We start from the raw sequence: 72,089 nt of genomic DNA, 5'->3' as shown, positions 1-72,089 counted from the left end.
ATATATCGATAATATGCTATCGATAATATGTAAAACAGGTCGATATATAGATTAAAAATGGAATTCTTGGTCTTTTATTACTGGATACATTCAGACGTAAATCGATATTATCGACAATTGGTCGATATATCGACAACTTACGTCGATTATATCGGTGACATGTCAATCCTATCTACAACTTATGTGGATCATATCGTCGATATATCGATAATATCGACCGTACATTTCTGGTTGACAAATGAGGACATAATTCGATATTATCCACAATATGTCGATATATCTATATGTCATATGCTATCGATATATCCACATGTTGTCGATATATCGATAAAATATGAAATTTTTTGTTTTGCTCACTGGACAAATGAGGACATAATTCGATATTATCCACAATATGTCGATATATTGACGTGTCATCTGCTATCGATATATCCACATGTTGTCGGTATATCGATGAAATATGAAATTTTTTGTTTTGCTCGCTGAACAAATGAGGACATAATTCGATATTATCTACAATATGTCGATATATCGACCTGTAGATATATCGACATTGTGTCGATATATCGATAAATATTGTCGATATTATCGACAATGTGTCGAGATTATCTATGACTTGCGTCGAAAAAATCGATGATATGTAGATTATATCGACTTATGCAAATTTTGATATTTTTATTGGTGTATTTTTTTGGAAATTTATTCATTTACCTTTTTGTTGGTGTATATTTTTTTGTTTATGTTTGGGTTAGTTTGTTGAACATACCCTCCACCCCCACTAGGGATCGATACGAACATGAGGAAATTCCATCATTGTTTATGTTTGGGTTATTTTTTTTCTTTGACTGCTTGTATTTTTTAGCAACCAGCTAAGAAAAACGCACCTAAATATCACTTTAATTTCACTACTAATCTATGGAGGTGTCTCAAAAGAAAATTTTGATGGATCTTCTGAGTAATGCTTTGAATGATGCTTGAAATGTTCGTTCCAAGAAGCACATTGTATTGAAATGTATGTTTTGTACTTAAGACCTATTAGATGTGTTGTTGGAAGCGATGGGGACATGTACTGGGTGTCAAGAAATCTAGGGGTTCGTATACAATTCCCAAATAATAGGAATGCATGCTTGTGATTGTTCAAATTGAAAATGTTTCTTTGCGGGAATGACAAGCATAGTTACGTGAGATGTGTGGGTCTTCTGCAGCAGCAACGTTCACAAATAATGTGGAGGCCTAGTCCCCTACACCCTTGTCATGTGTCTATGGGATTGATCATACAGGTTTCAATATTAGTATTCCCCACATAATATTCACCCAGTTTCCCCTACTGCAGTTTGGCATGAACCCATAGTTTCCAAAGATGCAGTTTGCCATGAACCCATATTATCGGCAAAATCCCACATTATCGACAACATATTATCCTAATTCAACAAGGATTTACAAAATCCATGAGATCTTCTCCTAACACATGAGCCAGGAACTTCTTACGCTGATTAAAGAACATCTTCTGAACATACTCAGAAGATCAAATAATGTGGAGTGGATGGAGCCGCTGACACAACTGTTTGTAAAGTTGAGTAATTTTCATGAACATCATGTGACACTTCTCACCCCTATCTTACAACCTCTTCTTTCCGCTGCTAATAAGGTGTTGGAGAGACTTGACAGTAAGTGTCTTCATACACTAAATGCAATGCGCAAAATGCTCACAGGTGCCCCAGCTGTGCCTCAATTGCAATATATCCGCTCTGGCTAGTGTAAAGATCGTTTGCTTACACAAGTTCGAAAGACCTGCAATAGGATGTTATCTATGCTTGAAGAAAGAGATGAACTGCCAAAACCATTGGCTAAACCATATTTGTTCTCTGCATTATTTCTCACTAAAATAATGCAGAGAATGAGCAAATCTCGGGAGATATTCAAGTTGTCACTGCAACTTATGTCAGCGATTTGGAGAATGTTGTTAGAAATTATAAATATGCTATTTTCTTTTCAAATCGATCTAGTTCTTATTGTAGTGCACTACGTATTGTTGTTAGTGGCTGCAAGGGAAGTGCTTCTCAGGCACTCCATTGAATCTGCAGTAGGCCTGAATCAAGACTGCACATTTCCACCGTTCACAAATCCATGTCGACACCTAAGCAGAATATGAAAAAAAGTAAAGAAAATCTTCAAAGTATCCATGCGACTTACATCGGGGATTTGGAGAATGTCATTGGGAATTCTTAATATGCTATTTTCTTTCCAACCAAAGGGACAAATACTGGGTGTCAAGAAATCGAGGGGTTCATTTTTAAGTAGAGAAAAGTCGAAAGAAAAGCAGAGAACGCATTGGCTCCTTACCCCTAGCTCGAACATTAACCTCTAAAGCGGTATCGGCGAACAGCTCCTGCAACATCAATCGCTCAATGGGAATTGAGCAGGGCAAACATGAAATTCAGCAGGGCAAGCATGAAATTAAGCGGGACAAACATGAAATTCGGTGGGGCAAGCGTGAAATTGAGCAGGGCAAACTTGAAATTGAGCGGGGCAAGCATGAAATTGAGCGGGGCAAACTTGAAATTCAGCGGGCCAAACATGAAATTGAGCGAGGCAAACTTGAAATTCAGCGGGGCAAGCATGAAATTCAGCGAGGCAAACTTGAAATTGAGTGGGGCAAGCATGAAATTGAGCCGGGAAAACTTGAAATTCAGAGGGGCAAGCATGAAATTGAGCGGGGCAAACTTGCAATTGAGCGGGGCAAGCTTGAAATTCAGTGGGGCAAGCATGAAATTCAGCAGGGCAAACATGAAATTCAAAAAAGTGGAAAGTAGAAATTGAGTGGGGCAAGCATGAAATGTATACAGCACAATGTATATTCAATAATGTATATTCAACAATGTATATTCAATAACACAGTGTACATTGTATATTCAACAATGTATATAACACAATGTATACAACAGGAAATGGTACATGAGTGGGACAACAATATACAATGTATATTCAATAATATATAAAATACAATATATATAGTACAACATTTCAACAAAATTACTCCTATGACCTTGACAACTATCATTTACGGACTAGAGACAAGCAGTCATATGCTATTGACTTCCTCCAATCAGCAGTGAATTTTTGCATGTCTATTCCCGCTAAGGTGAGACCGCTACACAAAATGTCGATGTATTTCATTACGAATATGCCGCAGTCATAACCGTTGTCCTGCTTCGGCACTGATTCATCGACTATGACAGTCCATTTCTTCCCTTCAAGCGCAGTGCTGTCTCCAGTGACATGGAAGAAAATGGGGACTACACCAGTCATCTTCCTCATCTATGCTTGTACTTTATAAATGGATTTGTGCTTAAGCTATTCACAATAACCATTTCCATCTCCCTGGGATATATGACCAAAAAAACTAATGTGAATTTTCATGGTTTATGGGCGCGTACACCTGTCCATGATTGAAAAAAATAATATATTAGTAAAAAATGAATAGAACACATAACACTCACAGAAGAAGTTCTAGGACGAGTGCAATACCCGTTCATAACACCAAATAGCTTTGATGTATGGTTTATCTCGCTGCTTCGCAATTGCATAGACCGAGTTCAGCTCGGCTATTAGCTCGGCCCGTTCTGACGCTGAGTCCGATGCCCGGTATGCGATCAAAACCGGCAAACACCTATCAATCATTGGCTGTTACAGACAGACATGATCAAAGATCAATACATGTAAGAAGTTGAAAAAGTAAAACATATTAAGTATTGTCCGAATTAAACAGCCACCATAAAAAACTTTGGACAGAACTTGCAATCCTGAGGATAGACTATTGGCAGGTCGGTCTGCCTCTTCTCAAGGAAATCGATGTATTTGTCGATAGCCTAATCAATAGGATAGTACGATTTAGCCATATATTAATATAACAAATAATTGCATGTCAATCAATGCATATAGAGAGTAAATTAGTGATGTCTACCACGCTATCAACCCATACATCCTTCACCCATATCGTACCAAACCAGGAGTAGTCTGTCGTGGCCTTGTTCACTTCATACCAGTCCTCTACCTCTTTCAATTGTTGCGCAGATAGTATCCTGAATGGATCCATCTGTAGAGGAAATGGTATTGAAGTAGTGGCAAAACTTGCTGCAGCCTTGGGTTCGGGAACCAAACCAAGGGTTGTATCAAATGCAGACAGGGACAAGTACGGAGAAACCTTATAAATTGGTGGCTTCAGTAACCTTTTGGGTCTCCTCTGATAGACGGGATGAGAAGTGGATGCATCAAATACATTACCCTTGGCGAAACCAAACGTGTGCACATCGAATTCCCCATGCATGACGCGTTCTTGCTCTTTAATATCATTTTCTTCCCCTCTCTTCAACTCCTCACCCTCCTCCTCCTTTATACAATCTTTCATCTCCTTATTAAACTCCTTTCTATCCTTCGCTAACTTTTCTTTCTCTTCAAAAAACGAATCCTTCTCCCTTTTCAACGCTTCTTTCTCTTTCAGTAAGGCCTCCCTCTCATTAACCCTCGCTTCTTTCCTTCTCAAGTCTTCCTTCTCTTTCCTCAATTCTTCCCTCTCCTTCTTCAATTCCTCTCTCTCCTTCTTCAAATCTTCCTTCTCAACCCGAAATTCCTCCATAAGAATAATACCCCCGCTCGGTCTCTCTCCATCCATGCCTTTCTTAGTATTTTTGCCCTCTTCGTCTGATTCATCTTCCTCCTCATGATCACTCTCATTACCCTCTACCTCTTCTTCCTGGGTCTCAGTAAGCTACACAACATAACGATGGGTATGTAAGAGAAATGATACCTTTACAAAAGCAGAAAAAATATAGTTCATTTTTCTATAACATCTTACATGGAAACTTTCACGAACCGATCTCACTGCATCCGTTTCCCATTCTCAAAGGGTCGGTTCTAATTTCATTATTACTAATGTCTGCAAAAGAACGAAGAGTATTGTTAAATATAAAAGCGTATACCTGTTAGAATTAAGCAAAGTAAATGCCAGAGAAATATATTAACTTACAGCTTTATTTTCGAGAATAGCATGTATTTTGTTGTACCTCCAACCCTTCCAGCCTCGATATTGATTAAAGCGTGGAATTTGATGGGGAACATATGAAACAATACACTCTTACAGGGCAGGTAGTATCTCTACTGCCCATACCTGTTGGAATGAAATTGCACCGGCTTAAAAATTCATTATTGTATATAGAGGATAAACATATAAAAAATAAAAGGTGTTCTTACTTGTAGAGGAAGGAGGTAACCACATACAGTGTACTGAGGGGCACTTGTTGCGGCAATGCCAGATTCTATTCCTTGCGACATTGTATGGTACCCCAAACTACCCCAAGGATAGCTATAGAAATCATCTAGCGAGTCCACCAAGTGAATATAATCCATGTTGCACATGGTTTTTAATTCGGTTCCCCTAAGAAAGAACTCTACAACCAGGAGTAGGGCAACCTTCACGACATCCTCATGCCTATTACTGTCAACTAATCTATCAAAAACGTCCATTAGGTCCTTCTTTAATACTGGATATTGCTTGAAGTATTTGTCTCTTAATGTACTCGTAGTGCCACAAATTTTCGGTACAGTAAGATCTCCAGTTTTAAGGCCCGCAATGAGGGTGAAGTCCATCTTGGTAAACTACACTCGTCTTCCTCTGATCTCAAATACTAGATCACCTTTATATCATTGAAAAAGAAGGTGAAATAGAGCCCCTAAAAATCTAAAGGATGTAGCATGTAATAGAAATGAAAAGGGGGATTGGCTAAACAAATTTAGCCGACTATCGTGCTTTTTCAATCCACCCTTCACCTTCTCAAACCACCATTTCAGTGTACACCTAGATGTTGGGTTGGGGATTACAGCAGCATATTCGTCACCTGCAAAGATGAAAATGAAAAACATATCAAACATAAAATTACAAACATAAACATACTGTACAAAATCAGAAATAAATGAAAACAATGTAGCATTTCATGAATTTGAACAAGGTTCATATGAAATATAGATAGAAATTGAGCGAGGAAATACCAGAAATTTTGCAATACAAACTATCAAAATAAGTGAGACAAACATGAAATTGAGTAGGGCAAACTAGATATTCAGCGGGGGACACTAGATAAACAGCGGGGCAAACTGAAAATTCAGCGGGCCAAACTGCAAAATTGAGTGGCAATTATATGAAATTGAGCGAGGCAAACATTAAATGAGTGGGGCAAACTAGAAATTCAGCGGGTCAAACTTGAATTTCAGCGAGGGAAACTTAAAATTGAGTGGGGCAAACTAGAAATTCAGCGGGTCAAACTTGAATTTCAGCGAGGGAAACTTAAAATTGAGTGGGGCAAACTAGAAATGCAGCGGGGTAGACATGAAATTGAGTGGGGCAAACATGAAATTCAGCGGGGGAAGCTAGAAATTCAGCGGGGCAAACTGTGAATTCAACGGGGCAAACAAAAAAATCAACGGGGCAACTTGGAAAATTAGCGGGGGAAACATGAAAGTGAGCGGGGCAAACTATAAAATCAGCGGGGCAAACTAGAAATTCAGCGGGGGAAACATTAAATTGAGCAGGGTAAACTAGAATTTGAGCGGGGCAAACTTCAAATTCAGCGGGGCAAACTTGAATTTGAGCAGGGCAAACAAGAAATTGAGTGGGGGAAACTTGAATTTGAGCGGGGCAAACTACAAAATCAGCGGGGCAAACTAGGAAATCAGCTAGGCAAACATGAAATTGAGCAAGGGAAACGTGAAATTGAGTGGGGTAAACTAGAAAATCAACGGTGTGAACTTGACAGATAATTTCATGTATGGATCCCAAAAACTAAACGTATACAATGTTCAAATGGACCACACCACATGAAAATTTTGAATTGAACTTCTCATATTGATCATTTCTTAGGGGCCACAGAAGTTTTGGATCAAGCTTATAATTGTATTTTCTATTAATCCATGTCTTTATGATCTTATGAATAGGTTTGATAACAAGCAAACATCACTGTTGGGCCCACTATGGTTTCAACGGTGGAAATCATTATGCCCATTGTTTCCCGCGGTATGATCCACTTGATCTTTTGATATGCTTTAGTTTGGGGCTAAACCGCTAAGATTAGATGGAAGAACGGATGGACGCCGTGGATATACTGCATACATTCAATGTGGGCCCATATAACTTTACTTAATACAATGGAGCAGACTGACTAACTCAGTACGTAATCCGATTACGCTTGCTATGATGTTTTATTTGTAATACATCATGTTCATTGGATTATGTATACACCAAAACCCCATATGTGGGAGGGAACCTAGACAATGAGGGAAGGAACCTAGATATTTAACAGGGCAAACATGAAATTTAACGAGTGAAACAAAAAATTCAATGGGAAAAACTGAACAATGAGCGGGGCAAACATGAAATTCAGCGGGCCAAACATGAAATTCAGCACGGCAAACTATGAAATTAAGCGGACCAAACTAAAAAATCAGCGGGGCAACCTGAAAAATTAGCAGGGGAAACATGAAATTGAGCGGGGCAAATTAAAAATTAAGCGGGGCTAACTAGAATTTCAGCGGGGGAAACATTAAATTGAGCGGGGCAAGCTTGAATTTCAGCGATGGAAACTTGAATTTAAGAGGGGCAAACTTCAAATTCAGTGGGGCAAACTTGAATTTGAGCCGGGCAAACTAGAAATTCAGCGGGGCAAACAAGACATTGAGCGGGGGAAACTTGAATTTTAAGCGGGGCAAACTAGGAAATCAGCGAGGCAAACATGAAATTGAGCGGAGGAAACATGAAATTCAGCGGGGGAAACTTGAATTTGAGTGGGCCAAACTACAAAATTAGCGGGGTAAACAAAGAAATCAGCGAGGCAAACATGAAATTTAGCGGGGAAAACATGAAATTCAACGGGGCAAACTAGAAAATCATTATGCCCACTTGTTCGGTGCTCTGTGGGCCCCATGATTATGTATGTGTTTCATCCATGGCGTCCATCTATTTTTATAGATCATTGTTTGATATTATACAAAAAATGAGTTATGTCATAATCTCAATTGGACCACATTACACAAAACAGTGTTTCATGAACGTCGACCATTATAAACTTTTTGGGGGTCATAAAAGTATTAGATCAAGATGATCTTTGTTTTTAGACTTCGTTTGGGTCTTTTTGACCTAATAAACAGATTGGATTTCAGATAAACAGTACAGTGGGCCTCATGAGGATTTAAATGATGGATATCCAATCACTATTGTTTTCCTATAGTGTGGTACATCTATGTGATATATCCCTCTTATTTTTAGGATGAAGCCCTGAAATGATCTTTACAAATGGATGAATGGAATGGATGAAACACATACATCATGGTGGGGCCCACAAAGCACCGACCACCAGCCACGGGGCTGGTGTCAGGAGTAGCCAATCCATTTCCTATACTACATACATTCAATGTGGCCCCAACTGAGTTTAAAATATACCTGTGGTGCGTGATTTCTTCCCTGGACCAACCATTTTCGGAAGAAGACAAAATGCTGATAAGGGGGCCCACAAAATGAGTTTTTTCCGTCTTTCTCGTGGAACCGGAGCGTGGAAGGGGGGGTGAAAGCAACGTGAAAGCATTAGCGGAAAGGGAGATGAAAATCAGACAGTGAAAAGGGAGAGGAAAATCAGACAGTGAAAAGGGAGAGGAAAAGTGGACAACAGTGAAAAGGAGGAGTATTTTCGTCCTGAAATTCGTAATCCGCACGTGCAGGTCTAAGTTGCAAAAGAAGGTTTGTCTTCTTTCATAAAAACAATTGGCTAAAAGGTGGGGTCCACAGTCCTAAATTGAGTAGGGTAAACTAGGAAATGAGCGGGGCAAGCATGAAATTGAGCGGGGCAAACTAGGAAATGAGCGGGGCAAACATGAAATTGAGCGGGGCAAACTAGGAAATGAGCAGGGCAGGCATGAAATTGAGCAGGGCAAACATGAAATTGAGCGGGACAAACTGGAAAACCAGCGGGGCAAACATGAAATTGAGCGGGGGAAACATGAAATTAGCGAGGCAAACTATAAAATTAGCGCGGCAAACATGAAATTGAGCGGGGGAAACATGAAATCAACGAGGCAAACTAGAAAATCATTATGCCCACTGTTTCCCGTGGTATGATTCACTTGATATTTTGATATGCTTCAATTTGGGGCTCAACCGCTAAAATTAGATGGACGGCGTGGATATACTACATACATTCAATGTGGGCCCATCTAAGTGTAGGTTATAGGTTTATGTTATAAGTGTAGGTTATAGGTTTATGTTTAAGTTAGGTTATGGGTTAAGGGCTAGGGAACTGAGAATAGGTTAAGGTTTAGGTTTAAGAAATCGGGTTCGGGACTGGGTTTAGGTTTGGGTTTTCAAGTTTAGGTTTAGGTTAAGGAGTTGAGATTAGGATTAGGTGTATGTTTAGGTTTAGGGATTTAAGAATACATTTAGGTTACAGGTTTAGGTTTAGGTTTAGGTTATAAGTGTCGGTTATAGGTTTAGGTTTAAGTTAGGTTATAGGTTAAGGGTTAGGGAACTGAGAATAAGTTAAGGTTTAGGTTTAGGAAATCGGGTTCGAGACTGAGTTTAGGTTTGGGTTTTCAAGTTTAGGTTTAGGTTTAGGATTAGGTGTAGGTTTAGGTTTAGGGATTTGAGAATACATTTAGGTTATAGGTTCAGGTTTAGGTTATAAGTGTTGGTTATAGGTATAGGTTTAAGTTAGGTTATGGGTTAAGGTTTAGGGAACTGAGAATAGGTTAAGGTTTAGGTTTAGGAAATCGGGTTTGGGACCGGGTTTAGGTTTAGGTTAAGGAGTTAAGATTAGGATTAGGTATAGGTCTAGGTTAAGGGCCCGTTTGGCCGGGTGGATTGGAAGGGTTTGAATGGTATTAAGGTGGATGGCATGGATTTCTAGGTAATAATGGTGTTGTCAGTGGATTGTCTGGAGATCCATGGGATTGATATATCCCTGGATTGCTATATCCAGTCTGTTTGGCGCGCCCGGCCAATCCCGGTTTTAAACTTTCTCATCCCTTCTAATCCCTCAAACCAAACACGTCCCAGGCAAATTTGAAGGATTAGGGTGGATTTGATGGGATTTAAAAGTAATGATGGTGATGTCAGCGGATTGTCTTGAGATACCTGGGATTGGGATCAGATCACCGACTCTGTTTGGCACGCCAGGCCAATCCCAGGATTTGACTTCCAATCCCTTCCAATACCATCCAATCCCTTCCAATCCGACCGGCCAAACGGGCCCTAAGGGATTTAAGAATACATTTAGGTTACAGGTTTAGGTTTAAGTTATAAGTGTCGGTTATAGGTTTAGGTTTAAGTTAGGTTATAGGTTAAGGTTTAGGACCCGTTTGCCCCGGCGGATTGGAAGGGATTGAATGGTATTAGGGTGGATGGCATGGATTTCTAGGTAATGATGGTGTTGTCGGTGGATTGTCTGGAGATCCATGGGATTGCTATATGCCTGGATTGCTATATCCAGTCTGTTTGGCATGCCTGGCCAATCCTGGGATTAAACCTTCTCATCCCTTCCAATCCCTCAAACCAAACACGTCCCACACAAACTTGAAAGGATTAGGGTGGATTGGATGGGATTGAAAGGTAATGATGGTGTTGTCAGTGGATTGTCTTAAGATCCATGGGATTGGGATCAGATCACCGACTTTATTTGGCACGCTAGGCCAATCCCGGGATTTGACTTCCAATCCCTTCCAATCTGACCGGCCAAACGGGCCCCTAGGGAACTGATAATAGGTTAAGGTTTAGGCTTACGAAATCGGGTTCGGGACCGGGTTTAGGTCTAGGTTTTTAAGTTTAGATTTAGGTTAAGGAGTTGAGATTAGGATTAGGTGTAGGTTTAGGTTTAGGGATTTGAGAATACATTTAAGTTTTAGGTTATAAGTGTAGGTTATAGGTTTATGTTTAAATTAGGTTATAGGTTAAAGTTTAGGGAATTGAGAATAGGTTAAGGTTTAGGTTTAAGGATTTGAAAATACATTTAGGTTTTAGGTTACAAGTGTACAATATAGGTTTAGGTTTAAGTTAGATTATAGGTTAAGGTTTAGGGAATTGAGAATAAGTTAAGGTTTAGGTTAAGGGATTTGAGAATACATTTAGGTTTTAGGTTTAGGTTTTGAGCGGGGGCAAATTAGAGAATCAACGGGGCAAACATGAAATTGAGCAGGGGAAACATGAAATTGAGTGGGGCAAACTAAAAATTGAGCCGGGCAGGCATGAAATTGAGCGGGGCAAACATGAAGTTGAACGAGGTAAACTAGGAAATGAGAGGGGCAAGCATGAAATTGAGCGGGGCAAACTAGGAAATGAGCGGGGCAACCATGAAATTGAGCGGGGCAAACTAAGAAATGAGCGGGGCAACCATGAAATTGAGCGGGTCATACTAGGAAATGAGCAGGGCAGGCATGAAATTGCGTAGGGAAAACATGAAATTGAGCGGGGGAAACATGAAATTGAGCGGGGTAAACACGGAAATGAGCGGGGCAAGCATGAAATTGAGCGGGGCAAACATGAAATTGAGCAGGACAAACTGAAAAATCAGCGGGGCAAACATGAAATTGAGCGGGGGAAACATGAAATTAGCGGGGCAAACTATAAAATCAGCGGGGCAAACATGAAATTGAGCGGGGAAACATGAAATCAGCGGGGCAAAGTAGAAAATTATTATGCCCACTGTTTCCCGTTGTATGATTCACTTGATATTTTGATATGCTTCAATTTGGGGCTCAACCCCTTAAATTAGATGGAAAAATGGATGGACGGCGTGGATATACTACAGGAAACGGATTGGCTACTCCCCCTGCCACCAGCCAATGGCTGGTGTTCGGTGCTCTATGGGCCTCATCATGATATATGTGTTTCATCCATGTCGTCCATCTATTTTTATAGATTATTTTATCATATTATACAAAAATTCAGGTATATCTTGATCTCAATTGCAAAAGAAGGTTTGTCTTCTTTCATAAAAACAGCTGGCTAAAAGGTGGGGTCCACAGTCCTAAATTTCTCTAAATATACCGGTGTGAGGTATGCACCTGACACGGATTTTCTGTGTAAGCCTTCGGAGGAAGTTCCTGCGCTGGAAACCTAGGTGGGGCTCACCGTGGTGTGTGTGAGAAATCTACGCCGTACATCCATTTTGTGATCTCACTCTATAACAAAAATGAGAAGGATCCAAGACTTAAGTGGGCCACACTAAAGGAAAATGTGGGTAGTCAAATCCTTACCGTTGAAACCTACCTGGGGTTGACATTGATGTGTACATGCCATCCAGACCATTAATAACATCATTCCTACTGAGATGAACTGAAAACAGAAATATTATCTTGATTCAAAACTAATGCGACCACACGAATATTTCAACTGTGGACGTTCAATCCTCACGTTTTCGGCACAATTGAGTATTGGATCTGGCTCATATTTGTCCCCGTGTCCTTAGATGATCTCAAAAAACCGATGGACGGTGTGGATTTTTCACAATCATCACAGTGGGCTCCACCTGGGTTTCTAGCCGGGAACTTCCTGCGAAAGGCTCTCGTAGGAAATCCGCGTGCGTATGCACCTACAAATGTTCTTAATTAAACCACGTAATTTCCCGTCAATCTCTCTCTCTCTCTCTCTCTCTCCGTTTGAAAGGTATGGCGATCTCAATCTCGAATCTTGAATATCGATTTGAACTTTTCTCGATTCCATCTCATTTTTATATGTGAATCTTTGTATGTCCTGATCCTCTTCCCGATCGATCTGAATCTCTCTCTCTCACGTTCCGTCGCATGGATTCTGCTAAAACCCTAGCTTCTTCTCTTCTTTCAGATTGTGTTGATTTTAGGGTATTTCTTTTGTCGATCTGTCGCGGAAATCTTCGCAATTTTACTTGTAATCTTGCATTCTCTCTCTCTCTCTCTCTCTCTCTCTCTCTCTCTCTCTCTCTCTCTCTCTCTCGAATTGGAATGATTTGAATTCGGACGGTGAGTAAGGTGCGATTGTTGGGGATATGTATTGTTTATATGGATGTAATGTTTTTGAATTTTTCGTTTTTTAATTCTTTTGTTGGTTGATGTGATTATTGTATTAGATTTGCGAATTTGGGGATTGATTATTGTTGAATTGTCCCCCTACATCAGTCCAGACCAGCTAATGTTGGGCCCATTTTAGATTGGCGAATGCATGGAAATCACAGTAATTGTAACCATTTGTTTGGTGCCTGTCGGATGGTGAGTTAAGAGAAAATAAGCGGTTGCTGGTCTGAATTTAATTGTAACATTGGATGGTTAGGATTATGCCCTACTGGGCTAATGAGTCTCCTTCATTGGACTTCCTAATTGAATTCATCATGGCACTCATAATGACTAAGGTTAGGAAGATCCCATTGGATTCTGGAAGCTTGTATCATTGGTCTTGATAAGCCCCAATTTATTGCTTCCTCTCCATCGATAATGCCCACTTCTTCAACTTGTTCCACAAGAAAATGGGATTCCTGATACAGAAATAATTATGCATTATTCGCATACTGTGGCAGCTTCAAATAGATCATATAGCAATACCCTCTCTCGAAAAATATTGAAGAAAGGAATATGTGCACCGATATACACCATAAAAGGGCCAAGCCATAACAAATGAGAAGCTATTTGACGCAACTCTATCATAACGACTCCAATATAGCAACCCATTATAGGATGGTCTGAATTGATGGATGTTTATACTAGGGTTCCAACTCGGGTTAGGTTGGGTCTGGTTGTGGGTCAACTCGAGCATGACCCAACCCCAAGTTGCTGAAGGACCAAACCCGCAACCTGACCCGACCCAAAATCCAACCCGAGGTGCCCATCCTGGATTCTTCTATGTTTGATCCTAAACTGAACCAACCCGACCCAACCTGACCCAAATACATGTGATTATTTCCAACTCAATCTAACCCAACCCGAGTTTGCTTAACCCGAACCCAACCCAATTTGAAATCAGGTTGGAATTTTCCATCCCTAACCTGGTCCGAGGACCTTGATAACCGGACCCAACCCAAACCAAACTTGGGTCAGGTCAGTTGGGTACGAGTTGACCCAAACCCAAGTTGCAGTCCTAGTGTACACACCATGCGTAGGGAAGACGTGTGCGTGAGTGTGATCTGCCATACCTTGCCAGAGTATCATATTATACTTGCACATGAAGAAATGGATACCTGATGTAATGATGCATAGATTGTTATCATACAAGTAAAGTTCAATTATGAAAATCGCTAATGCTGCGTTTGGTGTCTTGTAAATTGTAATAGCGGTTGGGTGGAATTGATTTCTGCAAAATGTCGAATCTAGTTCTGAAAGACGACATCACAATTTTTTGGTGGGGTTGGTCTTCATAGCCATCTATCTTTGGCTTGTTCTGGTCATAAGGATAAATCTTTCCTCATTCATACCATCAGCGTAAGATAATGTATAATAACATTAGGATCGTCTAATAGTTGATGGAACCATACCATGTTTGGAGATTGCAGGATTTAGGGCCTGTTTGGTCGCACCCTCAAAAGGTGCGCTTGTCACCTAAACACCATTTTGAGTGAAACCTTTTTCATGTTGTGCATTTGGATGCACTTTCGCAACCCCCCTTTGAGCCCCCACTTATTGAAATAGGCACTAAAAAGCCCACTCGCCAAAACCAGTGGGATTGGTTTATGAAAAATCGACCGACAAAGTTGGTACACACTTGCTTTAGTGGAAAACCCTTTTGTAGTAGTCACACCAAATGGCTCCTTAGGCCAGCCTCTTTTGTGGACTAACATGTCTTTCTTGGATCAGATACAGCATCCAAAATTGAGAAACCTTCTGGACCACTACTCTGGAGTCTCCTTGAGTAGGTGGAAACAATCATTTCTAAGGAACCAACTTTATTAAAGAGTCTCTTTCGTCACCATAGACTATCGATTACTCACTCTCGTTTTCAGAATATGCACTTATTTTAAGCGATCCAACCTAATAAATGCCAATATCTCTTACAGGAATTCATGCTAAGTAAAAACTGTAGAAGAAATTGCATTACGTATTTTTTGCAATTGTTCAATTAATTATCTACTGGTTATAGTAATTTTAAATGTTATCATATCTCAGAACTTCTGGGTATGCTAAATTGGTTTCCATCATACACAGACTCAGTGACTGACAATCATATTCTATCAACTCTTTTGTAATTTGAAGGCTGCAGGGTAAAGATGGTGAAGCTGACAATGATAGCTCGGGTTACTGATGGCCTTCCATTAGCTGAAGGACTGGATGATGGTCGTGATCAGAAAGATGCTGAATTCTACAAACAACAGGCTAAATCTTTGTTCAAGAATCTTTCGAAGGGCCACATTGAGTCATCAAGAATGTCGATCGAAACCGGTCCTTACGTCTTCCAATATCCTTTCATCCGTGCCTTATTTTTATTTTTATTTTCTCTTAGCATCTTACTACCAATCTAAGGTTCATGCTTTACCCTTGTGGATGGAGCCAATAGACAAATGCATTCTCATCAATTTTGTCAGTAGATATTGGTGTGAACGAAATGACTTCAGAAACTATATAAAGCAGAAGCTCCTCATAGCTGTAGCGACCCATTAGTCCCTGTTTGATAGATGCCTAAAAATGAGTTTATCTTATTTTAGTTAACAGTAATTACGTATCTTTCCAAAAAGTAATTATGTATTAGAGATTAAGATCTCCAATTCAAAATTACTGTTAACTAAAATGAGATGAACTCAATTTTTAGGCTTATAGCAAACAAAGCCTTATATTTTTACGTAGTTGTCTATAGATTTTGTTTATCACACTATCTGATTCTGAAGTAATTGAAACAGCATACCTTTTTTTTTTTTTTAATTATTATTATTATATTTTTTTTTTTACACACGCCCACACACTCACGCTAGTGGAATTTCACCACCTATGGATACTCGAACCCTTGACCGGGTGTTGAAACAGTATACCTGCCACTATTAATACACACACATACACACACGCATGTATGCATGAGTTGCATCCCTCTTGTATTCATAAGGTGTCTGATTGAAAGACAGCTTTAGTTTCACAAGTCACAACCCTTGCGGCCTTGCCTGCTTCTCGAAGATTGTTTACTTCTGACCCTTTGCACCAAACTATGAAACTGGATGACAGAAATACTTGTAGTGGAACTGCGAAGAATCACAGCAACAAAGGAAAAAAAAAGGTGTTGAGACTTTTGAATGTTGATCTTTCTGTTTTGTTTTCTCCATCAGAAGTAGTGGAGGAAGGATAGCAATAGAACATAGAATATGGGTAAAGATCATAGTTACTCATGGATTTAAATATTAGTTTCTGTCGCAATCATGGTTCCTCAATCCATGTTGAGTCCTGGTCAATATGAGTTGTGCTGAGTCGGGCCGAAACTTTAACTTACATGGTTCCTGTTTCAATATCGATTAGTTGCACTATGCATGCCACAGACATGGATGAGTCTCACTTTTTGTCATCAATACGGACAAGTCACACAATTCGGAATTGCATTATTGTCCAGTTAGCCGAATCATGCAGCTTGACTCAGCCTAGTCAGAACGATTCCCAAGGAACTTGTCTGATACAATTCTCTTTTCTGAATTAGGCCCCCAACTCATACAAGTTGGCTTGGCATTGGATGGGCATTGGATTATTTTAAACCATGTAGTTAATACAGGAAGCAGTCAAGAAGTAAAAAAGTGAAAGTAAATCGGCTAGCTAGGTGCTAAAAACCATGGGAAACGAGAAGCAGTGAAGCAAAGAAGAAATATATGAGAAAATGGGTAGCTAAAGTGGGTAGCTGGGTGCTGAAAACCATGGGAAACGAGAAGCAGTGAAGCAAAGAAGAAATAAATGAGAAAATGATTGTGAAACAAATATGAAACACATTGTTAACAATTGAAAATACATGTTGGAAACAAAACATGTAGTGGATGAGTAACACGAGATATGTAATAAAAATGTACTTTAAACCATAGTTAGCAAAACTCTGTTTTAGAGACCATATTTTTGAAAGACTTGTATAATTGCTTGAATGTTTAAAACCCCGTATATTTCAGAAGATAGGTTAAAAATCATTTTTTTGGGGGGCAAAACTGAATTATAGACAATTGTTTTTTTCAAAAAAAAGTTTTATTCAAAATTTTTTTGAGGGCAATTTAAAATAAGAGATTGGGGGCTATCCATTGGTAGAATCAAGGATATGGTGATTTTTTTTTAGTGAAGACATTGATTTATATGAGGATCACTGGAAAATGAAGGATCTGAGAGAGCCAAAGAATGTTATTAACACACTATTTGATTACATATTTACATTATTATTCATGCGTATAGAATTTCTATTCATTTTAATTGAATGAATTTTGTATTTTAATCTTATTTATATACAATACATACACAATACATACACATATGGACATATATAGCCATTTTTTTCACTCTCTTTTTGGTTTGAAACTGTACTAATGGCAGACTTTCCATTCTCTGATTTCCTGGCATTTTTGTTTCTGTGACTGAATTGTGTAACTTTAACGATCGAAATCGAATTAAGCGTGAACATTATTTGCCGAATGGTCTCTTGCTACCCATGTCTCAAAATAATAAGAAAACCTTTAAATTAATTAGAAACACATTTAATTTCTTTGGGGAATTTTATAGAAAACTAAGAAAATATGATAATGTATTAATTTAAAGTTTCACTATCGGTTCAGATGTTTTACTTGAGTTTCACAGTCGTTTCACTCATGTTCTACTTTAGAGAAATGTTTCACAAGAGGTTTGCTTATGTTGCTGATAAAGGAAAAAAGAAAGAATCGAAAAGAAAAAAAAGTCTGAAATGAGTTTCTCTTATGTTTTACAAATGCAACACAAGTGTTTCAAAGAAATTTTGTAGTGCAAAATTATTACTTTTTCAAAATTGCCTTTCACAAACCTTACCCAAGGGAATGCATTTCAATTCTGACAGAACATTTGAAATGCAAATCTGCCTTTTCTGAAACGCATTTCAGATGGCCCTAGGGTGTTTCCAGCTACCATGGTCAAGATGAACTATTTCACATATGTAGGTTACAACTACCATCAAGAAACATGTTCTCCTGAATGGTGTGGATCTATTACCAAAAAAAAAGGAAATTGTTTGGATCTGTTTTCAGCTTGATCCATGTAGCAGAACTGGTTACTTAAGAAAACAACATGGATTTTCTCCCCTGTTCCCTATTCTTCCATGTTAGGCATTTCATGTCCAGTCCATTTAAATCAAGTACAATTGTTACCTTGACCTAATTTTGCAGCTATATTATTGAAGGCCGTGTATGTTATTTAACCATGTGTGATCGTTCTTATCCGAAGAAACTTGCTTTTCAATACCTAGAAGACCTCAAAAACGAATTTGAGAAAGTCAACGGAAGTCAAATAGAAACTGCTGCCAGGCCCTATGCTTTTATTAAATTTGGTATGTCTTCTACACCTATTGTTCTATTTCTATGTCTTCTATACATCTTGTCCTATTCCATACATGCGTTACTTGATATTAGAACAATCTTTGTTCTAATTCCTTGTTGTTTCTTTTGCTGGATTGTTGATTTCTCTTTTTGTTTTAAAGATACATTCATACAGAAGACCAAGAAATTATACTTGGACACTCGTACTCAGCGGAACCTTGCAAAGTTAAATGATGAACTTTATGAAGTCCACCAAATCATGACTCGCAATATACAAGAAGTTCTTGGTGTCGGTGAAAAATTGGATCGTAAGTTCATCTTGATGTTTTTCTTTTGCATGGGCTCAGTCATTATGTATTAATGATTTGTCTTAGACATTGTTGAAGTATTGGTATCACATAATGTTTCACTTGTTGGGATACAGAAATATTGTGGGAAACATCGGAAAATATCACATTTATTGCGTTAATGCATCGGAGAATTAGGAAAATATTGGGGAAACTAGGAAAATTGTCGATTTTCTAGTGAAACTTATGGAGATGTTAAAAGACACATGATTGCACACTTAGAACTAACAACATTAAAAAAAATAAAATCTATGTATGATAGTTTTCAACTTGTTTTTTCTTGCTAATCGTGATCGGAAGATATGGATTTTAACTTTTTTTTCTTGCTATTAAAAAAAATAAAATAATTTAAACAACTTAAAACACATTTGTTTTATCACCTCTGGGGTTTTGGCCCAAGTTCCCCGAGCGTGATTTCTCCAACAATCTAGTGTTTTTGTGTGCAACAACTGGGTGCTGTTAAAACAAACCTAGGAATAGATTCCCCCCCCCCCCCCCCGCCAAAATATATATATATATAAAAAAATTAAAAATAAAAATAAATAAATAAAAAAAAGGGCCATAAAAGTTTTTATAATGTATTAATTTTTCTGATTTTCAGGGATTTATGCTGTTATTGGTTGTTACTTGTGAAATATGGCAAATATCAATTGATAGTGTATGTATAGAACGTGTGGATGGATGATATATCATCGATGCACTGAATTCTTTTTGTATTCCAGGACAACATCATATCCCACAACCACTGACTTGAGACATCGGTTGATTCGTCAATACCTTGAACACTGATCTTAGGAAAAGGTATCTATATTATGATGAAAATATATGTATATATATTTTTTGAGGAATAGCTGTTCATTTATTAATAAAATGCCAAGGCAATAGCCAAGATATAAAAAATACAATACTAATTATACGTCACAAGAATGGATTCAAACTTGCAAACATCAATTCCCTGCAAGCCCGATGCCCATTCCACCATCTCCTTCTTTATCTTCCTCACGATTTCCTTCACAGACCCATCCCAATTATGGAAACAACCTCTATTCCGTTCCCCCAAGATGGTTTACAACATTCCCAGGCCCATGAGAGCTCGGTCACTGACTCCAACATCACCCATTGTATATTGAATATAGCCAGAAAAATTTTCCATACTTCTCGTATAAATTGACAATGTATAAATAGATTGTCTATTGTCTTTGCCTTGCTTTTGCACATAGTGCACATGTTGGGGATAATCATGGATTGCTTTTTTTTTTTTTTTTAAGACACAGGGTGTCCCCACCTCTTTTTTGAAGTGAGACTAATCCCTGCGGATACACGCAATCACCCACAACCACGTGTATCGGGTAAAGCCAAGGATTGCTTTTGAAAGTTGTCTATCGTGAGAATCTTTTTCCTTCCCACCAACCATGTGAAAGCCAGAACCTTTGAAGGAGCCCTGTAATGGCAAAATGAATGAGCAAATTCCAAGCCTATTGCAAGTGTTGGCTTTCGTAGTAACGCATAGAATGATCGTATCATGAAATTTCTTGAGCTATGGGCCTTCCAAACCATTGTCTCTCTTTTTTCTTTTTTTTGTTGAACAAGGGGGGTAAGTTTGCAACCTATCCTACAATCTGGCAAAGTCTTCCAAGTTCCATCCCCTCCTCCGATAGATCCCTCCAGCAAGGAGGACACCATACTCCGTCCTCTCCACTCCTGGAGTAATAGCTTGTTGTTGTCAAGTTTCTATCCGGTGCTAATCAAGTGAGTTGTGGAAATTCTGCATGTAATGCCTTAACCCCACACCAAACGTCCTCCCAAAATTGGATTCGGTTCCCATTCACTAGTGAAAAGGCCACCCCTTCATTGAACGTGGACACGAACAAGATTATAGCTTTCCACATTCCTGAAGCTCTATAGTTTCATGAACTCCTCACCTTCCAACCTCCCCATTGTACCCCATATTAGGCCACGATCGCCGCTCTCCACATTCTCCCTTCTTCCTTGCCAAAGCTCTACCTCCATTTTCCTAACAGTGCCAAAATCATTGAGTTTAGGTCCCTTGTACTCGTTGCCCCATGAGTGATAGGTTTGCACACCTCTTCCCACTTCAGAAGATGAAAATTTTACCTGTCCTCTACCCCTCTCAACAAGAATGCTCACCTAAACTTTTCCAGCCTTGCCACTACTGATTTCGATCACCTGAATAGAGACAGAGTGTAATGGTAGATTTGATAGGGTCACCTTGATGAGCGTTATATGACCTCCCAAAGACAGATAACAACTCTTCCATAGAGGCAGCTTCCTTTCAAAGCTTTCAATTACTTTACTCCATGGCTTTCCCACACATAGTGGGAGACCACGGTATTTCAAAGGGAAAAATCCGGCTCCGCATCCAAATGTGTTTGCTAAACTTTGCACCTCTTCTTTTGACAATTTGATTCCTAGTATCTCGCACTTGTTTAGATTTACTTTCAGCCATGGAACTGCCTCATAACATCTTAATATCTTCTTGAAATTGTCCACCATTGTTGACTCTGCATCACATAATAAAATGGTATCATCTACAAATTGGAGATGAGATATCCGCTCCCCATCTCTACCTAGTGTTTGAGTTGTCGGTATCGCTGGCCGGAGATAAAAATATAATATCGTTATTGTCGACATTAATATCTCCAATAACTGGAGATGCAGGGAAAAATGGAGAAACATGAAGAAAATGGTGGAATTTTTCAATGAAACTTCAGGACATGCCTAAATACGCATATTTACATATTCAAGAATGAAAAAATTTCAAAAAGAATGCATTAAATTAGAAGTTTCCATTTAATGGGGGCCAAAAGGCATGCGGTGATTGACTGTTAAATGCTACTTGTGGCCACGAAAATTTTGAATCAAGCTAATATTTATTTTTTCCTTCATTCAGGTTTGATATTTGATGACAAATAAACATTATGGAAACATTACAGTGGGCCTTAGGTAGTTTTTAATGGTGGGCCATTCAATCACCACTGTTTCCTGTAGTATGGTCCACTAAAGTATGGATCTGCTTCATTTTTGGACTATGTCGTAAAATGATATGGCAAAACATATGGACAACGTGGATCTAGAATACATGCGGTAAGGGCTGCACCGTTTTGGGTGAGGCCGAGTTGCACCTAATCTGCTCTCCACGGACCATGTAAATCAGGCAAGCGATCAACACGTGTTCCACCTAATTCATGTTCTTTGTTATGCTTCCCTAGTCATTTACAAAGTGAAAATGACTGGACCAAAATGCCCCTAGCATATACTTCTCGTTTCGCTGTGCCTTCTAAAATGGGGAGCGGATTAGGTGCGGCCCACTTTGATATGAGTATTCTATATCCATGTCGTCCATGCATATTTTCATATTATTTTAGGGCATGAGACCATTAAAAACATTTTGGGGGCAGAGTTGCATGTTAAATGGATGTCCGGTCATGCCTTGTGTGCCAGAGGACTTATCGGTTAGGCATACATGTGTCCATCTTACAGGATCTGCACCATTGATTTGGTGGCATACCATACCACCAATTGGAAGATAAATGACGCGTTTGGTGACCTGCAAATGAATGGTTCAGAAATCACACAACAGTCTACCCCAATTGAAAAAGGCCAAAGATTGGATGGCTAGGATCTTTTGATCTAGGTACGGTTGGGTTAATGATTTCCACTGTTGAAACTTTTTTAGGCCCCACAGTGATGTTTATTTTTCATCCAACCTGTTCATAAGATCATACAGACATGGATGAAGGGAAAACACAAATATAAGCTTGATCCGAAACTTCCGTGGCCCTCCAAATATTTTTCAACGGTAGACATTCAATTCAACTGTTTCTTGTGGTGTGGTCCATTTGAACATTGGATATGCCTCATTTTTTCTTTTTCTAAAGGCCTACAATTATCTGTTAAAATGTATGGACGGAGTGGATAAAATAAATAAATCATGGTGGGCTTCACATGCGGTGGCCGGGCTGCCTTTATACACGCGCGGATTGTTTTCCGCGTAATCTGTTGATATACGCTCATTGCGAACCAGTTCATACGTAACTGGTGCGAACTTTTTGGTGGGCCCATCATACATGATGGGAGTCCAAAATCTAAACAGTTCACGTGATGCGGCACCCCATGAAACCTGTAAGGCCCAACTTTTACTTTGATCCAAAACTTTGGTGAGCCATGAAAGAAGGAAACTGTTTCATCTCTTGATTTGCATTTCTCTTTCCTATAGCCCACTAGAGTTTTAGGTCAGTATGAAATTTGTCCCTATGAGGTTTCATGTGATTCCGCATCACATGGACCGTCCGGATTACACTGCCGTGACATGTGTACAAAGGTGCGCATGTGCGTAGGTGAGCATGCCTCATCAGGCTGGGTTTTCTTTAAGAACAAAAAAAAACCCTAAATTTCCGTGGAAGAGAGATCGCCGCCGAAGAAATGGGATTTTTGAAAGAGGGTTGATGCCGAAGAAAGGGGATTTTCATACCTAGAAATCCGAATGGAATGTTTGCACCCGGCACTGTTGATCTAGGCGTTCTTCCGTGCTCCGACTTCCGATCAACAAGTAGGCGATCTTCTCGGTTCCGATATTTTTTCCGATTTTTTGAAAGAGGGGTTTTCTTACCTATCTATTGGATTTATGGGTTGTTGGCTACAGTTTTCCCATGATAGGGATTGTGGTTGGTAGCTATAGTGTGATAATCTCGATATTATCGGCGATAATCCAAGATTTTTGCCGATATCTCTGATTTTTCACCGATATCTGCGATATTTCGCCGATAATCCGAAGAGAAACGAAATAATGGGGTTTCGGTATCGCTAGACTAGCGATACCGATATTATCGGCGATATTTTGATAATATCACCGACAATTTAAACACTGTCTCTACCCACCTTGAAACCCCTAATAAGACCCACTTCCTGGCCTTTGTCCAACATCCGACTTAGAGTCTCCGCCACTACCACAAACAAGAATGGAGATAATGGATCCCCTTGCCTTAAGACCCTTGACGCCTTGAAGAAACCTTGCGACAATCCATTGACCATGACCAAGAACGCTGCCGAACAAATACACTCCATTTTTGTTCAAGCTAGCAAACACATGAGAATAGCCTTAGTATCATCTTCGAAAGCAACTCAGTATCAATCTTTCAAAAAACTAAAAAAAGACGAGAAAAAAAAAGCAGCTCAGTATAATCTTCCTAGTCTGAGCTAGCAAACACACAGGAGAGAGAATCTGTCACTTTCATAGAACAATATCGTGGCAATGTAGAACCAAGTGGTAATTTTGGATCCTAAGGAACCATCACAAGTATGGCCAGACTGCCTATATTTGAACAAGAATGCCGTGTCATCCAGCAGAGCTTAGAAGAAGGTGACTCAGCTTTTAGGAATGCACATACAATTGTCTGATATGAATCTGCACAGAAATTTATCCAATAGCGATCATTTTAGCTTAGCGGAGATTTATTTCAACAAAAACTAATAAAAATTTCATTCAATAATCAAATACTCATAGTATCGGATCATGTGTATGGCCTTGTAGGCCTTATATGGATTTCAGCATATACTCCTTGAAATTTCAAGAATCCAATTGGCCAATAGTGTTGCCAAATTTGATGACTTCTATTCCCACTTGCAGTAAAATGGAAGGGAGATACGCCAAAAAGGAAACCACTTGAAAGTCCAAGGCCTACTAAATCTCTTCATATATGAACTGTTGTCTTTAGGGTGATATGGTTTTACAATGCCAATGCCCCTTTTCTTTCTCTTCATATAGAAATTGTATGGTCTTTAGAGTCTGTGTTTGTACAATACCGAACCTGTGTGTACAATACTGAGCCTTTCTCTTCGTATACAAATTGTATGGTCTTTAGAGTCTGTGTTTGTACAATACTGAATCCCTTTTTTCCATTTCTAAAATTGTATATAGTCCTGGAACAGCATATGGTCAGGCATGTTGGTCTACAACCCAACTGATTGTCCATGAGGACCATTTGATTGGTTTTGTGGTTCCCACTTCCACAGTCCAATCAGGTATTGACCTTGTCCAAGATATTTATCAGGATGACATGGTCATGATATTCCATCATATCAATCTGGGATGTCGTCCATATATTGCAATGATTGTATGGTCAAGACTTCAACTTGGACTGTTGGATAGGCATGATCTGTAGTTTGGACACTTGGATGAGCCTGATCTGCGATCTGAAAGCCTTAAATGGGCCCGATCAGATAATCAGGTGGCCTGATCCCATTTTGGGCATTGATTGGATAATCAGGTGGCCTGATCGCATTTCATTAATTCAGCTGTATCCTATTATTTAAATATTTTTGTGATAAAGATTTCTCTTAAATCCATCCATAACATCTTTTTTGGCTTTCATTTGCAGAGGTCAGCCAACTGTCAAGCCGATTGACATCTGAATCTCGCATCTATGCCGATAAGGCAAAAGATCTAAATCGACAGGTAAACGTTATCTTATGATACAAGCGACTATTAGCCCATATGCAAGTGACTATTAGCCCATTGTATATACATTTGTTTGAGATTAATCTGACTAGATTTTTATGGCAACTTTGATCTTGCACAAGTTCCAGCATTTGATGTTGCTTTTCTGGTTAATTGTTTTTTTGGAAATATATTCTTCGATAGATCTCCATCTTGAACTTGGCTTTAAATTTCAATTATCAGAACAAACCAAGATGCCCTCTCTCTCTCTCTCTCTCTCTCTCTCTCTCTCTCTCTCTCTCTCTCTCCCTCTCTCCCTCCCTCCCTCCCTCTCTCTCTCCCTCCCTCCCTCCCTCCCTCTCTCTCTCTCTCTCTCTCTCTCTCTCTCTCTCTCTCTCTCAGGACTAATATTGGCATCTCTCTCTCTCGGGACTAATATTGGCATGGTCTTTATTGTAAATCTTCTCTTTAGCATGCGCCGGCAAGCACCTAAACAATATGAGTCAAGATGAATTGAACAATTTAGGCAATGTGACTTCGTTACTTTCTTCCATTTTGTTTTTGTTTGTTTTTCAATTAAGTCTTAGTTATCTTTTGGAAAAAAAAAACTTTGTTCCATTTTCCTCTTTCGGAAACTAACGAACTGTAGGTGGTGGGAAAATTTTCCGTCTTCAGTCAGTCAGAACAGTACTCTAAACAACTTCTCTTCTATGCTCTGCTATTCCCATGTACGTTGATGGTTACATATGCATAAGCCTTGGGCTATATAACAAACGTGGCTTCACCTCTCTCTCTCTCTATAAAATTGATGATTTTATTGATATAATAATATAAAATACATAGGCTATTATCCTCCATACAAGTGATCCTCTCGTCGATCAGTGGAACATCTGGCCTAATTACAAAATAGACAATAATCCAAGCCACAGTTACAGATTATCCCAATTTTCCAAGCATCTTCATCTTTGAACACTCCCAGAAATCTTCTTGTGAGTGCCCGGTTGATGATCATGGATACGATTTTATTTTTATTTTTTAATTCTTGAACGCATCCATTGATGGGACCATATCCTCATACATCCCAGCATATCACTCCCAGACACCCCAAGGAATCCCACATCTTCCACAAATCTCCTCATGGATCTAGAATAGGACTGCCCCTCTACTCCATATTTCCTGTGGAAGCATTGAAGCACAATTCAATCCCAAACCGAAATAGAAGGAAGGCCCAACCACCCAGGCAATCCCTAGCCTCTGGGGAGTGGAAGAATAAATGATCAACCGTTTCCCCATTCACCTTACACATAACACACATTTGGGAACGTCATTTTATGCTTCTTTAGGTTGTCTAGCATATCTTGTTTGCTGTTGCTACCCATGCAAATGCTCTGACTCTTGGGGGACTGGAGCTCCAAACCTTTGCACATATAGGCCTGCCGCATCACTTGACGCTAGTGTCAAAAAGGTCTTGGATGAGAATTTCTATTAGCTAACCACTTCCAAATTCTTCCATCCTTCTCTGCTTGCTTAATATTCACCCCAATTAATTATTATTTTTTTGAAAGAACTCTGAAATTAAAAAATAATAATAATTGGGTAATACACCCCAATTAATCATTCACTAGGCTTCTGAAGAGTCTGGATTCTTCATCGGATGGGTTTCGTATCAATCTAACAGACGACACCACCACTCCACTATTTCACAGCAATCTTGCACTTTTGCCTCCTCGTTGGTCGCTAGCTTGAAGAGGCATTCATGAGATGATTCTAAAGGGACGTCATTTGACCATGCATCCTTTGAAAGATGAATTCTATCTCCCTTGTCACAAATCGGATCCTCTTTCTAAATTCCCTCCTAACCAAGCTTGAGATATCTCTTCTTTGACCCACATTCTGATTCCCAACCTTTTGATATCATTCCATATTTGTGATCCCCTCAATTTATTATCCAAGCCCTAGAACCACCTTCCTCCAATGAGCCATATCTTTTGTTACATTTCTCCACCGTTCTCATTCAATTTACCACCGCCATTTGCTTAGCAATGGCCAATTCTTCACTCTTACACTTCCAATTCTGAAGCCTTCTCTTACTAGTTTGCTTTTATACCATGATGTGTTGTAAAGGCTGTTATGTAAAGGTAATGGTGGCAACCGTTACACATTACGGGGTTGTAAAGGCCGTAACGGCCGTTATAGAAAAAATGACTTATAAAGGCCGTTACAACCCCCATAACGACCCATTATGCCCTCTGTAAAGGTTGTAACGGTCCATTATGGGGCCGATACAAGTTTTTTGGTTCTTTTTTTTTTTTTTAAAGAGACTGTAATGGCCGTTGCGGCTGTTACACCTCGTATCGTAAAGGTAACAGTAATACCTTGTTTTATACAGAATTCCAATTTGCAACTGAAAACCGTTTTCATCCCTTCTTCCCTTCTTAGAATAAATTTCTTTGAAGCCTCTTTTTTTTGGGTGGCACCACTGTGGGTATCTTGAATAGGGACATGTAGTAAGAAAGTAGCTTTGAGACGGCAGCTAGTAATTGTTCCTCCAAAAGAAAGGTATGACCTTAGTTTTATGATCCTTCTAATCTACTGCTCCTGCTTCGAATCATGGTTCGAAATCACATTCTCGCCCCCACTCCCGCTTCCTAGCCATTTTTGCTTTCTTGCTAACATTATACGACAGATGCTTCCCGCTCTTGCATTCGAATATATTGCTGCTTGCAACTATAGGTAAGATCCTTTTCATCTTGCTAACTTCTTTTATATACATTTGTTTTTCTATAATGGGGTTCCAAAACCCGACGATATTCGGTTTCCTGCTAAGGGGAAGGCCCGAATAAGTGCATGTTAGTTCTACAAATTTGCATCCCAACCTCGCCAATCTTCTGACTCTTTACTTCCACCCCTGCCATTGCATTTTTTTCTTAGATTAACCTGGAGACATGATACTGCTTCAAAGCATATTAAGATGTATTTCAAATTATCAACCTGTTTCATGGACACCACGCATAATATAGGTTATCATATGCAAATTGCAATGCAATATCTCCATCTCTAATTTAATAGTTCATTTGCAGCCAAGTTGGCATTTAGAATTTGCCTAGTTTTGATGAATGCTCCTTGAAAGGGTGATATCACAAGGGCCATTACTTAGCCCTTATCGTAGCACCTTTGCCAGGATTTTATTGCATCCACTCACCAAACTAATAGGCCTAAAATCCTTAATTTCCACAGTGTCATCAATCTTTAGAATGGGAGTAATAGAAGTTGAATTTAGGCCCTTATTTTGGATCTTTGGTGGAACTCTTCCAACAACTCCCCCCCCCCCCCGCCTCCCAACAAAAAAAAACACTCACATTATGAAGATGTCCCTGACAACCCGTAGACATACCCCTTATTTCTACAGCCCAAATCTCATTTAGTCCCTGATACACTTTGACATTTCGTCTCCTCTAACATCAAAATATCAAATTTCCTCTCAACCTAAGCAACTCTATTACTGCACTCCTGAGGTTTGAATGCCCTAGCTCTGACATTCCATGAAATCAGTCTTCATTTTATTACTAAGTTGCCCTCTATCCTTTTCCTTGATTCAGCCCCATTCCTGTGCTAGCCTTTTTTGATGACCAAGTGTATCACCCTAGGTTGTTTAATGTGATCAATTCAGCGAATCTCCTCGTTGAAGTTATCATTCTACTACCTCTACCTCCCTACTTCTCATGGGTAAATGTGATTGTATTACGCCCCCCATGATGATTGGATGTCGGTCCATGCATGGCATTTAGCAACCATTCAAAATTGTCTCCCATCTCCCATGCCTCTACAAACATTTAAAATTGAGAATGGACCTACATAATCCTCTACTGCAATTTTATCTCTATACCACATGATGAAGATGTCCCTGACAAACCCGATCATGGTAAACATACTCCTTATTTCTACAGCCCCAGATCTCATTTAATTTTGCCCCTGGTACACCTTGCCATTTCATCTCGTATAACATCACAATATCAAATTTTCTTCTCAACCTAAGCAAGTCTAGTACTGCACCCCTGCGGTTTGGATTTCATAGCGCTTGGATGTTCTATGAAAAGAGTCTTCATTGGGTTACTAAGTGCCCCCTCCCTTTATCCTTTTCCTTTATTTTTGACCGTCATCTCAGCCTTTTTATTGTAATTTATTGGACAACTTAAGCTTGTCTACTCCTTTGTTCCCTCTTCTTCTCCACTGTATGGAGTTCTGCAGCCCCTTTTGTATTCTCTCCTCCTATTCCATAAACAACTCGTCCAGTTCCCATTGTTCCTCTTCAAATGATATCCCAAGATTACACCAAATGTCTTTTACTGTTTGATCTCCCTCCTCTTCATTGAGGATCGAAGCTCTCTTCATTCTTTTTGTTAAGTTTCTTTCTCCAACCATAAAAGCCCTCACAAGGCCATCTTTCTTGCTCAGTTTTTTGACCCATTTCATCTTAACATTTTTAGACCATGGCACTGGCCAAAATGGTCGAGGTTCCTTCATGGAAGATCCTGTTGATGAAGATGAAGATGAAGATGAACACATCTGGGATTTACCCTCCGGGCTCTATCGATTAGGGGTCAACGACTTCTCCCTGTTATTCCTTGGGTGCATCGCCTCAGTCTTTTCCCTAGTGCCCGTCATCTACTCTTCACTCCTTGTAATGATGTTTTGTGTCTCCTGCTACTTGAGTGCCATACTAGCCTTCTTGATTGGGATCAGATTCCATTCCATACATCTCTTTCCCTCTGGTATAACCTCTTGACATTACTTTGCATGCCTCCCCGAACCTAATGCAACATACAACGATAGTAAAAATAAGAAATACAATGCAGATTTATAATATGATTATGTAGTTGATATACATGTGTTGTCCATAGAATCCATAACTATCAGTTCAACATGATAGGGGATTTTATTACAGCTGATATACGTGTACAGTTGATATACATCCATACGATTTTATTCTACCTGTATGGTCATGTATATAAAATAACTATCATGTATTGTACATAACAAGTTTCTGGCTCAAACTATTGTGTCAAAAAAAAGTTGGGTTTCCTGGGGTTCTGTGTCAAAATCTATTTGGATTTGCTTATGTGTCTTTAGAGAATTATGGAGTTGTTATTCTAGGCTAACAGGGCCATATGCGATAGGCTTTGCTCTTTTGGGTCTTCATTTGATCTTTTATATACAACTTGCAGCTTAGTTCCACAAAACTTCCATCCAGGCGCGTCACCCGCTTTAACTCCAGCTTCAGATTCACACTACCTTATTCACTAGCTAGTTGTTCACACTTGTTAATGTGTTTGAGCGCAGGTTACCTATAAAATAAAATGAAATGAAAACAAGGTGCTTCCCCACTCTTGTAGTAGAATTTTTCATCGCTTCACGCTTCATGCACGTATGACTTTGAGATGCCGCATGGTTGAAGGGGTCACTTGACAACTTATATTTGGAATCCAAATCACAATTATCATGCAATCCATGTGAATTGAATCTTCAATTGTATTTGACAGCTTGTAATTGGAAGCCGTTGGAATAAAAAAATTGTGTTTGGCAGATGGAGTGAAACGACGTTATTTTTGAAGTTGGTGTTGTTTCCAACCAAATGGGATTCTATAGATTCTCACATGGGCCTACTGTGATTCTATAGATTCTCACATGGGCCCACTGTGATGTTTATGTGAAATCCACCCCGACCACTAAGTGCGCTACCCCATGTACGGCCCAACCACCCAAGGCCCAAAATTCAGCCACATTCGTGTTTCAGGTGGACCGCACAATTGGAAAAAGTATACAGGGCAATGCTCACCCTCGAAACTGATTCCCTTCATGTGGCCCACCTTAATTTTAGTTGGGTCCGCTTTTAGTCCCCATGCATAGATTTTAGTGTCGTATCTAAATGGTTGGAGTGGATTTCATATTATCATCATGGCAGGCTTTGAAAAAAAACAGGGATGGACATCTTTGATGGGGACATCATGCGCACACGCACGCCCCCTCTACGTACGTACGCAAGGAGGATGAGGGCCCCACCATTGATCTGGATCGATGATGACGTCCAGGGAGGGCCTCTTAGTCAGAGGACTGCGTTTTGGTTCGTTGGAGTGAGCCCGATAGTCATGTAAAGTCCACAATGGGTTCTCATGATCGTGGCCCACTATTCTAAGTAATCTAGTACTTTGGATTTTGCTTATTATTGTTAGTAGGAATATTATGGACGGTTTAGATTGTTTTGATTAGTTGTTATTTTTAATTACTTTGTCTCCAAGTAATAAGTTGCGCACATGGCGCGAGTTTTGGTGTATAGGGTTTTATTATAAATAGGCATCCCTTGTAGTCTTTTTGATTCATTGAAGGTTAATAAAATTTCTGCGTTTTTCTGCTCCTCTAAATTCCTGAGTTGTGGAGATTCAATTGGGTGTGAAACCCTCCATTCCTCGAAGGGCTGACTACCGCTGTGTGAAGCCACACCTATCCCGATTCGCCCCCACCTTCTACCATCCATATTTCTCTTCTCCTACAATCATCTACGCTCCAAATCCATCTTCTATTGCAGTAGTTTTTCTCTCTATAGTAGAATTTCAGAATCTGGCCCTGCAAGAGGGCTGAAACTTCAGCGGATCACCACGCACAGACCGTATATCGGATCGGCTTGAAAATCGGAGGTTTTGGAGCCCACCCCTGGCCGACCAAATTCAAGAAGTCGGTTTCCGGGTTCGGGGGCCCACATGCACGTGTGGCTAGGCCCCTGCACATTTGCGTCAAGTTTGGCCCACTGTCCACGCGCGTGGACTATCGTCAGGTCCAATTTTTCCCTTCTTTCATTCCTCTCTTGCTTATTTTCCATAACCCTAAACCTAGATTGCATTAATTCCAATTTATTTGCCCCTTTTTTCCTAACCCTAAGGTTCTCCGGATTGAAACCCTGTGAATCCCTTGGATTGGGGACGTATTTCTATGCATGTGTGGATGAATTTACTTCCTTTTGAGTATTGTTCAGTCCATAATTTTTATTGATCCAGCCCTAACATGTGTAGGCCTGGACCCGCATAGATTCCCCTTGATTGAATGTTTGAACTTTTGTGTGAGATATGGAATTTTGTGTAATTGTTTCTGAACTAACGTGATCTAAAGCCTGAAAATCTTGCACATCATATTTGAATTTAATGTCCTGCATCAATCTCTCTCTCCCAACTACATCATTTGATGTGGCCCAACTGAAGCCTAGCCAACCTTTTTTTTTTTTCTTGCCTTGGATCTAACTTGAGATGACATATCCGATGATCATAGTGGATTTGACGTAAACATCACAATAGGCCATGTAAAAATCAAGGGTGGGTATCCCTCTACCAACTATTACCCTTGGTGTGGCCCACCTGAAGCCCGAGTTAGCCTGATTTTTGGCCTTGGACCTAAGTTGAGATGACGCATCCAATGGTCAAAGTGGATTTCACGTAAGCATCACAATGGGCCATGTAAAAATCAAGGGCGGGCGTTCCTCTCCCAACTGTTTCCCTTTGTATGGCTCACTTGAATCATGTAATGGGCTGATTTATGTGCCACGAGACTGACATGGGGTGATGCACGTAGCGATCAGATCATGGTGAGGCCCATCCGAGTTCGGGCCTCACCTTTGCGGCACTTAGCTATTTTAAAAACCATCTCTCCAACGGTTAGATTTTGGACCATTGGAGGAATCGGTGGTAAATAGGGATTGAAAACATAGCCTCATGGAGTGATTTCAAAGGCATTCATTTGGTGGAAGTTAGATTCCATTTCACACTTCCCAAACAACTTTATCTTTTCGCAATTCACACCAGAACACCTTGGCCAAACGACCCCTGAATGGTACATTATTTTAATGAAAGTAGTTTCTATGTTTTCTATCCCCTAATTCCATGTTTGTGTTGCTTTGGGGGTTCAGGGCTCCAGTTGGTTGGTGGTATGACTGCACTGGAAGTTCTAGTACTGATGCTATTTCATTCCAGAAACCTCAAATTATGTATTAGGAGCTGTTGCTTCAATTCGTTAGTTCTACACATTAACTCCCCCCCTCCATTGTATTCACGGTCAAGACCTTAAGAGATCCATCTGTCTTGTTTTGTTTTCAAGTGGGTCACCTTTTTTATCTTTCTGTTTGTTTACATGGGTGATGCAACTTAACATCAGAGGTTGATCTTTGGTATAATGTGTAGTGTTAAGCATGGATTTCAAGTGGAGTGATGTTAATGTGTTTCTCTGTCTCTGATTTGGGATGTCATGTGTTCAAGTATGTGGTGCATTAGGCATGTGTCACATGCCCGAGCATGAGCTGTACGGTTTGGGCATGTGCCATGCAGCCCAAGCACATGCATGTGATTTGTGTTGCATAGTTCGTATTCATAACATTCGTGAGACATCAGAGGTTCTGGATCTCATTTGTCCGGGTGTGTAATGCACGGCTTGGGGACAATCACAGTATGACCCATGATTTTTCATCTCATGGTGTGGGACATACTGACAGCGCATGTCAAATTAGTATGAATAACCTATTTACCTAATGCCCAAGTAGAATTACATCACAAAAGCACAAGAGTCATCCCACTTCAAGACCAAACCCCAAGAAAAATCTCCATGAGCATGAAAGCTAATGCAGGACAATTAACCACTTGTTCTAAAAGCTCGAACTGTTAGAGCATGGCGAATTAATCCCTTTATCTCATAGCCCAGGCCCCAAATCCATGGGTTAGGTCCTTGGCCGAACCTTCCTTGTGGGCCCCTAGTCTATGGTTTCGCCCTATATGAGCCACCCGCCTCACACGGGCCCCAAATTCATGAGTTATGCGGGCCACCCACCCCGAGTGTGCCCCTGCATCCCACGGGCCACCCCACTCGAGCCCGGTGTGAAAATGCCCCCGTATTAATCACCCCTGATGGGGAATCTCGAACACGAGACCTCTCGCTCTGATACTAATTTGATGCAGGACAATTAACTACTTGCTCTAAAAGCTCGAACTGATAGAGCATGGTGAATTAATCCCTTTATCTCATAGTCCAGGCTCTAAATCTATGGGTTAGGTCCTCTACCGAACCCTCCTCGTGGGCCCCAAATCCATGGGTTATGCCTCACATGAGCCACCCGCCTCATACGGGCCCCAAATACATGGGTTACGCGGGCCACCCACCCCGAGTGTGCCCCTGCATCCCAGGGGTCACCCCACTCAAGCCCGGTGTGAAAATGCCCCGCATTAAAGGCTCTTCCACAATAACTGCAAAATGGAGGAGCAGGAGTTAATTAGGCCCATCAGATCACTTACCTGGATGACTGAACCATGGCACACTCAACAGACTATATTTGTTGATGCTAGGGACCCAATAGGCCTCTTATCTCATGTTGCATACAAATTTAAGAACTAAGAAATCACATAATTTTATCTTTTGTCTGAAAAGAAAAGATTTCTATCATAGCCTTATTATTCATGTCACTATTTGAATGCTTGGATTGTCATACATGATGGTCTGCACTGTGCACCATTCACATGCCTGGTTTTGTGGCATGCAGAATATTCATTTGGACATTCAAAAAAAAGGAAAGAAAAGAAAAGAAGAATAGTTCTCACATTGTTTTGCTAGCATTGAATTTGAAACAGAACCTCTCTCTCTCTCTCTCTCTCTCTCTCTCTCTCTCTCTATTTGAAACAGAACCTCTCTCTCTCTCTCTCAATAAGAATACATGTGCTATGCACCTAACCATGCTCTGTCTGCTCGTATGGCTTCAATTTCAGGCATTCATTCGGAAGTGGGCACCTGTTGCCATTGTGCTTGGTGTTGTCTTCCTTCTTTTCTGGGTTAGAAAGAAGATATGGTGATTGCTACTCGTCACAGTTTCATACTCCCCCATGATCTGGGCCGGTATCTATTATTCTCAAAAGGGTCGACAGCATTTTTGGGTCTTGCTGTCTGTACAATGCGAAATGGGCCACTTCCATGTCGATCGATTCATCAATTGCTTCATTGATGTTGCAGACAATGTTGACTTTCTGGATGGCAAAAGTCTGATAAGAAGCCGATTCCATGGATATATATATAGGATATGAGATGATGATACATTTTGCTGTAAGTGAACCTCATAACTCTGGAGATTTGGGCTAATTCGTTCTAAATTGATGATGCCTAGTGTGGTTTTTATTTTCTCTGTGTATTATTAAAGATTCTGCAGATCTACTGACTCGGTAGAATTGTTTTTACCTTACACGACCAAAGGAAAAAACATAGTGATATATCATTTCAATGTTAGATGAAAACCATGGCCTAGAGTGCAATAGGCTGTTGTTTTCTCTGCAGGAATTTACAAGCGGGTCCACACATGATCTCAGTGGAACATTGGACAGGAGAGGTTCACCATGGACCGTACATGGACCTCTATATATGGTCCTGATTGGGTGATGACAACCATTCAGATAAAGGGCTTGCAACACCGACCGTAAGACCATTTTTAAAAAAAAAAAATTCTAAAACAATTATTGCCACTCTTACGTCCGAAATGGTAGGACTCTGGATTATAAAATCATGGTTTGTTTTAGATCATGTTCAGAGCTAGGAATTCTCACCATTTACCATGACTTGTACTGCCCAATTGATAACATGACCGTTGATCTGGATGGCCCAGTTCATGAGCCACCTCTTGGATGGTTCGTTGCATTGATGGCATTCCAATTGTATGGTCGTTTTTGAACATTTTTTATAGTCTAACAAAAGACTATGATCTTAGAGCCGTTAAACATTACCTTGTTGGATGGTTATGACCATAGTTCTAGAACTCACTTGCTCGACTGGAAACTTGGCCGAGTCAACTCAGCTCAGCAAGATTTCGACCCCAAGTCCTTAGAAAACTTGGTTTTGAGGCATACTCGACCTAAACTAGGGAAGGCCCGTGGAGTCAACTAGCAAACTTGGCTCGATCAATTCACTCGTAATTTAAACTGACAGTCCATAAATTTTTAGAACAGCAGGGTGCAGGGATCGAATTCTCCACCATTCTGCCTTGGGAAACGGATTGGCTACGGTGCTCTGTGGGCCCACCATGGTGTACATGTTTCATCCATGCCGTCCATCTATTTTTCCAGATCATTTTATGGGATGAGGCAAAAAATGAGCTATATCCCAATATCAAGTGGACTACATTACAGGAAACAGTGTTGAATGAACGTTGAACATTAAAAACTTTTTGGGGGCCATAAAAGTTTTGGATCAAGCTGATCTTTGTTTTTTCCCTTCCTCGGGGTCTGTATGACCTAATCAACAGATTGGATGTCAAATAAACAGTACAGTGGGCCTTAGGAGGATTTTAATGGTGGATATCTAATCACTATTGTTTTCCTGTGGTGTGGTCCACCTAAGATTTATATCCCTCTCATTTTTGGGATCAAGCACTAAAATGATCTGTAAAAATGGATGAAACACACATATCATGGTGGGGCCCACAGAGACCAGCCACCGGGCTGGTGGCAAGGGATAGCCAATCCGTTTCCTCTGCCCAGAGCTTTGCAGTTAAATATCTTATTTCATGATACTTACTCTGATGTGATTATCTTAATTTCTTATTATTACAGATATTTTGAAGTTCATATTATTAAATATGAATTGAGTCAGGTCAACCCAACCTAACCTGAATGAACATCGAGATGAGATTTCCAGTTTTTGAACTATGGTCAGCACCGCAACGGTCAGGTCCTTACTTCCACAATCGGTCAGCTTAAACCAGTAATATTTTTGAACCATCATGCCTCCTATCCGTTGTTGATTTAGTGGGCCAGTTTCAGACACCAGGTGAGGATTGGGTGGTGTTGGAGGTTAAACCCTTTATCTTCTACATAGAGGCAAAAATGGGGGGGCAATGGAAGGGGTGAGTGTCTTAAAACTGGACTGGACCAGCAACTTGTCTGAAGGTTAAAATATTCCATCCAAAACCACTGGTTGTGCATGTATGGGTTTTGAGTTAGTGAAAACTAAGTAGCTCAGCTAGATTCAACCACTTTGATCTTTTGGGTTATGGCCCATCTAATGGTTGGCCTACAACGGTTCCATCACCAAAAACATCTTTTCCATATTGTAGAAAAGACGAATTCTTCATGTGGGTTATAAATTCCTTTGATGGGCCCACTTAAAGAAACTATGATCTTGGTCTGACCGGATGAAGGGCTTGTAAAAATGGATTTCCTCTTACCATCCATTTTGCATGCCCTTAGTTGAATGGCTTTGATTATCGAATCGTTGTTATCTGTGGTGGATCCTCCTATCCTACGGTCTTTATTGATCACAGGTGGTACCACATGGGCCCCACATAGAAATTCACTTGGTAAGAATGTGGCAATATTTTGTGCCGGATCACGGCCTTATACCATCTGTTGTTCCCAAAATGCCCCCATCTATCCAAACACAAATTGATTGATCTATGTATATACTATTTATTCTAAGAAAATCTCAACCGTTGGATTGCACATCTGGAAACCCACATTCATGGTAGCCTCTACATAAATCCAGACCGTCCAAATAATGGGATACCGAAAATCAGACAGATTGAATGGTCCCAACCTCCGGTTAATGGAAGTTTATTTGTTTAATTTGGACTGCTAATTTACTCAATTTTCACCATCCATTAGACGGGCAGCATGCGGACAGTAAGGATCATCCACTTGGCACAGATTTTGAGTTACAACCCACCTACAATAGGGGCCAAGATTTGAACGGTTTTGATTTACGTAAATGAATGCAATACATACCAAAGTCTTATGCATGTGTATGGAGGATCATACTCTGCTGCAATACAAATGCTTTTCACATGAAAAAATGAAAATCACATACATCTTTAGTAACTCTTACCAAACATCTCCTTTTCTACTCACAAAAACACCCTTTTGACTTTACAAAAATAAAATGACAAAACTACCCAGACCTTACACCTAGGAATGGCATATGCACATCCAACCATCTCTAGACACTCAACAAATCACAAAAATAACCTTCATATGAGCTTATTTTGATAACATATATACTCCTTTCAATGCTGGCATAGTCTCTTCACTTAGTGTAATTACTAGAGCTTGATCTCAAATGTCGAATCGATCCTAGCCATCGATAGAAGCTCCTTCGCTGTCCATGTCACCTGAGCCAGATTCTGTAGTGGGCCCACAAACTCTTCATCCAATGGAGCAATCATAGAGAAACAATCTGTAACATGATAGATCAAGATCCTAAGAAAATCGATAACATTTTGAAGTATCAAGATGGTCTGTGGTGTAAGCATTTACACTGAATTTTCAGTGTATGTGTGCTTAGCACAGATGTGGTCTTGATTGGTGGGCTCCACACCTTGATGGGTTTTGGTTGAGGTTCTCACTTCTAACAAACGTCTGATCAAGATCTTCAATGCAAGTGATTACATTGGATAATTCCAGAGTTTCTAACCCAAGTCAATCTCATCACGATGCAAGTGGGGCCCATTGTTCACCAACCAAGACCATTTATATGATGGGCCCTACTGTGATGGACAGTACTTCCTAGATCTCCCAGAATAGAAGACCTTAGCCATGAAACCCATAGTTTCAGAAACTGAAAAAACTCGACTCGACTCGACCAGATTTCAACAAGACTCAAAGAAAAACTCAAACTAGTCGCGACTCGGTAAACTCAAGAAAAACTCGACAAAAGTGAACTTGACTCGGCACAAGTTGACATTATTTTAATATTATTTATAATGATGAAATATTAAATACTACTAAAAAACTCAGTAAAAACTTATAGAAGTTTTCAAGAAACTCATCCGAGTTTCGAGTCAACTTGAGTGGAGTCGAGTTTTTTTTAACTACAACCCAACTTTTGGCGTTTCTCTTTTCCCCATTGAATGAAGTATATGAATTTCTTAACCATCTATGGGTATTTCAACCGATCAACGGCTAGGATCATTCAATGGGGAAATGTTTGGATCATGGTCCATCCATGTGGGGCTCCTATCAAAGATCTTGATAACAAGAAAACATTTAAAGGAGGACACTCCATACCTGAATTCCTAACAAAATTCAACAGTGATAGTGAAGCAAGAACTCTCTCTTCTAGTGCTCTATCATAATTCAAACTCTCCATTAATCGAGGGACGAGAATCGCTGCTGTCATCGACCGGATATTAGCATTCTGGATTGATGAGATTGAGCCGCTCATCCACGCAGCAATGACTAGGCATGCTCGTGCCAAGCGTGGAATACCATTGGCTATAGACTTCGAAAGAACGGTCACGAATCGTTTGTTGCCACTCGTCAGCAAGATAGTGGCCACCTTCCTTAGCCAATCTTCTGTCGCATTTTCTTCTTCCTCCTAATAAATATAGATACAGAATGCATTGTAAGTAAAGGGAGTATTGTTTTGATAGAACTCTGTAAATCAGAATGCAGTTATGTGATCAGGACTATTGATGTGGTGGGCCACCAGTTGATGGGCTGACCGTTCCTTTCGCGGGCCATAAATTTCAATTTCAGTACCTTCAAGTAAAACTCAAAAGTATTTCGTCGATTTGGATACTAAGGAAGCTAATTGCATTGAGTGGAATGGCCAAATGGCCATTACAATCTGTTCTTCGATTTGAAGAATCAAGCTCGCATGCTGTTTGGAGCCAGTTTGACAGATTTTCTCCATCCCCCTCAATGTGGGATGGATTTTTCGCATTCTCCAAACAGAACCCCATTCTCCTTTTGAACTTGTAATTGAATTTGTTTCCATGGTGCATCCAAACGGGTCCGTATCATTGGGGTCTATCCAGACGGTTACATAGGATTGGATACAATCTCATTTTTCTGCAATATGAATTGTCTACCATCTTCTTCATTATCACAGCTCTACATTAATCAGCTATTCGAATTATCACTGTTGATCGAATTATCAACAAGCTTTAATCAATCAATCAATGATTCGAAGAGTATTCCTTCATTTCCTTGATATCTAATTACTAACAATGGTTACAATGTCTGCTATATATGCATTCAATAGGGCATACATGTGGCCCATCGAAGTTGTGAATGAGATGGGCCCTATCAATTAGAAGCCCCCCATCAAAAAATAAGGTCGGTTTGATCATTGGGTGGGCCACACATGCACATCAGGATTGATCCAGCCTCATTTTTTGGACCCACCTGAGGTGTGGCATTTGCGACCACACGCAAGATTAGCAAACCTCCGATAATTAGCTACTTTGATGAGTAGAAGCAATCATACCAATTGGGTGATTTCTTTAATGACTATCTCCTTGCTGCTGAAAGAATCTGAAGGCACATCATCCAATCCAGCTTGCTTAAGCAGCCATTGCTCGGTTGATGGCTCTCCCGTGTAAGAGAAACGGCTGCCCAAGAGCAAAAGAGCCCGGCTTGACTGTTCTTGGATCATCTCATCATGTGGGCCGCAATCTAGAGCTGTTACAATGGCGTCCACGGCTTCTTCTCTATATACACTGCTCTGTGAAGGATCTCCCTGCAACATAACTGCTATTCCATACAGGGGGCTGTAGAAATTTCTAAAAAGTGGTATTGCTTCTAAGATGGGCCCCGCCATGTATGAGATCCAGGATGTTCATGAGGTGGGCCACAGGTGTAAGTTGAATGTGCATAGTGGTCAATCTGCTTGAACAGGCCATACACTGATGGATGGACAGAACTGGTTTTTTAAGATCTAGCCTCACACTTTGGGACCCACCTAATGGATGGTCCAGATCTCAGACATGTGCCACATTGGCATGTAATCGCGGGTAGCCATCGCATTTCTCTTTGAAGAGAACTGCACAAACTTTTGAGAAGAAGAGTAGCTGAAAAGTACCAGCAGATCAAGCTGTAATAGAACAACTGCGATCAACGGGCGTTGTTCAGGTGGGGCCCGCTGGAGATAGACCAACAAGATGTGCATTGCATTCAAGCAACCCTCATTCTTCAGTTCATTCAAAAACTTGTTGATCTGAGTTCTTCTGATAAATTCAAAAAAAAAAAGGAAAAAGAAAAAGAAAAAAAGAGCTGAATATCAGTGATCAAGATACAATCTATGGTTCAAATCAAATGAAGTCGAATCCCCATTTATGATTGAGAAATGAAAACAGGACCGATGCATTGGGCGCATGGGCCAATGTGAGAGGACTGGGCCATCCATTTCGAGGGCCACCCGAATGTAGATTCCCTAGCCCAAAATCTGATCATCCACTTATCGAATTGATCAAATGTATGTTGAACATGGAATTATCTTAACCATCCATTGTTCTTGTACATGTGTGGCCCAGTTGATGAGTTTACCAGCCTGGTTTTTGGGTGTCTTATGAGCTAAGGCATTCAAGTGGTAAGGCCGCGTTTGGATGCACTATTGAATTGAATTGCAATAACTAATTCAATATAGCGGCTATGGAAGGTAATTGTGATTTGATCAGTTCAGTTTAGCTAGCTTTGCTGAACAATTTTTGCAATTCGATTCAATGGTGAATCCAAACACGTCAATATTGAATCCAACTGCAGACTAAGGATGTGTTTGGATGCACAATCAAATTGAATTGCAGTGGTCAGCTTACTAGAGTGGAAACAGCCAACTTGTAATTTCTTAGCATTAATATCGGTAGGCTGTGTTTGATGCATTATTGAGTTGAATTGCAATAATAATTCAGTAAAGAGGGTATGGAAGATAATTGCGATTTGGTCAGTTCATCAATTCAATTCAATAGTTAATCCAACTAAATGGTAATTTATTACATTCATGTTGGTAAAGTTTGTGTTTGGATACACTATTAAAATGAATTGCAATATAATTAATGCAATATAGAGGCTATGGAAAGCAATTGCAATATGGTGTTTTCCACTTTGCCGGACAATTATTGCAATTCAATTCAATAGTGAACCAAAACGATTCAATTGTCAATCCAGTTGCAAACTAAGGATGTGTTTGGATGCACAATCAAATTGATAGTAATTTCTTAGCATTCACATCGGGAAGGCTGTGTTTGGATGCACTATTGAATTGAATTGAATTGTTATAATGAATTCAATATGGAGGCTATGGAAGGTAATTGTGATTTGGTCAGTTCAGCTTTACTGAACAATTATTGCAATTTGATTCAATAGCAAATCCAAACGCAAGCTAATGATGTGTTCAGATGCCAAATCAAACTGAATCGTTTTTATCAGTGTAGTAGAGTGGAAGAAACCAAATTGTAATTTCTTTGCATTCACATCGACGGTATTGCAATCCAAATTGGAATTGGAAACTGAATTCAATCTCTACTTCCTCATTGTGGATACCATCAAATGTTGTCTGAATACTTCTACAGGAATTACAGGACACTCGACCCATCATGTTCACAGAATACTTGGGTTTTTGATGTAGAGCGGGTCACGGACACTTCGATGGTGAAGATGGGGACCAGAAAAGGCCCGATCGGAGGCAAAAGTGATCCGGACCATCATAACCCTAAAGCAGACGTATCTCGTAAATTGGAATGAGTTATTCAACATACCATATTTGATTTTTGGGTAGGAGAAACTACTTTTGCCAACCTCGCCCACTCCGGATTTGTGAGATTCCATCATATCGAAGGTCAAAAGTCCATTTTAAGTTCAATCATAACTCTTGATCCTTTGAGCTTTAGGAGTCGTGCCCAACGTGAAAAGGGCTTAGAAAAATTAGGAGAATAACATGGTTAGGTCAAATTGGACACTTATTAATTTTTGCCGAAAACCATGAAGTCTAGTAGAAATCATGACTATCTATAAATAGTACATTTTTTAGGGAGTTTGATTCTAAAACTTCTTCCGAGGTTTGATATCACTATTTAATGGATTGTAAATTCGTTTTTTTATCATCAATCAATTTATTTCCGAATTTATTAAAATTTATTTCTATTTTCTATTTTTCCTTGTGGATTCGAGGAATCTCTATGAGGAGTCCAAAGAAGCTCCGTGGATTCGGAGTAATTATCTCCTGAGGAACATGGCGATCGACCTCATCACGTCTATCCCTGCGTGAGTTTTTAGTTCTGATAAGTGGGTTGAATGAATCAGGAATCCTGACCATTGGTCTGTTGAGATCCGCTGTTGGACTGTGCCCAAAAACTCTCTTAGATCCTAGACATCCTTCTTGGGCCCTTTTAAGTTGCATTGCAGACAGCCAATCAAAAGGTTATGATTGCTTGCAGGAGATTTTCAGGCATGGTCCTTCCATGGTGTGGCCCACAAGTCCAATGGTCTCGATCACTAAGCTTCCCATACGCGTGTACATCCAAACACTGCCTAATATACAACCAATCTTATGAAAACAGAATCGAGAGAAACCTGAAACGAGTCTGTAAATCAGAACATACCTATTAAGACAGATGAGCTCGATCAGCAATGAAAGAGTGTATGCACTCGACTTCCTCTGGCTTCCGAGTAGCAATTCGAGTATAGAAGACTTCTTTATATTGCTGGCTAAGTAATGCCTGCAGCTTCCGTCTGCTTGGATGCAAGCCATCAAAAGCGAAACGGTGACCTTCCTTTCGAACGAATCACCCAATTCGAGCCGTCGGATCAGCAACTTCAGCCCCCCAAGCGACACCACCTGTTTGGCATTCTCCACATTCCTATCAACGTCGAAGCCTGTCAGAAGCTGACCCATCAAATAGAATACGGCTGCCTGCGGGCTGCATTGCACTGTGAACAGCGTTTGTAGGCGATCACTGAATTCAAACACCCGTAGAACTAATGGCACCCAATCCGGCGACAGCATCTGTTTCGCCTTTGGTTTCAGAAGATACAGAAGCACAGCAGCCTTGAGGAAAAGAATACTACTCCTTAGTAATTTCATGAAGATTTCGAGCTGTGGATCTGCATTCAAAACAATCTGCCTATTTGCCTCATTCCTCACTACCAATTCCGCAAGCAACGAGATTGCTAGTTCTAAGATCTCATCATTGTCAGAAGAAAACATGATTTCTAGCAACCCCTCGATTACGGATTCCTTGGATAGTGCTGTTTCTACAATGGGATCTCCATGTGAGTCCAACCATGTCTTTGCGACCATACGGATTGCAATCTCACAGTCGGTCAGGCTATCGGATGAGGAAATGGTGGTAATGGCATTGCTGATATTGGATAGAGAAACATGGGTGTTGGGTTCTTTTGTTATTGATCCGTTCTTGCGTGTGCTGCTCTGGTGGGCTGCACCGGTGACTGGCTCGCTACGGCACATGAAGAAGCGGAAGTAGTCGGATTCAGATCTTGGGTTTTGATGTAACTGGAAAGACAATCGCTGATTGCATCTGATGTTGCTCTGTCTAAGTCAGAAAATCGAGATTAGAGAAGTTGAGTTGTATCAATGAGTTTATAACTGAAGGCAACTGTGAAAAGAATACAGTTTTATCACATGATCTAGGCCATTCATCAGTCCACCTGATGACTGTAGTGGCCTGAATTTTGGGCCACATAACATACATGGTGGGGCCCACTTGATGAACAGCTGCCTAAAAGGAGATCTACTCACATGAACAGAGTCACTGAGCTTGCGTTTCTCCGATTCGACTCTCAGCCCTTCCTCTGCAAACACATCTCTTCCAACAGAAAAAGGACCAACTTCACCATCTTCATTGAAGAAATCGCAGTTCTTCCCTTTGCATTCCTCCATTGCCCGTTCAAAGGAAGGGCCGAAAACAGTTTTATATCTTTAGAGATGGCGATGATGACAGTTCGTAAAACAAAACACACACGCCGATATCAGGTTTAAATGAAACAAGCATATTAGTTATTTTTCTGCAAGCCAAAGGGAAACAGAGTTTTTCGTTTATCCGGAAATTGTACATGTGATTCCCACCTTTCGATGATCAAGACCGTTCATCAGATGGACCGCATTATGCATTAAATGTCCACCAAAATCCTTCTCAATCAGATGATCATAATTCTCCAATCAGTGGTCTAGAATCAACTTGTATAGCCACAAGTCCAAATTCAATGTCAAAACAAAACAACCGATCATACGGTTAGGATCTTCTGATAGGGAAGAATTTTGGAACACAGAGCAATGTTGCCTGCCTAATGAAGGTTCCAGACCACATAATGGTGGGCCACCTGCGCAATTGCCATACATTTCCTCTTCCAAAACTAGATTTGCTGAAATTTTCGATGGTTTATCACGTACAAGCTTTTATTGATGGACGGCGGCCGCGAACCCATTGACACTGACTGTTTCCTCGAGAAATCATAACACGATCTCGATGGTAGATCAACGGAAGGAACGGAGGGCGCTTTCACTCCAACCTTAAGCCACTCCTTGTAGTAAAGTGCAAATTGGGCAGTGCCCATATCCATCCGATCGTTGTAAGCCTTACTTAGGAGTTTCATCACCCTGTCTTTGTCGCCCGAATTCGAATTTGATATGAATTCAACTTCTTTATTGTACCATACCTTCAAATGCAGTAGATGGGGAAGGAAGAAATGCTCCCAAAGATCAGGAATCAGGTGGGTGCGTGCGAGGGAAGGCGAATCACAGAACACTTGTAGGAGATGTCGTCCGGAGATCCGATCGTTCTTCTCGATCTTGTAGATGATTGCGAGGTAGAGCTGCGCGCAAGCTGAGAGGTGTGCATTTGGAACCCCACAGGTGTTTCCATTCCTAGAATTGGGAGAATTCAATGATGCAATGATGTTCAATAGCCTTATTGAATTCTGTAGGGACCGCACTCTCAACTCCTTCGTCACCACTCTGCCGTTCTCCGCCAATCTCTCGATGCTCTCGATACCCAATTCCATGTTTGTGAGCATGGGGTCATCTGGATCCTTCCTCTGTGCTATGCAAGCCATGCAGGTACTATGGACCCTGTTCCGGAAGCTCTCGTCCTTCATGAATCGGCCAACGTACCCACCGAGGATTGAGATGATTGCTCGCACTGCAACCTCATCGATCGCCGGCTCGTCCTGGCGCGAATCCTCTGAGGCCCGTGACTTGGAATTCGAACTCGCTGCCTTTGGGGCTGCCCGTTTGGAGGGAAACACTGATGACCCATTTTGGGTGACTGACTTTTCGGGGCGGTGGATGGTCTTACGGTCACGGCAGATGTAGATTGGAAGAGATACTGAATTGTCGGGAGTGAGTCGGTTTTTTGGCTTGGTGGGTCGTGAAGAGCTGCGGCGGTGGAAGCCGTCCTCGGCAAGAAGGTCCTGTAAGGACGACATCTGGCGAGGATAGGATCGGATTTTTGGGTGGGGGGGAGAGAGGAAGAAGGTGGAGATGCATTTCTGGGAGAGGAGAAAACAAAAGGACTGGGAAAAGGGGAGGTAGAGACTCCAACAGAGACAGCAAAATCAGGACAAAGAAACTGCTGTTCTCAACGACAAGAAAGAGAGAGAGAGAGAGAGAGAGAGAGAGAGAGAGAGAGAGAGAGAGGTGATTTTTGAAATTTCCTGCCGGAGAGGTGATTTTTGAAATATCCTGCCGGTTTTTACCGTTGGTTCTGTTTTAATTTTGAAAAAAGCCGGGCCAGACGGGTTACGGAGTAGCCGGTTTATCGGACGCGGCATTTCATCAAACAGTCTGTAGGGAGCCCGCGCAACAAAAAGCTGTGGAGCCCACCATGATGCATTTATGACATCTGATCCGTCCATCATTTGTTCAAGCTCATGTTAGGACGTGGGTTAAAAAATAAGGCTGATCCACAGCACAGGGAAAAATGGGATTGGGGAAGGCTACCGTTGAAACCTTGTTTGGGCCCACTGCAGTTTTAAATCAGGATGATATTTTTATTTTTCCCTTCATTCTGATGGGACTCAGCTATATGAACGGTTGGATGGCATAAAAACATCACGCTGCGCACTAGGATGGTTTCAATGTTAGTGTCCCCATCCCTACTTCTCCCTGTGTGATGTGGTCCACATGAATTTTAGTTCGGACTGAATTTTGGACTTATGACCTAACATGACCCAATGAAAATGATGAATGATGAATGGAGTGACTTATGACCTAACATGACCCAATGAAAATGATGAATGATGAATGGAGTGTATGTCACATGTACATCACGGTAGACTCAAATAAACTTTTCGTTGTACAGGCTCCCCACGACAGTTGTTATCTGTCGGGAAACCAATGTTGTGTTGCTATGATGGGACCACTAGATTTTTGAGTCATGGTTGATATTGCGAGAAAAGATCCCCTTTCAATCACACATAACAATATCAATTAAAGAAAAGGAAGAAAATATACAAACTGAAATTTATACAGTTCCCTTTAAGGGATGTCCATAGATTCACACCGATCCAATAATCTAAAAAAAAAAAAACCAGAAACAAAAACTGTTGTCAATACAAAGACAACGCTCGCTCTTACTCTTTAACTCTCACGATAGAATAGATATCACCTCGAAATAAAATGGTGTTTGCATAAAACTCCATGTAAAAATATAAAATTATTTTGCAAACCAAGGGCATAGGATTCCAAAGAAGAGAGCTCTACCCCCAAGACCGTAACGAGCTCAGCATGGAGCTTGACCTACGAAAGCAGAGTAATAGGAAATTGGACGCTTGTTGATAGCCTACTGAGTTACTCATTACACTAAGTAAACTCTATAAGGGCCATCATGATGTATGTGTCTTATCCAAACAATCCATCCATTTTATCATCTCATTTTACAGAATCAGCCCAAAATTAATTTATATCCAAAGCTCAAGTGCACCACACTACATAAATTTTAAAAAATAAAATAAAATGGTGGAAGTTAAAAGCCTACCATTGAGAACTTAGGAGCCACAATTTATGAATCAAGCTAATACTCGTGAACAAGTTAAATGACAAATAAACATAACTATGGCCTCAAGGAAGATTTCATCGGTGGATGTTATTATCTCCACTATTTCCTGTGGTGTGGTCCACTTGAGCTTTTGTGAATATGTTTCAAATTTTGGACTCGTGCCCTAAAATGAGCTAGTAAGACAGAAATTGTGTAGTAAGGCACATACATCATGGTGGGTCCTACAAAGTTTTCATCATGTTAGTTTTTCCATCTAATATTAGGGCATAAGTCCAATGGTAATATATATATCCAAAACTCAAGTGGGCCACATGATAGAAATTAGTGGGGATCGAACACTCCGAATAGTTTAGATGGCATATAAACAACACAGTAGACCCTAAGAAGGTTTCAACTGTGGCTATTTCCCTCCCCACCTTTTTCTGCTGATGGTCCACTTGAGTTTTCGATCTGCCTCATTTTTAGCCTAATGCCTTAACCGGATCTGGGAAACGGATGGATCGGGTGAATTTCTCACAAACATCACGGTGGGCCCCACCTAGCTTACGGCCACAAGCAATCTGTTTACCGTTTGAATACTGCGAATCGGTTTAACCATCAATCAGTGTGAATTTTCAAACCTAAGTCATATAGGGTGGACCCCACTAGATGGATGATTCAGATTATTCAGCAATGCTATCATGTGTCCCTCATTCGGTGATACCATCTACCTGAGTTGGCAACTCATCCCACTCGGCTCATGTCTAGATTCGGTCTAAAAACCGGCTGGACCGGCCGGTTTGACATTGGACCGGGTCTTGACTAACTCTATCATCATAGTTAAAAATACAAACATCCAACCGTAAAAATTCATTTTTTACTTAAAACATGTGATCTCTGACCGCTAATTCGAAGATTTAAATACTACATCCGTCCAATCACGATGGCCCACATATCGGCGGATAAAGTAATTTCCAGGAATCTTTTGGGACAAAAAAATCAAATTATTTTTATGGGCCACCACACGGCACTACTTTCACGGTAAGATGATGTCCGTATCCCACGGGACCAAAAATTGTGGGGCCCACCTGTAGCAATGTAGGTAGTAGAGAGAGTATTGGATCACTGGTTTTTGTCCCAATGAAAAATGTCACTCTTATGACTGTACACCGAAAATTCGGTGTATAAACCATCTCTATTATACTACGGGTCGTGGGCCCAATAAATGTACCGATTAGATTATTTTAATTAGTGGGATCCACATGCACGAGCACTTGTCACTTAGTAGAGCATTTCTAGGACAATAAGAATTTATTTTTATTTTTATTTTTTTCCTTTTTAAAAGAGAGACAGCTCCATGTGATAGTCATACATACTATCCAATTGGTGCATGCGCTCATCAATCTAGACCGTCCATTAAATGCGAGATTACATGAAAATCACACCCTTCTGATCGTACCATCTGACTATTTGATTTTTAGTTAAACTAACCGTTTACTACATTTTTTTTTCTGGCCGTCTAAAATCCAAGATACTGATCAAAGCGTTAAGAAGATTGGATTGGTATGATTTTCCAATCACACTTAAATTGGACGGTATGGATCAATGGGCAGGTGCATCAGTTTTATGTCAGAGATGGTTTATACACAGAATTTCAGTATATGCTTTTCAGAAAGAATGACCACATGTGCCAGCGTGGCACACTGGTTAAATATCTAAGCCATCCATCATGCGGGCCTCACTGTGTAGATGTTGTTGCCGAAAGATTACAAGTGGTCCACCGGATGCGTTAGAAAACTTCAGCAGATTTTATCATAACCATACATTTGTTCACTTAATTGTGGGCCACATGATTAGTGGACTGATCTGATTCTTGAAATAGGGAATCTATACAGTGATACCCTTCTGATGGATGGCTTGGATATTCTGCCCGTATGCCACGCTGGCACGTGTAGTGGCGTGTGCATTAGCAGAATTGTACACGCGCGTGGGTTTAGAAAATCTCCACGTTTTTTTAATTAATTAAATGTAAAAATTATTCCAACTTGGGCATGGTACAACCACACATCCACTGTGCACGTGTCATACACGTGTGACCCATACAAAATGCTCAAAAGTGGGTCCCACTGTAGATGGTTTAAAATTTGAAAAAGAAGAAGAAGAAGAAGCATATTAGTGGGTCATCAGAACCGTCAAAATGTCTGACAAAAAATGGACGGTTAGAATTCAAAAAAAGCAGTAACTGTCCCCAAATTCAAAAAACAAATCACCGTTAATAAAATGTTTAGAATATTATCCGACATGTACCCTACACGCCGTGGGGCACACGACATGGACGGTTCGGATTGTGGCACGTGCATCTGACACATGCGATTGAGGTGTATATATCATATGGATAATCATGCTCTGTCAGGTGGGCCATTCAGCTCCATAAGAATCCCAAGGTACGAAGGGAAGAAGACAAAAGCGACCGCATCCCTCGGATGATATTGATGAACGTTTGCTGTTCTCTTTCTCCTCCTCTCATTTCTCGATGCATATCTCATGTCCTATTATCCTACACAGTTGGCTGTGTGGGGCCCACTCCTATTTCGGAGGAGAGACTCTGTAAGGATCCAACCGTTAAATAATGTCATTCGTAGGTTTGATTAATGAAGAGTTTATTTAATACTCTAGCAGAGTATGACGTTTGATACACAGGCCTATATTTTGTGTCCCATCATCTTGCACTGCTGCCCCGTGTTCGATGGGACTTGACCCTAGCCCGATGTTACACGGCTCCCCCGTGACCCAAAGCTCGTGGGGCCCACTACAATGTTTGTGTTATATCATTCTGTACATCTATTTGGTCTACCCATTTTAGAACACAATTTCAAACGTGGGGGAGATTCAAAACTCAAGTGGGCCAGCTTTGAGCTCTCTCGTGTTTGGGATCATGTCTTAAAATGAGCTGATGAGGCCTATGGACGGTGTGGATGTAATAAAGACATCGACAATGGCCCTATATAGCTTTGGGTTACAGGAAAGTCCAGTGGGAAAGTGGATTGCATATTGAGTAAATTTTGTGGGCACACCTTGGATTCATGTGTCTTATCCACGCCGTCCATCCGTTTTTTCAGATCATTTTAGGTCATGGGCCCAAAATTTTATGAAAAGACTACGAAAATATCAGCTTGATCCGAAACTTTTATGGCCCACCAGAGGTTTCTAACGGCCAATTACCACCGATTCGTATATTATGGTCCACCTTAGATTTGGATCTGCTTCATTTTTGGGATCATACCCTAAAATGAGTTTTCAAAACGAATGAACGGCGTGGATATAAGGAAGTTACATCGAGGTGGGCCCCACGGTCAGGGATCCCACCCACCTCGGTGGATCCGGGAATCCACCGAAGCCGCCCCTGCAACACATCCAAACTCCAAAGTAAAAGATTGGTTGAGCAATCGTAATCTCTGATTCGTGGACGCTTGTTGGGTAAATTTTAATTTTAGCCGTCCAATTTATGTCCCTCAATCCGAATGTCAGGTAATCAAATACTGACACTTCTTATTTCATGATACATGCGAACCGGGACCCAGGATCTGGATAGTTTAAATTTGAACTACTTAGCGCCCGTTTGGCCGGGTGGATTGGAAGGGATTGAATGGTTTTAGAGTGGATGGCATGGATTTCTAGGTAATGATGATGTTGTCAGTGGATTGTCTTGAGATCCATGGGATTGCTATATCCCTGGATTGCTGTGTCCAGTCTGTTTGGCAGGCCCGGCCAACCCTGGGATTAAACCTTCCCATCCCTTTCATTCCCTCGGATCAAACACGTCCCGGGCAAATTTGAACCGATTAGGGTGGATTGGATGGGATTTAATGGTGATGATGGTGTTGTCAGTGGATTGTCTTAAGACCCATGGGATTGGGATCAGATCACCGACTTGTTTGGCACGCCCGGCCAATCCCGGGATTTGACTTCCAATCCCGTCCAATACCATCCATTCCCTTCCAATCTGACCGGCCAAACGAGCCCTTAATGCCACGTATGCAATTTTTATGTGATTCGTAGGTGCCTGCGTATAATCAACCATACTCTGCCCGAGTATCAAAATTCTTTTACCTTTCATTGGCTGAGTAGGGCAAAAAAAGAGAAATTGACTAGCGTAGACGCAACGTTTTACACACTTTCTTTTTCAGGAGAGTCCTAAGCTTACCTTCTTAACTTAGAAGTTGTAGTGACGAGCATTTGAGGACCAAAATATCCTTACCTTCCTTTCGTAAGCCGCTTGACTAGCATGCGAAGATGAGTGTTGATGCTTACGGGCCCCACCATGATGTATGTTTTGTATCCACACCTTTCATCCATTTGGAGAGATCGTTTTAGGGCAATATTCAAAGAACGAGTTAAATCCAAATCTCCAGTAGGCCTCAGCACAGAAAACAGTGAGACAGTGACATTCACCATTAAAAACTTCTTAAGGCCACAGAGTTTTAGATCAAGCTGATATTTGTGTTTTCCCTTATTTCATGTCTTTTTTAACTTTTGAATGGGTTGGATTTCAAATAAACATTATGATAGGCCTTAGGATAGTTTCAACAGTGGGAATCACTCTCCCCACTGTTTCTTTGGTGCGGTCCACTACAGATTTTTATTTACCTTATTCTTTGGTTTATATCTTAAAATGATATCTAAAAATAGATGGATGGTGTGAATATAACACATACATCATAGTGGGGCCTACAAAACTTAGTGACGCCACTTCAGTAGCCGACTTAATACTCAATGTGTCAAAATCTAATCCGTGTTCGAGCGTCAGCGCTGGATGCGGATTGCGTCCTACCCCGCCCAGACTGTAATTAGTCCGGGAAGGGCTTTGTGGGGCCCACTGTGATGTAAGTGTTTTATCCACGTCGTTGATCAATTTTCTCAAATCATTTTAAGGTATGATCATAAAAATGAAGCAGGTCCACAGCTTCAGTGGACCACACCAAAGGAAGCTATAGCGATAATGACACCTACCGTTGAAACCTTTCTATGGGCCACCGTGACGTGATTTTACCATCCAACCTATTCATAAGGTCATGTAGACATGGATGAAGTAAAAACACAAATATCGGCTAGATATAAAGCTTCTCGAGCTCCTAAGAAGTTTTTAATGGTGGATGTTCAATCCTCACCTTGTGATCCAATTAAGCCCTATACTTGCCTCACTTTTTAAATCATACCTTAACGTGATTTGAGAAAAATAATGAACTGCGTGGATAAATCACTTAAATCATTAGTGAGCACATCAGCCAATCCACTTCTGAAAAGAAAGCAGGGGCATTTTGGCCCTCACATGTTTAGCCGTACGTCCAACGTCGGAGTTGGGAAGGTAAGTATCGGAATCTTCCGGGGGGGGGGGGACTGAGTAAAAAGTTACATCCACGGTAGTCAATTTCTCGATAAAAAATGGCAGAAAACACAGCTGCTTCTAACTTTATAACTGGGATACGGTACGGTAGAGATCGTAGAATCGTAACACGGTAGAGCTATCTATGCATTGCACACGTGGCACGATTATTTATAAATCAGAACCGTCCATTTACTCCAAACTATCATGGATGGGCTGATACTAAAATAACTATACTTATCAGCTAATCCTATCTTTCACATTACATCTTTTCTTTTGCTACAGACTCATTGATGGATGTTTATCAGATGGCTAGGATCATCCTATCAAATTTTATTCTTAATCGATTACCATTCAGATTAAGATAAAAAGGATAGACGGTCTCGATTCATATATAATCCCGCCAGGTGGAATATGGAGTGATTTCTCTATCAACCGTACCAGATATGGATAATTTCAGTACAGTAGGGTAAATTGTTTACTGCTTTTTCCAAATGGTGGCGGCTCATCCACCGTATATTTGATACACCTTTAAATCAATCTGGGTCGTTAAAAGTTATGGGACATGTTGTGGATTATCAATACCGCTAAATATTTATAATCGGATGGTCTTAACCACAAGATTTTTCTGTTGAATTTGGACCGTTGAAATTTTTACTTTTTGACCATCGTTATGATAGACCATAACGAGGCAGTTGGGACTGTTCAATCAGTGTATAAATTTAGTTTTATGGTCCATCTTCAATGGAATCACAACATGGACGGTCTAGATGATGATCATGGATGCTGAATGTAGGGTCAAGAAGTCACCACCATTTAGTAGATGCAGTTAAACCATCACTATAGTCATTTGCCGACAGAGAGATTTCTAGTGTCAGACTTCTGACTTTTCTTGTGTTTTCAGACTGGCAAGGAATCTAACAATTATTAAACCGTCAGACTCTTATGTGAGTTCAGCACCATTTTGAAATTGGTGGTGACTCATATCCTCCCACGTGGCACGTTGTAAAGCTATCAGACCATCCAAATTATGAGTCCCAATTTCAATAAAGAATACCTAAGATTAGCTTATCAATAAATCCTAACCATCCAATTAATGTTTTTCACATGAATGGTTAAAAATAAAAGAACGAATTGATGGAAAATTCAGAAGAAATTATTTATCTTCTAAGTTTAATTTTTCTTTCATGCCACATCCACAGTTTATTAAGGGCCCGTTTGGGCGGGTGGATTGGAAGGGATTGAATGGTATTAGGATGGCATAGATTTCAAGGCAATGATTGTGTTATCAGTGGCTTGTCTTAAGATCCATTGGATTGCTATATTGAGCCTGTTTGGCATGCCCAGCCAATTCCGCGATTAAACCTTCCCATCCCTTCCAATTCCTCGAACCAAACATGTCGCAGGCAAATTTCAACAGATTAGGGTGGATTGGATGGGATTTAAAGGTAATGATGGTGTTGTCGGTGGATTATCTTAAGATCCATGGGATTGCTATATCTGGGATCAGATCACCCAGTTGGTATGGCACGCCCGGCAAATCTCAGGATTTAACTTCCAATCCTTCCAATACCCTCCGATCCCTTCCAATCCACCTGGCCAAACGGGCCCTAATTTATTTGGACGGTTTGGATTTCCTTGAAACTATGCCATGTGTAAGGTTGAAGAATCACCACTGTTTTTAAATGGCGAGTCGAGCCATATTACAAAAGCATGCAGACATGACCGTTCTCGTTTCTTTCTCATCAGCATAAATACAGTTTGCACGATCACCTTTTTTATTCATGTGGGGCCCATCAATTGATCATCAAAACTGTTGATTTGATAGAAATAATCTTGGATGAATGATTTGTTGAAATCTGGCAGATTTAACGCACGTATCGTTTCATTTTTATGCTTCCGCACCATTGATCTGAACGGTTCAAATGTTTCACCACTTTTTCTTCATGTGGGGCCCATTAATTGATCATCCAAACTGTTGATTTGATAGAAATAATCTTGGATGAATGATTTTGTTGAAATCTAGCGGATTGAACGTACGCATATTTTCATTTTGTTGCCCCCCATCCATTGAACTGAACGGTTCAAATGTTTTATTTTATCCTTCTATTTTTGACCCCTGAAACGAAAATTTTAAAATTGTTTAATTTTAATTATTTAGGGATGATCCATCATCCACTGTGGGACGCATCAAATCAACGGTTCAGATTATGGAACTATTGCCCATAAGTCATCAACGGCTGGTAATGTGCACGAATCTGTAGTTCCTCTTTTCTCTACGTCGATGATGGAGTGTAACCGTAAGTCCGTGACCTATTTCTGCTCCCAAGAAATTATAGGGTCATGCTATGACACAGATTTTGTGAATGTGCGAATTTTCAAAACTTATCCCCCAAAACAGTTGATGTGATGGCCCCGATAATCAAAAAAGGTAATTCAATGATCATGATATCATTAGAAGTAATAATGAAGTTAGAGGTATGGTGTTATTTAAATATTCTAATTGGAAAGTCTATTAATCATAATATGCCCGCACTTTATAGTTCATTTACAGCAGGAGTAATTAAGGCAGACTTGTAGAAACACGCCACGTTTAGCTAAAATGAAGGGAACACGTTAGGGCATTTACCCATATTGCAAAGTACGAAATTAGAATTGTCAAAAGTGGTTTAAGAGCCATTTATTCATGTGAACATATTATAAATTGAAAGATAAAAATTCTCAAAAGAACGCTTTAGCCTTCACTATCTATCTTTAGGTAGCTAGCCGTGATGCTTCTCCTAGCCAGGGATCGAGATGCTTGATTCACTTCTTTTACTTGTGAATGAGCCGCATTGACTAACCGAGATATTTCACCCTCGGTCTTGGCCTGCTCAATGTGCTTGTCATCTAATTGCTGGTTTAATATTACCAATTTGGTCTTTAAGATCATGATTTTCTTTTCAAAGTTTACAATCTTCGCTTGAGAAGATCTTGCTGCAGCATTTTGGGCTGAAAAAGTATGGGCAATTTCTTATACGCTAGCCTTCTTGAGATTGGTCGTTTGCTTCTCGGCTTCTAGACAACCGACAACTGTTCGAGCATGTTAATACATGTCAAGTATATCTTGGAGATCTAGAATGGATGATGAATTAACTGCCAGAGTTGGATCCAATTGAGATAGCATGTAGACTGAATCAGTCAATTTGCCGATCTTATCTATCAGTTCGACATCAAATGACTCAGACTTCCTAAAGAGATCATATAACTTGGACAGAAAGTTTTGAAAGTTGTTGTGACGGAGGGGGAATTTTGCTCCATATATCTTTCCAAATTGAAGCCGTTGATCTGTTCGGCCCCATTTTGGACAGGAGATTTCCAAAAAAGTATTCTATCCATCCAATTACTGGACTATTTTCATCCAACCTCGACTAATTCATTGATGGAGGGCCGCCAAGTTATATTTTTGGACAGTTGGGATCATCCAATCATTATTTTCCAGGGGACGACGTATCGAACATTGGAATAGAGAAATTTTCACATGCAGCGTTGCATGGGAACCTCAACATACAATTCTTTCCTTCTGTTCAGTTCGTGCCACTTATTCATAACATCCGGACCGTTCAAATGATGGACCGCATCATAGGAAACACCCAAGTATTACAACAGGCTCTCATTCATCAAACGGCCTACACTGTCAAAATCAACGGACAGGCGGTGGTCCAATTCAATGAACGTGTGTAGCCCATTTAATAAATGAATCTTTCCAATTTTTGCTCCAGGCCATCTTAACGACATGGCCCACCATTTCAACTGCTCAGATTTTCCACCAAAGCGACACATTAGTAAAAAATAAAAAATTGCATGTTAGTCTCCCTGGAAATAGTGGGCCCACAAATTTATACGGATGATGTCACTTTCATGGCCCCACTGCTTCCTGTCCGTTTACGTCATCTATCTATTATTTCCCCTTTGGGAATTTATTATCAATATGCATTATTTTCCTAACGTCTCCATCGTTCAAAATTCAGGCCCACTTGTAGAATTCATTCTTCGAATCACAGTGAGCTGATCGAGTGCATCTGGAAGCATGGAATTTACTGTATATCCATCTCAATGTAGCACGCCTGGTGCATATGGATGGTGTTTGAACCGTTCATTCTGAGTAGAAATGTTAATTTGTTGGATGGGTAGGATGGGCCGATCAAGGTGATTTTGGTTTGTGGCCGATCAATGGTGAAGACTACAAAATGTGTGGATCGGATCATCGTACACATGTTCCAGGTGTACGGTTAAATGGGTAGGATAGCCTAATTTGACAAATCCCGATACATGGTGGGACTCATCAGATCAACGGTCTGGATCACTAAAAAATGGGTGCCTATATGCATATTTTGTAATAGCCACGTAAACTGGTTGACATTTGAAAGTACTTCATATCTTGCTGTTAACGGCTCCATGTTTCATATGGAAATAACCAAAACGCTGACACGGCTACTGAAAGTATCCTCCATTTTCCCAATTGCAACTAGGGGTGTACATCCAGTCGAACCGAATCGACTTGGCTCGGCCACTAGCTGATCTCAGCTCGAACTCGGCTCAGCTCAATCCTCGAGCCTGACTGGCCAGCTCGGCTCGGTTCAGTGAGCCACTCGGGCCAGTTCGAGCTAAGTTCGCCACTACAGCATTTTTACAAACACCTAAACTGCACCATCAAAATCTTACTATATTTGACACAACAGCAATAGTTTTACAGGTATTTTATCAAACACCTTCTAAGCAACATAAAAATCAAGAAAAAGAAAATGTGTTGGTTTCATATACATACCTTCCTTGCCACCAGCCACACTTCTTTGAGTCATTTCATCAAACACTTGGTGAGCAACGTCAATATCAAAGTAATCGAGTCACCAAACTAGTTCGATCCACGTTCAATTCGAGTTGGGTTCCTTCCAAGACGAGTCGAGCTGAGGCTAGCTTGAACTCATTTTCGAGCTCAAAAAATCAGCTTGATTCCACTCGGACTCAGCTTCAAACCGAGTCGAATCGAGCTTTTTCGAGTCGAGTCGAGTAAGCTAACCGAGCTAGCTCAGTTCATGTACACCTCTAATTGCAGCCCACTAAAATTGAAGACTTGGTGGGACTTGTTAGAGGATATTCATGTGTACATTCCACGTGTGAAGGATCCCAACCATTCGTCCGGTTGGGTCTATACAAAAGTATTTTCCTTTGCACGAGGGCATTTTGGTCATTTTCCAACTACATCCACAACAAAGACCACGTATGTCAACCTAAGGTAGTCACAAATGTTATAATGGCATCTGTAAATATACAAACTATAAGGACTATATATAAATGTTAAATAAGATAATTGTAAATGCTTCATCCATTTCTGTTTGATTTTTCATTTCCCCTGTAACTGTGAGTAAATATTTATTATTTACAAAAGAATTCTCTCTTGTGGTCCTCATGATGTATTGAGAACTATATTCCGTGGGGTCCACCATGATGTATAACTTGGATCATGCCATTCATCCATTTAGCTCATTTTAGGGCATGAGCCCAAAAATGAGAAAAATTCGAAGTACAAGTGGACCGCACCACTTAAAATAGGGGGAATCAAATACCTAACAGTGATAGCTTCTTGGGGCCACAAAAACTTTGGATGAAGCTGATATTTCTATTTTCCCTTCATCCATACGTGTCTGATCTTATGAGCAGGTTGGATGATCTTTGCGCATCACTGTAGGCCTCAGGAAGTTTGGTGGACGTCATTATCCACCTTGTTTTTTTATCGTGTGATCCACATGAAGTTATATCAACCTCTTTTTTTGTTCATGCTCTAAAATGAGTTGGCAAGATAATGGACGGCGTGGATCATACACATATATATATCATTGTGGGACCCATAAATTATTCTTACTTAATCTTCGTTCATTAAAAAAAAAAAAAAGATAGAATCCTAAGTGCAAGGTTAATTCTTTATCCTTTGAACTGATGGAAGCCATCATTACATATTTATCATTATTTACTATTTACCTGAGGAAATAGGAAAACAAAGGGCATCACATATCTCATTTGGATTATTACAAATACCTCCTCTTTATTTGAAAATTTTACTACAGACTCCCTGCGCGAGGAAATTGGCCTCGTCATAAGCAATTGACTGTATATACCACTATCTCACTTGCAACTACTCGAACATGTGGACGAATCATAGTTTATTCATGTCATCCAACACATTCAGCATAGTTACTCTGCCATGAAAATGAGACACTCCAAAAATCAAGCTGATTCATCTATTACGGTGGCCCATCATCTGAATTTAGGGGTTTTTAATTTGGGGGCAGTTGTCATTGTTTCCTATGGCGCTGCCCACCCATTGATCGGTTTAGTGGCATTAGCCCGCCTTGTTGAACAGGTTGTATATCATTTGTACATAAATGTGGACCTCACAAACAAAGAGGATGAGCCCCTTAAATGCAGAGCAAATTAGGTGCTGCTCTTATTGTGGGGCCCACCTTGATGTATGTATTTTATATCCATGTTGTTTATCGATTTTGATCAATCGTTTTATGGCATGAGTACAAAAATGAAGTAGATCCAATTTTTAGCGGACCATTACATAAGAAACGGTAGTGGTTGACCATTAGTTGGCCACAAGTTTTGGATCAAGCTGATATTTCTTTTTCTTTCCCTTTGTTCAGGTTTATGTGACCTTATCATCAAGCTAGATGGAAAATAAACATCATTGTGGGTCATAGGAATTTTTAATGGTAGGGCATTCATCACCACTATTTTCTATAGTATGGTCCACCTGAGATTTGGATCTTCTTCATTTTTGAGCTCATACCATAAAATGATATGAAAAAATAGATGGACTGTGTGGATATAAAATAAATACATGAAGGTGAGCCAACACAGGTGTGAACCCAGCAAAAACGCATGTGGGTGAGTTCTCACGTGGCCGCATAATCCGATTAGCGTTCATTCATGAGCAATAATTAGAGTACTAAAAAAAACGACACCAAAAGTTAAGCAAAGACGACTAAATTTGAAAATATATAGCTAATTATTCAAAATCTACAACTCCAAAAGTTGTGTTCGTCTAAATGGGGACTACATAAGGCATAATATATCTATTCAAAATGAATAAAGTATAATTTTTTCTATTTTCGCCCAATGTTTCAAAAATATAACGACGGTGGTGCAAGCTGATCTAAGCCTGACTGTTTGAGATCATGATAGTAATTGCATCAATAATATCATATGGTTGGTGTTTTAAAATACCGTCATAGATAAGAGTGAGTAGCTAATTCAATAGTATTATTTTTTAAGTTACATATGCTATCAACACAATTAAGTGTAAGTAATGATAGCATAACAAAATAATAATTTCCTAATCTAGTTATTTTAGGTGCATGAATGCTGTGATAAGATGATGTATATTCCTTACAATCTAACGCTCCCTCAATAAGCGGCTTCAACACCAATTTTGTAGAATGCCAATACTCTTTCATCAAAATGACTCTAACACCTTTCACAATAATACCAATAAATGTTAAGATATGCATGATTAGGTAGATATTTATTAATTCATATTCAAACAATATGTTGGTGAAGCTAGTGTGCCACAATTTTATAACAAATTTAATTGGGTCACAAGGCTTGTTGCGGCCGTAGCGGCTCCTCACTTATATGCCTAGATCCCTTAATAAAATGAAACCCAGAAGAATAGTTCACACCTTAATAGGGTTTTACGCTACCTAATCATGCTTAGGGTTGGGATTTTTAGGAAAAATCATCAAAACCTAAATCAATTAGAAGGAAAATATGTAAGATTGATATAATCTAATCCTAAGTGATTAAATTGGAAGGTGAGATGTGTTTCTGACCTCTTATCACAAGCGTAGGTAGATCTGATGAAAGAATATTATAGCTAAGGTTTGATTGAAGGAAGCTCGGTGAAGACAAGCACCACGAACCTTCTCTCTCTCTCTCTCTCTCTCTCTCTCTCTCTCTCTCTCTCTCATCTTCTCTTGCTAAGGCAATTCATATGGAGCAAAGGGGCTATGTAAAGTTGAGTTTTTATAGTATTAGAAGTGGTGCAAATGGCTCTAGATACTATGTATTGTGTATTGTAACCCTATGAGAGGTTGTTTCTAGCGGTTGGTATCTACTAAGAGGTGTACGGGTCGATCTATACCATGATAGTTGTCTCTAATGGTGATCTATGTATGATTCGATCGCCCTATCATTCGAATGCGTCGATTAACAGTTATGATCAATAGTCAGTCCAACAATCATCGATCATCGATCAAGGCCGCGACTATAGGATTAGGTGTAGGGTACTAACTTAGATTTGTATTCTAAATTTGGTTGCGATTTAACTGTCCAAAGGCTACAACTTTAGTATAGATCGGACGGAGACAATTAACTTAAGTTCTTAACAAATCTCAAGGATATTCACACATCTCATATGCTGGCCTTGCGAGCCCAAGATGAAAGATTTGAGACGCGATTTTGGCTCAATGTCCCATGATGGACATCAAGTTTACTAAGACGAATGTCTTTTTATAATTTCGAGTCTGGCGATCCTCTAATGAATGACATAAGCTTTTTTAGTTAATTGGTATTTTATGAATAAAACAATTAACGAAATGTATGGTATGCGATTAGCTAGGACTAGATTACCTATGTTTGCGACATGAGCCATCCGAAATAATAAAAAATGGTAATTCAGTACCAATTACCCTAATTCATTGATTTTCAGGCTAAATGGTACTTTGCTAATTTTTTTTTTTTTTACATAGTGTAATCATGATCTAACCCCTTTGTTAAGTAAAATTTAGGTGAATCTTAGTTAAGTACAATCATTTTGATTTATCGGCGATGGGTCACCTAGATCTCCGCCGTCAATTAATAAATCACATAGTTAGGTGAAAGATTTAAGTGGCATTCATTAATTTCTTATGGATAATTAATTGAACTTGTACAGTTCTCTAATAGTAATGCTACGTGTATGCTAGTGTTTACTGTGAAAAAAATCTGGAATCTTACACCCACTGTATGTGCTGCATTGTTTTCGGTGAGGCTGGGCCCACCTAATATGCTCTCCACCTGAAATGGGAAGCGAATTGCCCGTTACCTAGGGTCCACGGACATGTCCGTGACAAATACATTCCGTCCATCTGTTTTGAAAGACCACGGTAAGGCACGATTATAAAAATTAGGTATATCCAAAACTTAGGTGGGCCACACCAAAAAAAAAAGGAAATGGAAAAGTCCGCCGTCCAAACTTTCCCGGAGCTGACCATGATGTTTATATGCCATCAAAACCGTTCATTAAGTTATTACGACTCAGATAAACTGTAGGCACAGATATCATCCTGATACAAAACTTCTCCCCCAGGTATTCAATCCCCACTGTTTCATTTGGTATAGCCCACAAGAGTTTTGTATCTGCTTGATTTTTAAAATGCTGTCCTACTGTGGTTTGCAAAACAGATGTACGGAGTAGATTTGTCACAGAGACTCTGTGGGCCCACACAGACCCGGGCAGAGGAATATCTATGTCCAAGGGTCACTGGCAAGGACGGGGATTGCGTCCTACCCCGCCCCTCTGGGAACGGGCAGTGGCTTTGAGTGGCCATTGTGATGTATAGATCTTATCCACACCGTCCATTCATTTTTTATTTTTTTTATCGTTTTAACATATTAGTCAAAAAATGAGGCAGATCCAAAGCTCAAGTGGACTAAAACTCTTACTGTTGAAAACTTCTTGGGGCCACAGGTGTTTTAGATGAAGCTGATATTTGTTTTTTCTCTTCATCCAGTCCCACTTAACTTTATGAATAGGTTGGATGACAAATAAACATCACGGTGGACCGTAAAAAAGTTTCAACGGTGAGAATCATTATCACCGCTGCTACCTGTAGTGTGGTCCACTTGAGACTTAGATCTTCCTCTTTTTTGGTCTTATTCTCTAAAATGATACTAAAAAATAGATGGACAGTGTGGATAAGATCCACACATTGTGGTGGCCACTCAAAGCTGCTGCCCAGAAGGGCGGGAGTAGAGGCAATCCGCGTCCCACTGGCAATCCCCTTCCCCTCCAGTGAGGGTACTTTCGGAAGCGGATTGGGTACTTACCCCACTAAGAGCTGGTCCTGTCAGGGGCTATGTGGAACCACCTTGTTGTATGTGTTTTATTCATGCTGTCCATCCATTTTGAAAGATCATTCTAGGGTTTGAGCTCAAAAAATGCATATAAAAGGCTTTAGTAGACCATGCCGTATGAAACCGGGGGATTGGACGGTAAACCACCCACTTCTAAATTATTTCTCAGAACCACTTAACTGATTTAGCTGTTTACTACTGAAAAGTCTATTTTACTCCTGATTGACGGTAGATATTACTGTTTGACTCTAACTTTTCTAAATTACAGTACTACCTCACCAACGTTTCAGCTACTTCATTGATTGTATGAATGTCATTACATGAGGACATATGACATGAGGACGTATGACGAAAGTTTGGGGTACACATGGGGGTGTACATCCAGTCCAACCGAGTTGAGCTCGACTCGGCCTGGCCACTAGCTGACCTCAGCCCGAACTCAGCTTGGCTCAATCCTTGATCCTGACTGGCCAGCTCGGCTGGATTCAGTCAGCAGCTTAGGCTAGTTCAAGTTGAGTTTGAGCCAAGAACAAGTTGAGTTTCCCTATGTAGCATTTTCACAAATACTTGGATTGTACCTTCAAATTCTTAATGTATTTAAAACAACATCAATGGTTCTATAGGTCTTGTATCAAACACCTCTAAGTAACATAAAAAGAAAAAGAAAAAGAAAAGTATTGGTTTCGTATACATACCTTCCTTGCCACCAGCCACACTTCGCTGAGTCATTTCATCAAACACTTGGTGAGCAACATCGATATCAAAGTAATCAAGTCACCGAACTGGCTCAATCTGAGTTCGATTCGAGCTAGGTTCGATGTAAGTCGAGTCCAACTGGGCCAGCTCGAATTCATTTCCGAGCTCAAAAAATCAGCTCGACTTGGCTCAAACTCAACTTTGAACCAAATCGAATTGAGCTTTTTCGAGTCGAGTCAAGCGAGCTAACCTCTAGGTATACTTGAATGTCTTTGTATGAAGATAGGTGTGGCCCATCGGAACAGTGCTAATTCATCCAGGTTCATGTGATCCAATCAACAGGTTGGACGGAAAATAAACATTGCGAAAATATTACAATGGGCCTTTAGAAGTTTTTAATGATAGGACGTTCAATCAACACTCAACATTGTTTCCTATGGTATGGTCCAACTGAGAATTGGATCCACTTCATTTTTTATATCGTGCTCTCATATGACATGGCAAAACAGATGCACAGTGTGGTATTAGAATATATGCATCAAGGTGCACCCCATGGATATGACAAATCCACTCATGATGTATGTGTAATCCACCCCGTCCATCCATTCACCTGGACTAGTGGGCCACACGTGTGGACCCACCTTGGGATGGAAGCTGATCGACTGGTGTACTTTACATCAACTAATGGTTGATGTATTGACGTCAGCAAGTTATATGGGTCCCATCTAAACCGTGGACACCACCTTGATGTATTCATTTCATCCACACCATCCAGATAGAGTAGGACGGTGCTGGACAATGTTTGGGCAATGCTGATCATCATTAGTGGGCCATGTGCCCATAGAATGATAGTGTGCAATGATACACATGTTACACCTACGACTATTGAAATGATTTTGGTGCGGCCCATGTAATGAGGCCCACCTTGATGTATTGGTGGCCATCCATGAGGCTCGCCTAGATTGTATGTATTTTGTATCAGCCGTCCATCGGACAGGCTATGTGGGGCGCACCGTGATGCATTTATGATCCACACTGTCCAACTATCAGGTAGACCTCACAGTTGGAAAACAGTGGTGAATTGAATAGGTACCCTTGAAACCCCTTTTAGGTCACGGAAGCTTTGGATCTGTATGAAATTTGTTTTATCTCTTGTTAAGGTCTTTGTGACCTCATAATCAGATTGGGTGGGGAGTATACAGTGGGCCCTACCTTAATGTATTTATGGCCCATTTGTGGGTTCCACCCGGATGTATTTGTGGCCTATCCATAAGGCCCACCTTGATGTATTTGTGGCCCATTCATTAAGGCCCACCTTGATGCAGTGGTAGCCCATGTGATGCGGCCCAATGTTTTGTATATTTGAGGCCCATGTGATGGGGCCCACCTATCACGTATTGAGGCCCATGGTTCATGGCCCATTGTGATATACTTGAAGCCCATTTGGTACGACCTAATGTAATGTATTTATGGTCGTTGGGATGCGGCCCGCTTTGATGTACATGAGGCCCATTGGCGCGACCTGATTTGATATAAATGAGGCCCACTCGATATATGAGGCCTAGTATTGAGGCTCGTGCGATGAGGCTCATAGGATATATTTGAGGCCCAAGTGCAAGGCCCACCTGTTATGTATTCGAGGCCTGTTGTGATGTATGTTAGCCCATATGACGAGGCCGATGTGACGTAAATGAGGCCCATCATGATTGTATATTAGGCCATGGACCCACTATATGTTTGGCCCTATGTAGGTCACTCCTTGGGAGCAATGTTTGTTAGATGTTCACACTGATGGGCAATGACGGTTAAATGTCTTCAATGTGACCTTCCCTTAGGCCTTGTTAGGCCCATTTTCTTAGTGGGTTAACCCAAATAAGTGGGCCCCATTCGCTATAGACGAATGGCTCCATGCCATTAGATCTGATATAACCGCAGTCGTGGGCCGATCTTTATATTATGGTTGACCAGCTGTCCATCTATGAGCCCCGCCTTGTTTATATGCTGATTGTCGGTGCCGATTGTCGAGGCCGATTCCGATTACCGAGGCTTATTACGATGTATTCGAGGCCTATGGGACGTGGCCCATTGTGACATATTTCCGGCCCATTTAATGATACCCGACTCGATGTATATTAGGCTCGTGTGAGTGGCCCATTGCGATGTATGTTAGACCTGTGAGATGCGACCCACTTGATGTATATGTGGCCCATGAGTGAGGCCATGGTGTTGTATATTTGGCCCTTGTGCGAGGTCATGGGTCCACTATATGTTAGGATCTATGTAGGTTATTCTTGGGGGGCAATGTTGGTTAAATGTCCACATTATCGAGACTGATGGTTGATGCTGGTTATTGATACCGATTATGAGTACATAGCATCATGATACATGCCCATACACATCATCTGTATGTTTGTTATGGGATGTGGTTGATCATTGCATATGTCATTGAGCGTGTTGATATGAGACTCCCTGATAGGCGGAGGTTATCTCACATGAGCGCGCGGTATGCGCAGGATTGATGCATGACTGGATTGTATGACTCATGCATCTCGCATTATGATTACTGTACGCCCTAGCGACATCAGGGCCGTAGCCTCCACAGGCATATCGTGGATGGCCAAATGAGACACCGAAAATGTTTGGTTATAGCATACGGGCGCCATAGATGTTCCTGGGTGAAAATTCCTAAACCTCCGTGGCCAAGAGACGCCCCAATGTCGAGACTGAGTGGATACATGAGCACCCGAGTGCCGAATACCAGGAGGCTGCGTCTCTCACTGTGTCGTGGTCAGTTGGGAGGGGGTGTGGCCTTACCCGCTTGAGGATAAGGGCAATACTAGGCTGAGTTTGACCAGCTCGTGAATGGGTCTGCTATCGACGTGCCGGATAGGTATTGACAGACTATTGGCCAGGCGGATAGTGAGGTTTCTACGCTCACTTGGACTGTGCGGCTGGGAGAGCGGCAGTGCCATTTGGAGTGTACTAAACCCCGGTGATGATCCCAGAGATAAACTGTACTGATATGTGAATTTAGTGAGTGGGAGTTACATACTCATTCATGCATTCATTTATTCACTATCCACTTGGGTTAGTGGTGTGCAACTATTTATTACGTGTGCCTTCGCAATGACCAGGATTTCGGTTGGGGCGTGCGACTAACCTGAGATCAGGAGTTTACCACATTGAGTCTGACTATCCAAATTTAGGTATGAGACTGGTTTAGATAGAAGTCCATTGTGATGGACCCCATAGCCTGTGATATTACGTACTATCATCCTGACTTCACACTCCAGTATGGTCATCCCATTTGCACCGTATATGACATGACATTCGCGGCATACGATATTTTAGGTTACTGCGTTTCTGCATTTATATGGTCTAGATACGGTTGACGCTATTCGTGAACTCATCAGGAATTGTATATTGCATTGCATCCTCGGCATATGATATTTGGCTTTTTATGACTCCTTATTTGCATAGCTGTTTTATAATACTTACTCTGTCATCTTATGATTCATGATCTTGTTAGTATTTCTGTTTACTCTGATAATTTATGATCTTGTCCGCCTTTCTGCTTATTCCGATAATGTACGATTTATGGATTACTAGTATTTCTGGTATTGTATGATGATGACATTGTATTGAATACTTGACACTTACCTTGTGCACACACTTACACCACCCTCTAAGCTTTCTATAAGCTTATGCACGATAGATGTGTGCAGATGATGATAGGTTGTAGCAGTGTTGAGCTTGGAGCGTGCAGCGGTCTTCTAGAGCTTGACTTTTCGATTTACATATTTTCCTTTCAGTATTGTATTCAAATGTTTATATTAGTGGATATGTGATGATGATGTTGCCTTTGCAAATTGGGTATACTTTTGTTTATGCTTATTACGAGTTAAATATACAAAAAAAAAAGAAAAAAAATTCTCCTTATAGGATCCCAGGATCGGAATCTGGCGTATGAACGTTAGGAGCCGAGAATGGCGTACTATGGAGGCTGTCGGCACCAGATTCGGCGATCGGGATTCATGTGAATCCGATTTCTGGGTTTGGGGCGTGACAAAAGCTAATATTTATTTTTTCCCATATGGGTCTATATGACCTAATCAACATATCGGATGTCAAATAAACAATACAATGGGCCTTTGGAGCATTTAAATGGTGGATATCTGATTACTATTGTTTTCTTGTGGTGTAATCCACCTGAAGTTTATATCCCTCTCATCTTTTGGGATAAAGCCCTAAAATAATTCGTACAAATGGATGAAATACATACATCATGGTGGGGCCCACAGAGCACCGAACATCAGCCACAGAGCTAGTGGGAGGGTGAGTAGCCAATCTGTTTCCCTGAAAGAGTGATATGGAAGGGCCACCATTGAAACATTTTCTTGGCACCACTTTTAGCTTTTAATCTTCCTTATTTTTAGACCCATGCCCTAAAATGAGTTGAGAAAACAGATGAACGGGTTGGATTTATACATAAAATTGGGGCCGTGCACGGTTAAGTTCAGGCTTTCACAACAATCAATGCTAATCACTGCAAGAACCAGAGGTTTGGTGGAAATTAGTTCAATGGGGTAAGAGTTGCTCGATCATTGGTGGGGCTATAATGATGTTTGTGATAAATCCACTCCGTCCATCTGTTTTACAAGATCATTTCAGGGCGTGGGACAAAATGAGGCTAATCTAGAGCACAAGCGCGTGGCCATAAGATGTTTGTGAGAAATCCATCCCGTACATCTGTTTTTCCATATCATTTTATAAACTGGGCCTAAAACTGAGGCCAATACCAAGCTCCAGCGAGCCAATTGACAAGAAACAGTGGTGAATGAACACCATCGTTGAAAATTTCTAGGCCATCGTGGGCCCACTTCATGATTTGAATCTACTTTTTTGAGTTTGTACATGAAGTGAGCTAAAAAATAGATGAATGGCGTGGATTTTTCAAAAACAATAAGGTATACCCCACGTATGGTTAGAGGTGTACACTAAACGAGCTAGCTTGGTTAGCTCGCTTGACTCAACTCGAAAAAGCTCGATTTGTCTCGGTTCGAAGTTGAGTTTAAGTCGAGTCGAGTTTATTTTTTTAGCTTGAAAATGAGGTTTGAGCCGAGTTCGAGCTGGCCTAGCTCAACTCGACTCCGATCGAAGCCAGCTCGAATCGAACTCGGATCGAACCAGTTCGGTGACTTGGTTACTTTGATATTAATGTTGCTCACCAAGTGTTTGATGAAGTGACTCAAAGAAGTATGGCAGGTGGCAAGGAAGGTATGTATATGAAACCAACACTCTTTTTCTTTTATGATTTTTATGTTACTTAGAAAGTGTTTGATAAAATACCTGTAAAACCATTGCTGCAGTCTTAAATACAGTGAGATGTTGAAGGTGCAATTCATGCGTTTGTGAAAATGCTGTAATGACAAACTCGGCTCAAACTGGCCCGAGCTACTGACCGAACCGAGCTGGCCCGTCAGGCTCGAGGACCAAGCCGAGCTGAGGTCAGCTAGCGGCCAAGCCAAGTCAGGCTGAGGCCAGCGCGACTCGATACACACCCCTACGTATGGTTAGGGATTAGGTAATAAAGGGAGATTGCTGGTGTGGTTAAGTGAGGGTAGTTTTGTCATATCAAAATGAAGGATCACATTCGTATAACTAACTAACAATGAGCAATTTAATGCTCAACGTATGAAAACCATGGGCATCTCTTGAGAAATAGTTTAAAGGTGGGAGGTTTTTGTTCTACATCTGGAAAGACAGACGGCCATATAATCCCTTCGAATTATTGAATTAAGCTGATATTTACGTTTTTCCTTCGTCCAAGTCCTTGAGACATAACACGGTGGGCCCTAAGAAGATTTCAACAGTGGCCATCATTACCAATGCTTCCAGCGGCGTCGTCCACTCAAGCCTTCAATCCGTTTCAGTTTTGGGCTCATGCCCTAAAAATTACGTAGATACAAGTTTCAGGTGGACCACACCAAAGGAAACAGTGGTCATTGACCATTACAAACCTTTGGTGGACCCAAGGAAGTTTTTAATGGTGGGCGTTCAATAACCACCGTTTCCTGTGGTGTCCACCTGAAATTTGGGAACATAGGTTAAAATAAACTAGAAAAACAGATAGATGGCGTGGATATATTATGCATGCATCGAGGTGGGCCCTACGGTCAGGGTCCCACCCATATTGGGGTTCCTGGTCGCAGCCAAGTCGCGCCCGTCCACATGTGGGAACGGATTGGCTACCCCCCGGCCACTAGCGCAGTGGCTGATGGTCGGTGCTCTTTGGGCCCCACCATGATGTATGTGTTTCATCCATTCCATTCATCCATTTTTACAGATCACTTTAGGACTTGATCTCAAAAATGAGAGGGATATAAATATCAAGTGGACCACACCACAGAAAAACAATAGTAATTGGATATCCATCATTAAAATCCTCCTAAGTCCCATTGTACTGTTTATTTGATATCCAATCTGTTGATTAGTTCATACAGACCCAGATGAAGGGAAAAAACAAAGATCAGCTTGATCCAAAACTTTTATGGCCCCCAAAAAGTTTTTAATGGTCGACGTTCATTCAACACTGTTTCCTGTAACGTGGTCCACTTGAGATTAGGATATAACTAATTTTTGGTCTAATAGCATCAAAATGACCTAAAACAACAGATGAATGGCATGGATGAAACAGATACATCATGGTGGGGCCCACAGAGCACCGACTATCCAATCCGTCTCCCCACATGTGGGCCACCCGTTAAAATTTAAAAAAATCGTGTCTTTGGGATATGGCCAAATAGCCGTGGGTCCCACCGGATGAGCGGTCTAGACCACTGTACACGTTCGCCACGTGATGGGGCCGCGCACCTAACGTGGATTCATGCATCTCTCCAAAAGGAAAGGTCAATATACGCCAAAGATGTCCGGATTTTAGTGATGCGTGGAAAAGATGGCTGGTTTACTAACAGTTCTCCGCAGCCGTTGGATTGAGAATTACCGTTTTTGTACGATGAGAGGCACTATCGACACGTGATCATCTATCATTGAGTTATTAATGGGCTGTCCCAAGTGGGCCACGTCAGATTACGACATCTGAAAACGAAAATACTTAAAGTGGGGCCCAGGTTTTGGCTTTCTCTTCTGACTTGTGAAAAAACAAACATTCCATACTCTGGCAGAGTGTGATAGATGATAAGCAGGTACACCTCCCAGTGAAGGTGAATCATGAACAAAAAGTTACTTTTATTTGACTGTCTGACCATAGGATTAGTGGACGCTTATTGGATGGTTTAAAATGAAAATATCCAGCGGTCCTATTTCAACAAACAAGTGATCAAGAATCAGAGGTTTGGATTAATCAAACAATCCAATCTTCGGATTATTATTCAGTTACATTGTGTTCCACAATTTAGTCGGTTTACTTTCAATTTGTGTACGCCACATGCAGAGTTTCAGAGTGCCTGTGTATGAAGTGTTGCCTACAGGCAGAGTATCGAAAGGGGGTGAAAACAAGTGACTGACAGAAAAGGCTATATATAGCTGTTTGGAACGTTTGGGTCGGGAGCGGAATGGGTGTTACCCGGGTAACACGGCAGTGGTGGTTTCCCTGACTGTGGGGCCCACCTTGATGTATGTGTTTCAATGATCACTACTTCCTGTGGTGTGGAACACTTGAGATTTGAATCTGATTCGTTTTTTTTGGATAATGCCCTAAAATGAACTGGCAAAATGAATGGACGGCGTGGATGTATAAAACACATGGATAGATGGA

General features: G+C 40.6%; 2 protein-coding genes across 5 annotated transcripts; one reads left to right on the top strand and one right to left on the bottom strand.

Annotated features, from left to right (window-relative positions):
* Positions 1 to 12,567: 12,567 nt before the first annotated feature.
* Positions 12,568 to 35,530, top strand: LOC131220980 (25.3 kDa vesicle transport protein SEC22-1-like). Of its 4 annotated transcripts, none has more exons than XM_058216024.1 (6): positions 12,568 to 12,697; positions 15,247 to 15,448; positions 18,351 to 18,511; positions 18,662 to 18,808; positions 25,246 to 25,322; positions 35,096 to 35,530. In XM_058216024.1, the coding sequence occupies exons 2-6, from the start codon at positions 15,261 to 15,263 to the stop codon at positions 35,177 to 35,179; spliced, it is 657 nt and encodes a 218-aa protein (XP_058072007.1). In that variant the 5' UTR covers positions 12,568 to 12,697; positions 15,247 to 15,260; the 3' UTR covers positions 35,180 to 35,530. The 4 variants fall into 4 exon arrangements, with proteins under 4 accessions (XP_058072007.1, XP_058072006.1, XP_058072005.1 ...); XM_058216023.1 differs by having other exon boundaries at positions 12,615 to 12,648; XM_058216022.1 differs by lacking the exon at positions 12,568 to 12,697 and adding an exon at positions 12,820 to 12,937.
* A 2,597-nt stretch (positions 35,531 to 38,127) lies between these two features.
* On the bottom strand, positions 38,128 to 46,662 carry LOC131220979 (putative E3 ubiquitin-protein ligase LIN). Its single transcript, XM_058216021.1, has 7 exons — positions 45,492 to 46,662; positions 44,841 to 45,018; positions 43,684 to 44,630; positions 41,169 to 41,313; positions 40,575 to 40,826; positions 39,371 to 39,680; positions 38,128 to 38,540 (listed from the first exon to the last, which is right to left on the bottom strand). The coding sequence occupies exons 1-7, from the start codon at positions 46,523 to 46,525 to the stop codon at positions 38,407 to 38,409; spliced, it is 3,000 nt and encodes a 999-aa protein (XP_058072004.1). The 5' UTR covers positions 46,526 to 46,662; the 3' UTR covers positions 38,128 to 38,406.
* Positions 46,663 to 72,089: the final 25,427 nt, after the last annotated feature.

This window comes from Magnolia sinica, chromosome 12 (genome assembly GCF_029962835.1).
Source record: "Magnolia sinica isolate HGM2019 chromosome 12, MsV1, whole genome shotgun sequence".
NCBI lineage: Eukaryota > Viridiplantae > Streptophyta > Magnoliopsida > Magnoliales > Magnoliaceae > Magnolia > Magnolia sinica.
The sequence above is the reverse complement of the archived record's forward strand: the minus strand, read 5'-3'. Positions and strand labels throughout refer to the sequence as shown.

Coding starts and splice junctions, on each gene's coding strand:
- LOC131220980 (XM_058216022.1), top strand. CDS start 12,835: ATGGATTCTGCTAAAACCCTAGCTTCTTCTCTTCTTTCAGATTGTGTT. Junction 12,938..15,246: donor AAATCTTCGCAATTTTACTT/GTAATCTTGCAT, acceptor TGTAATTTGAAG/GCTGCAGGGTAAAGATGGTG. Junction 18,809..25,245: donor TGTCGGTGAAAAATTGGATC/GTAAGTTCATCT, acceptor TTTCATTTGCAG/AGGTCAGCCAACTGTCAAGC.
- LOC131220979 (XM_058216021.1), bottom strand. CDS start 46,525: ATGTCGTCCTTACAGGACCTTCTTGCCGAGGACGGCTTCCACCGCCGC. Junction 45,019..45,491: donor CCGTCCATCAATAAAAGCTT/GTACGTGATAAA, acceptor CCATCTCTAAAG/ATATAAAACTGTTTTCGGCC. Junction 40,827..41,168: donor TATTACAGCTTGATCTGCTG/GTACTTTTCAGC, acceptor GTTATGTTGCAG/GGAGATCCTTCACAGAGCAG.